At 38.4% G+C, this 72,089-nt stretch overlaps 1 protein-coding gene and 1 long non-coding RNA gene across 2 annotated transcripts; both read right to left on the bottom strand.

Annotated features, from left to right (window-relative positions):
• Positions 1-19,765: 19,765 nt before the first annotated feature.
• Positions 19,766-42,701, bottom strand: LOC145796131 (uncharacterized). Its single transcript, XM_082881147.1, has 4 exons — positions 42,549-42,701; positions 22,085-22,151; positions 21,099-21,132; positions 19,766-20,655 (listed from the first exon to the last, which is right to left on the bottom strand). The coding sequence occupies exons 1-4, from the start codon at positions 42,699-42,701 to the stop codon at positions 20,439-20,441; spliced, it is 471 nt and encodes a 156-aa protein (XP_082737273.1). The 3' UTR covers positions 19,766-20,438.
• Positions 42,702-46,040: 3,339 nt separating this feature from the next.
• Positions 46,041-47,833, bottom strand: LOC145794793 (uncharacterized). The gene is made up of 3 exons (XR_014334737.1): positions 47,540-47,833; positions 47,399-47,451; positions 46,041-46,344 (listed from the first exon to the last, which is right to left on the bottom strand). It is a non-coding gene; the product is annotated as an uncharacterized LOC145794793 (long non-coding RNA).
• Between the last annotated feature and the right edge of the window lie 24,256 nt (positions 47,834-72,089).

Consider the following 72,089-nt stretch of genomic DNA (forward strand, 5'->3'; position numbering starts at 1 on the left):
TAAGGACATAACCGGCCAGTAATCCTGAGATTACCTACGGCCTCAAACCTTAACAGACATAACTCATCAGAAAAAAAAGGGCCAAACGGAAGCAAAAATTTAAAACTTTGTCCATAGAGCCGTGCTTATATGCACTCAAAACAAACCATGTACATATACGTTAATAACCCACAACAAGTACAGTATCACAAAATCCTTTACAGACAGGATTATCCAAACTAAGTCAACCCATATCAAAACTATATACCGATGTACACAAGGTCCTTGCCAACAAGACAAAATATAAATACATAACAAAATGGCAAGGATGGGTCTAGTACGTGAGACACAAGGCTGACTCTCCAAAACTCATGTTGTTCCTGGCAGGCTTCACTGGGGTTGGGTTTGGACTTCCCTCGGCTCACCTACAAACACATGAATGAGCGTGAGCGACAGCCCAGTGAATAATGTCGAATACGTAAGTTACATAAGCAATATGAAGAACAACATGCTCCGAACGGCCTTGGGCCCAATGCATATTTTTGCTTGACATATATACACTTATACAAAATTCAAATCAAATGACTGTAGTTCCAAACATACTGGCCTTTGGCCCAATCAAATTTCCATCCCTGTCAAAATGGCCTTCGGCACATTCATTTTTGTCAAAACGGCCTTCGGCCCATTCATTTACGTCAAAACGGCCTTCGGCCCATATATTCGTGTCAAAACGACCTTAGGTCCATTCATTTATGTCAAAACGGCCTTCGGCCCACTCATTCATGTCAAAACGACCTTTGGTCCATTCATTTCTATCAAAACGACCTTCGGTCCATTCATTTCTATAATGTCAAACTTTTGTCCACAATCCCAATTACCAACTCATAAAGCTTATAAGGGAAATAACAATTGGACATTGACAAGCTTTCAAATATCGATATTACTCACAGTGATCGGCTTGCGGATTTGGCCTGGAGCTTGACCCTACACATTTCACGAACACAAAAGGGTCACTAACAGTTAAATTCGTTCTTTGATTCACATATTCCTCTTTAGGCTTTATTCTTATCTCATTAGCTCATTTACAATGCTTAACATATGCCTAAGAGTGCTTACAAGTGAAAGAGAACGGAAAACAAATCACAGAACGAGCATACAAAATTTCAGAGAACAGGGTCCCCGCTCGAGCGTCAACTTCCGCGCTCGAGCGGACCCTTAAGGCCTGCAAAAGTACTGGTTGCATGAAAAATACACTCGAGCGTGGAATAGAGAGCTCGAGCGGAAGGCCTGTCTACAAAAACTCCCCGCTCGAGCGTGAGATATCCCGTTCGAGCGGACATTCAACTTTGCAAAAAGTGCTGGGAGAACGATTTTCCCGCTCGAGCGGCTCTTCCCCCGCTCGAGCGGACATAAAAAATTTGGGTTTTCCAGATTGAGTTCTTGAGCTCCAATTCGAATTTCAACCAACAAAACATGCATGTTATGGATCAAATCTCAAATATAGTTATGCTAACTTGCCATAAACACCAAAACACATTACAATGGAGCCCAATTCACAATTAATTCACATGCATGCCCCAATCTCCCATCAACTCATTCTAATACAAACAAAATCATGCATTCAAAGCTCATATCTTAATTATTCAAACATGCATGCTAATCTTGATTTCATTTCCATCCCAAACAATGCAAATGGTGTTCATTCTCATGGAATACAACAAAAGCATGCTTGCATTTACGATTTAACACCTTTATTTCCATGTTCAACTCAATACATGCTAGATTATGCATTTCCACCACAATTATATACATGCATGCCTTCATTGACCTTCAATTGAACACAAGCAACTCAATTCCCTTACATTCAAACTAATTCAGGCTCTTGACCATCTATTAAACTTGAATTCACAAGATGATGACTATAAATGCATGAACCACTCACCAAGGAGCTTTAATCTTCCCAATTTAGCAATACTAGAGCTTAATCTCCAAAAGGTCCAAGTCTTGAACCACAAATGCAATATTCTCTCCTTTCTCTCTCTCTAACAGCCGGCTCTCTCTCCCTTTCTCAAGTTTTGATCAGCCAAAATGAGGTCATAGGAGAGAATGGGATGTGTAGTGCTCAAACACAACAACCCCCACTAGCCACATTTGAAAATATTAACAATTTGAGCACAATGCCATTAAATAAATCAATTTAATCTGACCCGAATCAATTTTCAATTAAATTTCACCGTAGGCTCTAAAAATTACGCTAATCACAATGGCGTAATCAATTTCGGGTTCTGTGGCCAATAAGGCCCTCAATTTAATTTCCAAAGCAGATTATTCAAACAGGTATTCCTACGGTGAACAGATAGAATTCCAACATCACATATTTTCACATAATGGCACATAAAATCATACTAAACACATAATCATACTCAAATTAAGGACCAATTAGCATACTATGGAACAGGGGTATTACAACAGAGGTCTTGCAAAGACTCAAGCAAGGGCCAAAATAGATAGCCTAAAACAAGGCCTAACAAGGCCTTAGAGGGGGGGGGGAACAACCCCAAATCTCAAAGAGACCTGAAACAAAGATCAAAAGCAAGTAAAAACAAAACTTTTATTAGTTATACACTGAGCTTAAAAACAGATTCAAGATAGGTCAAAAGCTTATGCAAAAATGGGGAATAAAGGGGTAAGGTTCTTACCCTTGAAGACCTTCTTCAAGAACACCCCTCTAGCAGCTTCCTTAGGTTAAAACCAGCTCAAAAAACTTCAAGAACAATCCTTTGGCACCTCAACAACCAAGGTATGGTGTAATACTATGTGTCTTTGTGCAAAACTAAGAACAAAAACCCCTTATACACACACAAATCAAAAGGAGAGAGGGAGATATAGAGATAGATAGATATAGAACTTCTAACCCTAATTTTTCAGACCTCTGGAATCAACCAACCCTTGAAGACGGAGGAGAAGCCCTCCCTTTATAGGAATTCCAATCTTGCAAAGCTTACAAAACAAGCTAAGCAACGTGTATGGAGGAGGTTAATTGCGCGTGCCAGCTGGCACAAAATATCTGTCAAAAGCAGATGAACAGTGGTCGACCAACAAAAATGGCCAATTGACCAAAACAATGGTCGGCCGACCATAAATAGTGCTGACCGGCCATCACCAATGGCCGGTAGCAACAAAACAGAGCCGGTGGCCTCAAGCCATGGCCGGTGAGGTGTGGGGATGACCAACAAGCCATTCCTTGCCCTCAGAAACAAAATAACAAGTGTTTGGTGCAAAACCAAACACAAAACAAGCAAGTCGAGAGATCTTAAGGCAAGGTGCGTAGCCGAGACCTCCGAGAACTCAAAACGAACACGAACATGGATGATCACCGAGTGTTCAAACGATGACGTCCAAGTCTTGAGGACGGTCAAAAATGGGGTGTCTACACCAGGTCAATGTGATAGAATTTGGACCGAGTTGGATGGATCCCATTGCTGCATTCCTGTCTTTCGAGCAGCTCCTAGAGGACAAGAAAGAAGCGCCCAAGCTGCGAAACAAAGCCCTGCAATACTGTTTGGGTCTGCAAGGAAAGCTTTAAAAAAATTCCCTTTCTCGTCCATACTTTGAATGTGTGCATCCGGACAAAGTTGAAGAGCTTCTGATTGAGATACGTGAAGGTAGTTGTGGAGCCCATGCTGGTGGGCGCTCTTTGGTTCATCGAGCCGTGACACAGGGGTATTACTGGCCAACAATGAGTGCCGATGCCGAGTGCTACGTGAAAAAGTGTGAACAGTGCCAGAAGTTCTCTTCTTTGACCCACCTACCCGCTGAAGAGTTAAGCTCCATAACCGGTCCTTGGCCGCTCGCCTAATGGGGACTTGACATCATTGGACCACTGCCTCGTGCCCTGGGTAACAAGCGATTTTTGATTGTTGCGACAGACTATTTTACAAAATGGGTAGAAATGGAGACACTAACGCATATCCAAGATGCCGACGTGAAGCATTTTGTTTGGAGAAATATCATAACACGATTCGGCATTCCAAAAGCACTTATCTCAGACAACGGCACCCAGTTTGATTGTGGTGTTTACTGAGAGATGTGCAGCAAGTATGGTATCCGGCCATGCTTTTCCATGCTGGCTTATCCACAAAGCAATGGTCAAGCTGAAGCCTCTAACAAATCCATCTTGGACGACATCAAGAAGAGACTGGAGAATGCTAAAGGCAGATGGGTCGAAGAATTGCCGAGTGTGTTGTGGGCTCATCGAACTACGCCGAGGTGATCTACTAGGGACACTCCGTTTGCCTTATGCTTTGGAACCCAGGCAATCATACCCCTGGAGATTGGCCTCCCAACCTTGAAATCGAAAGTTTCTGATGTGGGCCAAAACGACACGATGTTGGCCTTGGATTTGATTCTGATTGAAGAACGAAGATACCGTGCCCTTGTCGTATAACCGACGTGTTCAGCTACGTTGCTACACACCAGGAGAGTTGGTCCTGAAGAAAGTACTTCCAGCTGCCAGGAAGCTGGCTGATGGAAAATTGGGTCCTAACTGGGACGGCCCCTATCAGGTCGATTCGATCACAAGAGTAGGGGCATATCGGCTCAAAGACATGTCTGGAAGGAGTCTGCTACGACCTTGGAATTCAACGCACTTGCGTAAATTCTATCATTGAACTCGACCTGTGGGGATTGATACTAGTTTTGAACGGTTCACTATGTACACATTTCACTTTTGTAATGTAAAGATTCCTGTTTACTCACTGTGCTATCCAGTTCAAAAGTGTTTCGATAAAGCCTGCGGATTCAGAGCGCCCTTCATGGATATCAGAACTAGCCAAATAAAGTCTCCGGATTCGGAGCCCCATCAGTGCATGACGCCTTTGGGCCGATAAAGCTTCCGAATTCGAAGCGCCCTTCATGGACATCACGACTGGCCAAATAAAGTCTCTAGATTCGGAGCCCCATCGGCGCATGACGCCTTTGGGCCGATAAAGCCTCCGGATTCGGATTCGTTGATATCACCGCCTCGAACTCCATTGTCGCTCTCACCGCCTAGAACTCCGCCCTGCTCCTCTCACCCTCGACTTTCGACTTCAAACGGCCAATTCTTTCAATGGCGTCATGCTGGCGGTGGCCCATTTCGACTATCCTTCCGACCATCTACAAAATAAGGAGTTGGGATCGTCATATACCAAGAAATACCATCTGCAAACCAAATCAAAACAAGGAGTTAGGATCGTCACATACCAGAAGGGCAGACTGGGCAGCTAATGCTATTACTACCAAATCCGGCTCCGCCTGGAAGGTTACCTTATCAGCCGGCAATAAGACCGAAGCAGTCAAGCTCAATGCCACAGCTGGATCTTTCAAGGCCAACGCTTCAGAGGAGATCGACATGTTTTTTAATCTTTGGTTGGACAATAAAAGGAGCAACCACATCCGAATCCTCTAAGCGTGGTCTTTTATCAACCTAATTCTCCTCAGAGCCGGCCTCGCTCTTGGCAGTACATTTCTCTCCCCGATCTTCTGGAATCAGCTACTCTTCTGGAATCGGTCGTTCGGCTTCCTTTACTATCTCGGCCACATCAATTTGAGCCGTTTCTTTTACAATAATAGGTTCGAAAGATTCAGTCGGGGCAGGCCCAGAACAGATGGCCTCGGCTCTCCGACACGCAGCCTCATAATAAAAAAAAACACACAAACATTCAAAATGAGATGCCTAATTAAGCATGCAAAAATCCAGAATGAAACACGAACATTTAAAATAAAACATTCTTATTCAATTAAGCCAATAATTACATAATTTTGCATGCAATCTGTGTTTGAACATTACAACGTCTACTTTGATCTGGCGTCTCCCTCATTGTCACTCTTCTCGACTTCGAAGGCAGAGAAGGGAAAGTGATCACGTTGGTATAGTGGCAACACCGAATCAATGCCCACTGCTCGGAGAGCCTCCGCGGCTTGAAGTGCCTTGATCCAACCGTGCTTAAATCCACGATTTTCACATCGGCAAATTTCCTCGGTGAGCATTTCCCTGGTCTTCTCTATCCCTACTTTTCGGCTTTTGTGGAAGCCTTTTTCATAAGCCCTCCCCTTCACGGACTCCATGGCAAACATGCTCGCCGTATCACGGTCGGCAATTGCATTACTGATAAGGCACTGGGTTACCCTTTCTTCCACAACTGGGTTAGCTTGTCCGGCTGGTTGTGTCTGACCGGCCTTAACCTTCCTTAGCTTGCGCTTAGCCGCTTCCGCGTGAGCTTCCAAGTTTCGTATGGGCTCATCCTTCTTCTCTATTTCTCGTCGCGCAGCATGAAGGCGCATGCCGATTTCATAGGCGGTGTACAGCCCTTTCATTGCCCTACGAATGCTCTCTCGGAACACCTCGAAGTTAGGTCAACCAACCATCGACTGCTGGACTTCTGGCGCAAAAATCTGTCGTGCAAATTCGACTGCCACGTTTGGGCCACAGATGATGGAATCTGCTTCTATCATCGGTTTGTTTCTAACGAAAACAGAAAAGCTCAATGGTCGTGGTGGTCCACTGGCCTCACTTCGCGAACGAGGGGAGCTCCCCTGCTGGTGCTTCTCCTTCCTTGGTGACCTGCTACGTCGACGCGGAGAGTAGCACCTTTCGTGCTCTGCAGATGCCCTACCTCCCGTACGGGGAGGTTTGCCACCTCGATTCATTGATGAGTCCAGCTCCGCCAGAGTCCTGCCCTCTCCCTCACTATTGAAGAAAAGTCTGGTTAACATTCACACTTTTCTGGCCACGAAGGACGAGCAGAATCGAGTCGCTTTATGAAACCCAGATGGAATTTCTTAGGAGTGCATTCCCTTTTTAATCACTCAGGAGTGCACCCCACTCCCGAGGTGACCTCATCAATGCGCGCACTCCTGCAACCACCAATATTCGACATTGTTGATTCATTCCAATCAAGAAGATATATTCAGCTTTTGGAGTTTATACTTTGGCTGGGGCAAGGGTAGATTTATTAATCTGATCAGCCAAAAACCTAAGCCTAAGCCCGATGCTGATCGATTTATGCCGCAGCCATCCTATGAACTAATGATATTCGAGAAGTGTACACGAATGTTTATCTATCACGGGACAGACAACAATAGTTTTACCCAAAATAGCAAAAATAAAATAGTAATCTTCATCGATAACCACAATGTTATAGTCAAATGTTGCAAGCAGTATGTATTATTCAGCTCTGGAACGACATCCAAATGGGGCAAGGGCAAATATATGAATATACTCGGCATATTATGTTCTAGCCGAATCAAAGTGCACTGCCCCACTTGGCCAGACGAGCTTAGCATTGAGCCGTATATTTTATTGAACAAATTATCTTAGTAAAATGGTGCAAGCCGTATGTTTTACTCGGCTCTGGAGTGACGTCCAAATGTTTTATTTGGTAGATTATGTTATAACCGAATCTCGATACATTGCCCCACTTGGCCAGACAAGCTTAGCAATTGGGAGCGACGTCCAAATGTTTAATGTCGGATAAAGCTACATTGTCCTACTTGGCCATCAATTTAAACTAGAAAATTCAGAAGAGAGGCAAAAAGGCGATTTTCATTAATAAACTGAATACAAAAATGCCACTTTAAACATGAAAACTGCCCTACGATTGACTTCTAAACAAAATGAGCAAAAACTTACAAACAAAATGAGCAAAAACCTACAAGAACATACATTGAAAATACTTAACAAAACTAAAGTGTCTCCCAAATCAATCCTCGGGATTAGACTCAAGCGGCTCAATATCCACTTGTTTGTATGGAATCGGCATGGCCAATTCCACTCCAGTGAAAGCAAGGGCTTTGTGCTAGCTGTATTTGAATCCTCGATTCTCGAATTTGGGGACTTCTTCTACATAGTTTTCAAGGGCGGCGCTCTTCCCAGCCTCGAACGCATTGGAAGCATCGGAGTCGGCTTTTTCCTTCGCCTTCTTCAACTCTTCCAATTCGGCCTCCAGTTTGGCAAGTGCCTCCTTGGCTAACTTCAGTGATTCCTCGCTCGTGTTTACCCTCTCCTCGGCTTCCGATCTGAGTTGGTCAGCAGTCCGCACCCTTTCCTTCTTAGCTTCGGCCCGTGCACTTTCCATTATCGCTCTCACCGCCTCAAACTCCGCCCTGCTGCTCTCACCCTCAACTTCTGACTTCAAACGACCAATTCTTTGAATGGCGTCATGTTGGCGGTGGCCCATTTCGGCTATCCTTCCGACCGTCTGCAAAACAAGGAGTTGGGATTGTCACATACCAAGAAATACTGTCTACAAACCAAATCAAAACAAGGAGTTAGGATCGTCACATACCAGAAGGGCCGACTGGGCAGCTAATGCTATTGCTACCAAATCCGGATCTACCTGGAAGGTTGCCTTATCAGCCGACAATGAGACCAAGGTAGCCAAGCTCAACACCACAGCTGGATCTTTCAAGGCTGATGCATCAAAGGAGATCGGCATGTTTTTTTATCTTTGGTTGGACAACAAAAGGAGCAACCACATCCAACTCCTCTAAGTGTGGCCGTTTATCAACTCGATTCTCCTCAGAGTCGGCCTCGCTCTCGGTAGTATGTTTCTCTCCCCGATCGTCTGGAATCGGCTGCTCTTCTGGAATCGGTCGTTGGACTTCCTTTTTCATCTCAGCCACATCAATTTGAGCCATTTCTTTTACAATAATAGGTTCGAAAGATTTAGTTGTGGCAGGCCCAGAACAGATGGCCTCGACTTTTGAATGGGCGGCCATGCGTTCGGCATTTTTCTTTCGTGCCAATTGCGTGAGACTTTCCCCAGCCATGCCCTCAGAATAAGCATCGGGAAGGTCTCCTAAGTTTGTAAAAATATCTTCAAATGGGATGTCCCCTCTGCCTGATGTGGGCGGAGGGTCAGACGAGTTGAGTTCGGCTTCCTCAAAGGCCGAATTAAGAGCTTCGTCAACCTCCGCTGTGCTTGCAGAGATAAAAATCGCGCTATAGTTCGTCGGCCGTCCAAACCTTCAAAAACAACGGAGGACGGCCCACATTCTCCTGCAGTACGAGCCGACTTACACGACATTTTCAGCGGCAGACAACATTCCAATCCTGAAGAGTGACAACCATCTTACAACCCTTATCTTCCCCAGCTTCAAAAACTTAAGACAGATTGGTTTAGAAACATCTGATTCGGAACACACAGAAGAACAAGCGGCCGAACCAATCGCCAAGGACCCGAACTTCGAAAACATGGACCTGGGCACCCATATTCAAAGATCTTGAGAGAACAAACACAAAAACATGGTTCTAGATGCAAACTTTCGGATCAAAACAAGACTTTTCTTCAAGAACTCAAGAACACTATTTTCTCTCACTAAAAGCGACTTTAAATCAATGCATGGCATGCGAGACAGATTCAATCGTGCAATGCAGCTAAATGATCAATAAGAACAACAAGAGTGGATTAAGATTCTAACCTCAAAACTATGATCTAACGGTTCAAACTCCAACGATCAAGCTTGGAAGTCTACTCTCTCACTCAAAGCTTCTCCTTCTCTTTCCTAGAGCCTCTCTCTCTAAAAGACAAGATTTGATACAAAATGATATGTTTTTCTGGACAGTCACTGACTTAACCCTCTCGTGGGACACGTGGCATCGACTGATTGGCTCTACTCAAAAAGATGACTGATTGACAAGACAAGACCATGAAAAAGTGTGCTCAACAAGTTAGACGGCAAGAGCACTCCGGCAAGTGATGATCTCGGCTAAGGGCGAAGCTTCGGCAAGTAGGGTGACAACGACATCGGCTTGGAAGAACAACACTTGACTAAGCTGTGCCACACCTTGGCCTAGATGTGCCACACCTCGGTCTAGGTCATACCATTCCAGGAACAAAATCACTAAGTGCAAGGATCAAGGATCTAGAACGCCTAGATAATAACATCTCGGCCTAGATGATGCACATCTCGGCCTAGGTGACGCGCACCTCGGCCTAGATGGTGACATCTCGGCCAATATGCCAGGGTGAAGATGGAGGTCAACCGAAGGGGTTCCAAGATAGTTCTAAGTGCGGAAAGGTTCCAAGGTGTCTAGGCTTAAGATGACCTCGGCAACACACCAGGCAAGAACAAAGCATGCAAGCAATACTCAAGCAAAACAAGACAGGATTTGCAAATGCTCATAACAAAACAAGATCATACATAAATGTATGCAAGTATGACTATGTTGGAGTGAGGGTTGTTACATCTTACCCCCCTTAAAGAAATTTGGTCCCCAAACTTGAGTTACCTTGTTCTGAAAACAATTCTGGATGTCGAACTTTCATTTCCTCTTCCATTTCGCATGTAGCAGCCTCACCGTAATGCTCCTTCTATTCAACTTTCACCATTGGTATCGACTTACTTCTCAACTGTTTCACCTGCCTATCGACAATCCGTATCGGCTTCTCTTCGTAGCCTAAATCTTCATTAATTACAATTCCGAAATAGTCGATCACATGTAGTGGATCTCGAATATACTTCCTCAACATCGAAATATGAAACACATTATGGACTTGGCTCAATCCTGGCGGCAAGGCAAGTCTGTAGGCAGGGAGGTTAACCTTCTCAAGAACTTCAAGTGGCCCGATGTAACGGGGTGCTAACTTACCCTTCCTCCCAAATCTTGTAACTCCTTTCATTGGCGAAATCTTCAGGAACACGTGGTCCCCGACTTCAAATTCCAACTCTCCTCTTCTCTGGTCGGCATAACTCTTCTGTCGACTCTGTGCGGTTTTGATTCTTTGCTGAACGAGCTTAATCTTCTCGGTTGTAACTTGAATTAACTCGGGACCAAGAAGAGCTTTGTCTCCTACCTCGGTCCAACATATCGGCGACCTACACTTCCTTCCATACAACGCTTCATACGGTGCCATGCCAATGCTAGCTTGATAACTGTTGTTGTAGGTAAATTCCACCAATGGCAAATGTACTCCCCAACTTCCTTGGAGGTCCAATACACATAGTCTAAGCATATCTTCTGAATCGTCCTCTCTGTTTGCCCATCAGTCTGGGGATGAAAAGTTGTGCTAAACCTCAACTCGGCCCCGAAAGCTCTTTGTAGGCCCTGCCAAAACCTCGAAACCAACTTCGGATCTCGGTCTAACACAATTGACATCAGCACTCCATGAAGTCTAACAATCTGATTCACATACAACAAAGCAAGTTTATCGGCGTTAAAGGTGGTCTTAACAGGCAAAAAGTGTGCTGACTTAGTTAGTCTATCCACGATAACCCAAATCGAATCCATACCCTTTTGTGTCTTCGGCAAACCAACCACAAAGTCCATGGAGATGTGCTCCCATTTCCACTCAGGAATCGGTAAAGGTTGAAGAAGTCCTGCTAGCCTTTGATGTTCTGCTTTCAGTTGTTGACAATACAGACACTAGGACACGAACTCGGCTATTTCTCCCTTCATATTCAGCCACCAAAACGTCTGCTTCACATCCTGATACATCTTGGTGTTCCCTGGGTGAACAGCAAACTTGGAGCCATGAGCTTCCTGCAAAATTTTTCTTTTCAACTCTGGGATGTCGGCCACACACAATCTTCCTTCAAACTTGAGCACTTGATTTTCTATTGTGTACCCTGATCTCGGCTTTGTGTTAATCTCATCGGCTACCTTCTTGAAGAATTCATCCTTCATCTGTCTTGTCTTTACTTCCTCAACAATAGTGGGCTCCACTAAGGTCGTGGTTCGACATGCCAAATTTCCAACCATCTTTCTGCTCAAAGCGTCGGCTACGGTGTTAGCTTTACCTGGATGATATTGAATCTGCATATCGTAATCTTTCAACAACTCAAGCCATCTCCTCTGTCTCATATTCAATTCTTTCTGAGTGAACAAGTACTTTAAACTCTTATAATCTGTAAAAACGTGACAAGAAACCCCATACAAGTAATGGTGCCAAATCTTTAAAGCAAATACAACGGCTGCTAGTTCTAAATCATGGGTGGGATAGTTCTTTTCATGTGGCTTCAATTGACGAGAGGCATATGCTATGACCTTACCTTTTTGCATTAATACACAACCCAGACCCTTATGCGAAGCATCACTATAAACATGAAACTCTTCATTACCTGATGGTAGTACAAGAACTGGTGTTGCGATTAACCTCATCTTCAACTCCTGGAAGGCTGCTTCCCTATCCTCAGTCCATTCGTAAGCCGCTCCCTTCTTAGTTAGTTGTGTCAACGGAATTGCAATCCTTGAGAAATCCTTCACGAACTTTCTGTAATAACCTGCCAATCCTAGAAAACTACGAACCTCGGACACATTAGTCGGCCTTGGCCAATTCAGAATGGCTTCAATTTTACTAGGATCGACCGAAATACCATCTTCATCAATCACATGACCCAAAAATGAAATAGTGGAAAGCCAAAACTCACACTTGTTAAACTTAGCATACAACTTCCGATCCCTCAAAGTCCGTAAGGTAAGTCTCAAATGATCCTCGTGTTCAGGCTTGCTCTTAGAGTAGATCAATATATCATCGATGAAGACAACCACAAACTCATCTAGATGTGGCTTAAAGACTCTGTTCATCAAATCCGTGAATGCTGCAGGGGCAGTGGTCACTCCAAAAGGCATTACTAAAAACTCGTAGTGGCCATACCTCATCCGAAAAGCGGTCTTCTCAACATCCTCGGCTTTAACCTTAAGCTGATGATAACCCGACCTAAGGTCAATTTTGGAAAAGACTCGTGCTCCTTGCAACTGATCAAACAAATTGTCTATCCTCGGTAACGGGTACTTATTCTTAATGGTTACCTTATTTAGTTCCCGGTAATCAATACAAAGACGAAGTGTACCATCTTTCTTCTTAACAAACAAGACGGGTGCTCCCAAGGTGAAGTGCTTGGCCTAACAAAACCCTTATCTAGCAACTCTTGTAGCTGGAGTTTCAATTCCTTAAGCTCGGCGGGGGCCATCCTATAGGGTGCTTTAGAGATAGGCTGGGTTCCCGACATGACGTCAACAGTAAACTCTACCTCTCTATCAACTAAGTGACTCGGCAAATCATTTGGAAAGACGTCGGGGAATTCATTAACAACAGGGACGTCGGCTAACTCAACACTTCCCTTCAGATTACTTAGTACACTACACAAATAACCTTGACACCCTTTTTGGATCAACCTATAGGCTTTCATGGATGAGATTAAGTAAGGTGGGGATACTACTCCTTTACCCTGAAACGTGACCTGGGCTAGGTTTGGGGGTTTCAACGTGACACTTTTAGAAACACAATTTATGGATGCGTGATTTGCCACTAACCAATCCATCCCCAATATAACATAAAAATGAGTTATGTCCAATGGCATTAAATCAGCTAACAATTCAACATTCCCAATCACAACAACACAAGCTCGATAGATGGATGCAACATTCATAGATCTCCCAGATGGAGTAGATACAGATAACACATAGTCAAGGGATTCTAGTTTCCTATTAATCTTCTTGGCAAACTTAGTAGAAACGAATGAATGTGTAGAACCCGAATCAATCAATATATATGCATTTTGAGAGCAAATTGGGAGTATACCTGACACCACTGTCTCAGCATTCTGAGTGTCTCCTGGTACTAGTGCAAAAACTCTGCCTTGCCTCATCTGTCCTTTCCCAACGTTACTTTTTTGTACGGAACCCGAGGTATTCTCATCTTTCTTACTATCATCAGCCCTTGTTTTAGGACAGTCCCTCACAAAATGACCTATTTCCCCACATTCATAACAAGCTCCAGACGCCCGACGACAGACCCCGAAATGTGGCTTCCCACAACTTGAACATGTCGGCTTAGTACCACTTTCCTGCCTTGGGTAGCTTGAACTGCCAACATTCGCTTTCTTCTTGGTACCAAATTGCGCTCGGCGATTGTCATAATTCTGTCTCTTCCTCTGGCTCTCTCCTGAACTCTAGTATCTGTTCAAGTTAGCTTCGGCCAGAATGGCTTTGTCCAATACTTCGGCGTAAGTCGACATGTTGAGCATGTTAACCCGGTCTTGTATCGGTCCACGAAGCCCACTTTCAAACTTCCTAGCCTTCATATATTCATCGTTGACCATGTGGGGTGCATACCTTGCCATCTCGGTAAAGGCACGGTCATATTCAGCTACTATTCTATTACCTTGTGTCAAAGTCTGAAATTCGGTAGTCTTGCGATCTCGAACACTTAGAGGGAAATGCTTGGTGTAAAACAACTCCAAAAATCGGGTCCAGGTCAAGTCTGGATTGCCTTCTCGAACCATTATCCACCATCTGCGAGCGTCATCATCTAGTGTAAAGGCTGCTAATGTCACCTTCTAGGTGTCGGTGCTGGGAAAGATCTCGAACAGCTTCTCCATTTCCAAAACCCACGCTTCGGCTTTCATTGGCTCTATACCTCCTTGGAATCTCGGTGGCTTCATTTTCTTGAACTCTCTGATCAAGGCTATCGTGTCGTCCCCATATAAAGTTGGTTTATCGGGGCACTTGTGGTACTGGAGGAGGTGGAGGTGGAACTACATTTCGGCCGTTTGTCTGCTCGGCCTAAGTCGATGTAGCACTAGCGTACTGCTGTCTTGTCTGCCTTAACTCGCGGGCCAAACCTTCAACTAACCTTTCCAGTCTGTCTAATCTGTCCTCGGACTGATCTCGGCCAACTGGAGGTCCTCATGATGCTATGAGTATGCAAAATGTGACTTTAAAACAAAATGAACAAATAAACACGTAGGCAGGTAACAATTAAGCATGCCGAGACGATGCACACCTTGTTCACATAGCAAGCAATATGATGCAATCCTAATATCCTTCTAAGTGAAAAATCCTATGCTCTTTAGGACTCAAAGTGTGTGAATAATGTATACTAAGGAACTTGTGCTCTGATACCATTCTGTCACGACCCCAAACCGCCCCTAGTAGGATGGTGCCATGATGGCCAGTAATCCGAGATTACCGAAGGCCAATTTCCAAAATCCACACACAACAGACTATAAATATATGGGGCTCACAAGTACGGAAACAATACATACAAATCAGATTAGTCCATAAGAGTTGTGCGTAAGTCAAATGAAATGGCAAACATCTACACATGGGTTACAACTTAGTACAAATGAGGTAAAGTGCTTATTACATCTTTATCAAAAGGCTTCTCAAGCCGACGTGTGCAAAATACAAGTATTACAAGTCGAGAAGCATAATTTTCAAGACTGCCGACGTAAATACAAGTCAAGCCGACATAACAAAAATCCAAAACAAGCTCGCGAATCACATCTAGGCGTCACCGCCTTCTTGCTCATCACCTACATATATATAGAGAGGGTGAGCTTGGATACTCAGTGAATGATATAAATAATAAAGGGGTTTGCATGAATAATAGCCGAAGTCTTTTCAAAACAATACATGTCAAAACTTTATATAACAAGGGGTGGACCTCATCCATCTAACAAATCTTTAAAGCTTCAAGGGATGGTTACTAGCATCAACATATTACAAATGATGACATCCCGGACAAACAAACCTACGCGGTAAACCGTCAAAGGCAAAACAAGACAAAGCAAGGGAGATATCTCAAACAAGGGTGCTACAAATGTTTAGAGTCCTCTAGCACAAAGGACCTATGTTACGAAGGCCCGTAGCCCCCTAACACGAGAGTACTGCGAAAGTTTAGAGTCCTCCAGCACAAGGGACTTTCAAAACAAGATGTTCAGTTGCATTATAGTCCCCTGACACTAAGGACTTTTAAAACAAGATGTGCAGTTGCATTATAGTCCCCTGGCACTAAGGACTTTTTGAGAATGTCATCAAAACAAAGCTTACTTGATACATAAAAATAGGGGTAATTATGCATGCTTAATCAAATGCTTTTATCAAAACGAAACAAGGCTTTATCAAATCTTTATAACATAACTTTATTAAAAATACCGCTCACATAGTTCTTCAAACGTCGGGGTCAAGGCAAGTCCAAGTCCTTCAAACACATGGCAAAGTCTATTGAACGTACTTTCAAACAAGATTCACATGCAAACGAATGATCTCGGCATTCTTCAAACTAAGTTAAATCAAAACAAAACACTGTTTTTCATCTCGGGGAAATATGTTGGGCGTCAACCAGGTCTTGGTTGAGGTCCCACACCTTCTCGCCGAGTTATGGTTCCGATGGCCACATTCAAAAGCGAAGTCGGGAAAATCTGGGTTTCCCTTTGAGGAACATGAAGAACATGAAGATGGAGAAGATCAAAAACATGCATGCTAAAATCACAACTTGTTATTACAAAGTCTGAGATTTCGTGCTATGAGTTCGAAAACATGGACCTGGGCACCCATTTTCAAAGATCTTGAGAGAACAAACACAAAAACATGGTTCTAGATGCAAACTTTAGGATCAAAACAAGACTTTTCTTCAAGAACTCAAGAACACTATTTTCTCTCACTAAAAGCGACTTTAAATCAATGCATGGCATGCGAGACAGATTCGATCGTGCAATGCAGCTAAATGATCAATAAGAACAACAAGAGTGGATTAAGATTCTAACCTCAAAACTAGGATCTAACGGTTCAAACTCCAACGATCAAGCTTGGAAGTCTACTCTCTCACTTAAAGCTTCTCCTTCTCCTTCGTAGAGCCTCTCTCTCTAAAAGACAAGATTTTATACAAAATGATATGTTTTTCTCGACAGTCACTGACTTAACCCTCTGTTGGGACACGTGGCATCGGCTGATTAGCTCTACTAAAAAAGGTGACTGACTGACAAGACAAGACCATGACAAAGTGTGCTCAACAAGTTAGACGGCAAGAGCACTCCGGCAAGTGATGATCTCGGCTAAGGGCGAAGCTTCGGCAAGTAGGGTGACAACGACATCGGCTTGGAAGGACAACACTTGACTAAGCTGTGCCACACCTTGGCCTAGATGTGCCACACCTCGGTCTAGGTCATACCATTCCAGGAACAAAATCACTGAGTGCAAGGATCAAGGATCTAGAACGCCTAGATAATAACATCTCGGCCTAGATGATGCACATCTCGGCCTAGGTGACGCGCACCTCGGCCTAGATGGTGACATCTCGGCCAATATGCCAGGGTGAAGATGGAGGTCAACCGAAGGGGTTCCAAGATAGTTCTAAGTGCGGAAAGGTTCCAAGGTGTCTATAGCGATCCCGGGTTTACCCTTGTTGTACAGTGATCCGGACATGTGTCCATGGATGTTGGTAGTTGTTTATCATCTTGTTTGCATCCTCTTTACTTTTTATTTGAGTTATAGGATGTGTTGGGCAGATTTGTTGCAGGTTGGTTGAGTTTAGAAACCAAAACTAGTTGCCCAGATTTTGACCTGTCCGCTCGAGCGGGGGTGTTGCCGCTCGAGCGGGGATTGCACCCATTCAGTATTTTCCTGTGCAGCGTTGTACGCTCGAGCGTGGGATTAGCCGCTCGAGCGGGGTTGTCTGAGTGCCGCTCGAGCGTAGAGTTGGAAGCTCGAGCGGAGGCCTGGTTCTGTACAAATGTTGGGAGAGTGCATCCGGCGCTCGAGCGGAAGTTTGGACGCTCGAGCGGGAGTCTGTGAGTGACGCTCGAGCGGGGTGTTTTACGCCCGAGCGGGAGACTGGGTTTAAGTCCCGAAATTTGTGACTTTTCAAGTCACTTTTTCACTTTCTCTTCTCTCTCCTACTTTTCCAAAAACACCATTGTTGAGCCTCTCACTCTAGAACTCTACCTTCTCTCTAGGTTTTGATCTAGTAGGAGTGATTTGCACATCTTTGGCCTTTACAAAAAAGTTGTTGATCGTCGAGGGCTACTTTTTAATCTGAAAATTTTGGGTTTTGGAGCACGTTGGATTTCACCTTCTTCTCCCTTGGGGCTCCGAATTTGAGGTAGGGATATCCTACTCCTCTCTATGGATTTTGTCTTTAAATTTTGGTATTTTGAGATGTTGGGGTTGGTTTGTGATTTTGTGAAAGTTTGGGGCGTTTGTGTTATTTTACAAAAGTTGGGGTTTTATTCATAATAAACCTAGATGCATGTTGGGCATTGAGAAATGGAATAAATGTTAAGTCATTGATGAAAATGGGACCTAAGGGTTGAAATGTTAATTATGGGAATTGACCTAATTACATTGTTTAATTAATTGGGATAATTAATTGCGCGAAATGAGAACATGAAATGAAATTGTTGAGATTGGGAATATGTGGGGTTAAAGGGTGTAGTTGAACAATTTATCACTCACCGAAATGAAATGTGATTGAATATTGATTTGTGCATTTATTTTCTGTTTAGAAATAACTGCTTTGGGCTATCGGTGGAGGATAGTCGTGATTGTTATAGACAACGCATGATGATTAGGCAAACGAAAACTAATCAATAGGAATGTGTCATGGAATTTGACGGTTGATAGAATACATTAACTGTATGTATTGAATGATTGTATATAGAACCAATGTGTTTGTATACGTTATGTGTAGAGGAGGAGATGGGGGATGTACTCCGCGGTTTAGGGGAAGATGGGGGATGTACCTCTAAACCGGATAGTGTTGGGAGAAGATAGGGGATGAACTCCATAGATACAACTCATATGCTTGTCTAGTAAAGTGAAGATAGAGCTCATATGCTTATCTTTGTGAAGTGTGGATATAGCTTATATGCTTATCTGTGGATATTGTTGTTATACATATCTGTTGTAGAATGTGGATATAGCTTATTTGCTTATCTGAGAATGTGGATATTGTTGTTATACATATTTGTTTAGAATGTGGGTAGAGCTTATATGCCTATCTGTTGAAAAAGGGAAAATGAAAAGTAACTTGGACTTATGAGTCGGTTAACATAAATATGTGAATGTATCAGTGTTGGCCATCTATCAATTGCTAATATTTCAGTCATTGTTCATGGTTGGTTTAGTGTATTTCTACTGGGCTGTGGCTCACCCTATATGGGAATATCATTTTCAGGTGCAGGTAGCATGCCACCTCCAAGGACATAGCTTGGGAGGCGAGAGGCGGGCACATTTTTGTTGATTTACTTTTAATGTATTACATGTAAACTCAAGCCAAGGGCTTAACGTGTGTGAGTTAGTACTCTTTTGTTGTAACCAAGTGTTGACTTGGAAAGCTGTAAGCCCGTAGGGCATTTTGCTCTTGTTGTTAACATGTAATACTTATGTAATAGAATTCTGATGTAATGGAAGAACGTGGAACTTTTACATATCAATGCATGTCTTATTTGATGGCTTTATTGTTATTATTTTGAGGGCGTTACAGTGTCTAGGCTTAAGATGACCTCGGCAACACACCAGGCAAGAACAAAGCATGCAAGCAATACTCAAGCAAAACAAGACAGGATTTGCAAATGCTCATAACAAAACAAGATCATACATAAATGTATGCAAGTATGACTAAGTTGGAGTGAGGGTTGTTACAGATATCATGCTCTTCCTCTTCAGAATCTGAGTCAATCTTCTTTGAGGAAGAATCTGCGAAAGTCTCATCCTTTTTATCGTTCTCCTCAATGAATACAGTGGAAGAAATGAGAAAAACTTATAGGAAAAAATATATAGCAAACAAAAGATACTTAATATTTCTACAAAATTCCATTTACCTCAGACCCCACAATTTCCTTAAAATTGAAATGTTGTTGCTGCTGTTGCTGCCAAAAGTTATAGTCTTTTAGAAACAAGTAAGACATAATCATCTATACGATCATGTATTGTTTGCAAAAAGTGCACATAATTGCTCGTTTGCAACTTGGTTCTAAGTTACATAGACTCAGATATGGTATGTGTCAATGTCGTTAATTTTTAAGTCAAGATATCATTATACAATTAGGTTTACATTTGGTAAATACTTCTTTTATCTTTTAGGAAATTCTTTACATAACAGGTTTTTCACTAGATTTTTTTACTGTTACACACAAAACAATGGGTCTCACTTGTATTTATTAATTTGGACTATTAACTGTGTAAAATAAAAAATAAAAACTTGATAAAAAAAATCCATTTACGTATAGCAGCACTCTAGTAAAAAAATCTGTTTATATAGAGTATTTTCCTAAAATATAGCATTTTATGCATAAAAGTGAAGTGCATACTCATATAGTAAATTTGATTATTTACATGTACTTGTTTCTTGTATGTCTAAGTAGGTGTATTGGACATAAAAATAAAAAGTAAATAAAAATAAAGAAATACAATTTAAAATTTTAAAAAAAATGAATAATATTTAAACTACCGACCTCATTCAAATCACTTCTAGACTCTAAAATTCAAATAAATAATATTTAAACAGAAGTCCTAATCAATGCCTTCAACCTGACCCCTCCCATACGATGGAACAATCTCAAAAAATGACATTGCTACATTTCATTCCCCACCCTTTACTTAATATGAGGAATCAATAGATGACAACAAAATGAAAATATTGGATACGATTATGTTTTAAAATTTGTACGTAATTAAGGAAAAACCAATATTGTTAGAGAATGCTTACCTGGTAAATGATTTGAAATACATAGCTACATATGCCTGCAGTCTTGCAAACATGAGGTTCTTCAAGGGAATTCAAGCTTTTGGACATATTCAGCATATTGCCATCTTCCTCCAATGCTGGAGGCACATAAGTACCCTGCTCTACATCTAAAGCCACACGATCAACCCCATCACCACCAACATCATTGCAATATTGGCAACACCTGTAAATGGAGAATAAAGATGCAAGCCACAAAAAGGAATTGAGCACATATATATGAGTGAAAATGGAAATACTATTAAAAAATCAGCAAAGAACACAAATTTCAAATAAAAAGCAAATATAAAAAAGAGTTAATATATCAATAGCCATCATTCTTATTATCTGTCATGGTTGAAGAATTTTTTCTTATTTTTCCAGGTCCAATGGCTGGGCTACACACTAGCATCCCCCTTACCCATGAACCAGCCCACTCTTGACAAAGGCAGGATTCTTATCATTTATGGGAAAAGACACATATAAACAAAATGAAGGCTAGTTTTTGAGTAGTCCAAAAAGATTAAAAGAATTAAAAATCAGGAGGTTCATTACCACTTGATATCCGTCAAATTCAAATGAAAAATAATAAAGACAAACATATATAGGAAGATCATAATGATAACGTACCCCAAAATATATGGTGACCAACGAAAACGTCCACCTGCAATATCACAAACAAAATAATTAGCAAAATTGACAACGTTTCTTCCTCAAGGTAACCAATTATTTGACATTTTCCATATCATTTCCTTCATGTTTGTGAAGGCTTTCAAAACCATTCAAAATTCTTATACAAAGTTCTCTGAATACTTATATAAGTATATAATACTTTAGTTGTCAATAGCTTGGCATTAACTACACTCCACTTATTTTAGTTTTGTTTCCAGAACACCAAAACAATAGCGGCATTTATAAGCCATCTTAGGCCAGTACTTAATCTCCAAACAGTCATACGATTCTAAGTACAGGCAACAAGCTTAATGGTAGAGCCGAGGGAGCTAGGATTGTGCAGACTATAATAAGAACGTCTTCAGAAGAAAACCAGATCGTTAAGAAAAATGTTATATGTGTTATAGAGATATAGGAGAGAATGCACCATTCTCCCCGATCGGTTGATGGGAGATGGAAAGCCCTTGCGAGATTTAGAGGCCAGAGAGCTGCCTCTGCAGATACCATTCTGCCTCTGCAAATTTTGAGGCCAGAGGCCAGAGAGCTTAACTAATTCCCAATTCATAAATATTTCAGCTACAACTAATAGTGATAATAATCAATTAATGTATCATAAATATTTCATATTTGAATCTGCAATCATATATCCCACAACAATCATATCAATCTACACACAGAATGATATCACCAGGTCCAATTACATCAGACTCCATAATTTTTTAACAATAAATAAATAAATAATTCACCAGCCAATCAATTTCCCTCTCTATCCGTTAACAGTCAATGCATTTACACACGCATAAACATACCAATGTAATATTCGATTTCATTAGCCAATTTCACAATGGGAAAAATTAACAATTAGCAATCAAATTGGGAAAATTAAATAGGAAAACCCATCAACATTGAGCATCAAACTCACAAAACTTAAAATTTTAACTCACAAACTTCAAGATCGCTGCTGCAGAACTCATCGTTGCGACCGAGAAAAGCGAAGAGGCTGGAGTCCCACTGATGTAACAACCCACATTTATGGCTTAGTCATGTTTGCATGCATTTATATGTTTTACCATGTTAAGTTGTTGTAGCAACCCATATTCATGTTGTAGTCATGTTCATGTTCTCTTACATAACTTTGTCTTGCTAAGTTTGCATTCATGAATCTCGTCTTGCTTTGTGTTTTATGTGTTATGTCTAAGTGTTGCCTGCATGCTTTGCCCTTTCCCTGTTATGTTAAGCCGAAGTTATGCCAAGCCTAGGTTATGTTGAGCCTAGGTCACGCCAAGCCTAAGTTATGTTACGCCTAGATCATTCCAAGCCGAGGTCATCTTCAGTCTAGACTTATCTTGGAACCACTTCGTTTGACCTCCACCTTCGCCTTGACATATTGGCCGAGATGTCATTATCTAGGCCGAGGTGTGAATCACCAAGGCCGAGATGTTACCTTTGCACCTGTGTGATCTTGTCCTGGAGTGGTATGACCTAGACCGAGGTGTGGCACATCTAGGCCAAGGTGTGGCACAGCTTAGTCAAGTGTCGTCCTTCCTAGCCGAGGTCATTGTCACCTTAGTTGCCGAAGTCTTGTTGTTAGCCGATGTCATCACTTGCCGGAGTGCCATTTCGAGTAGCTTGTTAGATACACTTTGTCATAGTCTTGTCTTGTCAACCTATCACCTTTTTGAAGAGAACCAACCAGCCGTTGCCACGTGTCCGAGCTGAGAGTTAAGCCAGACGGCAGAGAGAGAAACCCATCATTTGTTCCTATACTTGTTTTGAAGAGTAGAGAGAGAAGCTCTAGAAGAGGGAGAGGAGTTCTTGAGGGAGAGAAGATTTCCAAGCTTGATTCCTAGAGATCGAACCGATAGATCCGTGTTCTAAGGTTAGATTCTTGATCTGCTCATGTTGTTCTTTATGTTTATGTTATTGTATTGCATGATTGAATGTGATTTGTAAGCCATGCATTGTTTTGAAGATCGGTTTTAGAAAGAGAAAATAGCATTCATGTGTTCTTCAAGAAAAGTCATGTTTTGATCTGAAGGCTCATGCCAAGATCCATGTTTTTGTGTTTGTTTTCATATGATTTTCAAGTATGGGTACCCAGGTCCATGTTTTCGAACTCATAGCATGAAATCCCAGATTTTTGTAATAAAGAAGTTATGATTTTAGCATCCATGTTCTTCATGATCTTCATGCTCATGTTCTTCCTGTTCTTCACGGGTGGAAACCCAGATATCCAGACCTCACTTCCCGAGGTGTAGTCGCCGAGATCACTCTCACCTAGACCTCACGCTTAGGCCAAGCATCGTATCTCACCTCGGCCTACCTTGCATGATCACTTACACCTTTAGTTTGTCTTGTGCGCACCTCGGCATGCAGCCACACACCGAGAAGCCTAGGTATCCGCTCCTCGGCCAGGAGGTGTGGGACCTCGGCAAAGACCTGGTTGGTACCCAGCATGTCTTCCTGACATGTAAAACAGTGTTTTGACTTCCGGCATGTTTTCTGAGATCATTTGCATGCATGTGAGACTTGTTTTGAGAAGTGCATTCAGTATGCTTTGCCATGTGTTTGTAGGACTTGGACTTTTGCCTTGATCCCGACGTCCCAAGAACTAATGTGAGTGGTATTTTTAATAAAGTTATGTTATAACATTTTGATAGAGCTTTGCCTTGTTTTGATAAAAGTATTTGTTAAGCATGAATGATATCCCTATTTTATGTATCAAGTATAAACTTTGTTTTGGATGGCAATGTATCAAGTAAGCTTTGTTTTGATGACAATCTTTGAAAGTCCGTACGTGCCAGGGGACTTTAAGCATTTGTGGCACAAGTCCGTATGTGCTAGGGGACTATAAGCATTCGTAGCACACATGTGAAGTCCGTACATGCTAGGGGACTATAAGCATTCGTAGCACACATGTGAAGTCCGTACGTGCAAGGGGACTATAAGCATTTGTAGCACACATGTGAAGTCCGTACGTGCCAGGGGACTCTAAGCTTTTGTGGCACCTTTGTTGTTTTGTCCGGAATGTCATCACTCCATGTTTTAAGATTTGACGTATGTTAAGTAAGTTTGTTTTGAAAGACCAAGGTTCAATTGATGTTTTGTTTCAAGTCAAGCTAAGCTATGTTATGTATGGTTTTGACAATGATATAATACGTATTGTTTTGAAAGATCTCGGGTATCATTCATTTAACTCCTTGGCACGCATCCCGAGAATAATTGCAAACAGAGGCTAATTGGGGCATCGCAGTGGATTTCCGCACATGGCAACTCAAGCATGCATCATCTATCATTCGGAGCAGAGTTGAGGCAGTCCCTGGTTTGCATGCCAATTTATTGCTTTCCTAATTTAATTTGTTAATTAATTAGGGTTTTGTACATATTTGGACTGTAATATTTATTCGGGACTGTATATTATTTATTCGGACCCTTCGCGCGAGGGCAATATTGTAATAAGTGTGTGTGTGTGTGATGTATGTCTTCCAACCCCACGTCTTTCTCCCTTTTATTTACGAAGCTTATGATGGTTAGATTAGGGCATATTTCAATTAGCATACAGTATGATAGTATGTTTGCATTCATTCATCTGTTTTGCATGCACCGGGCTCGGCGCATCATACTAACTGCATTGTATTTTCAATTTCAAGTTGAATACATGTTAGCTGTAGCATTTCATATGCCATGTTTAGAATAGTCGAGCCTGCTATAGTTGCATTTTTGCATGTGCTGCATTAGACATTTCTGTATAGTTAGGATCATGCATGGATTTCTAACCTAGCTTCTGTTTTGGCTTGGAGTACTCGGTAAGTTTTTATGCTTTAGCATCCTTGCATGCGTGTGAGTGACTGCCATGAATAGCATGCTTACCATGAGACTATATGCTTATGTGATATAACTGCCTGAATGCCTGTGGGTGAAGGTTGGGTTATTTGAATTGGAACAATTCATCAATTTTGAGTTTTAAAGCCCACTAGATAGTGGCAAAATCATATTTTTCTAAAGCCTACCCGAGGGTGGCAAATCCACGTCTTAGCCTACTTGCGGGTAGCACCATCAAACCATTTTCAAATAAACAAACATGAAACGTTTTGCTCCAATTCAGGCGACCCGGTCTATACTTGTATGCTGTGCGCATCACATAGTAAACCTAGGCTAAAAAAATTGGAATAAGAACACACAATGTTTTCAAAACTTGATATCATGGTTAGTAGAGGCCGATCATTGATCGGACAAGCAGGGGTGCTCACGAAGTGACCTTCCCCAATCATAGCCAAGTTCCCGAGCCGAGGGAACTTTGGTGATGACGGACACGTGGCCTTAGGCAACGAGTCAGGGTTTCCTAAATTTCCCAAAATAAAATATTTAGGTGGCGACTCTGTATCTGGCAAAGCAGTCCATGTTTGGCACTTCTTTTCAAAAATCTGTTTCTCAAAACGATTTGCCGGATTTGGACTCTTTGGTTCAGATTAAGAACCATGACAATTTGAGAGTCCGAGCTGTAGTAACCCCAAATGAACAGAACGGGACTCGTCCTCCTGGGGCGTTCGGGGACGTCTACAGTTTCTGGCGACTCTGCTGGGGAATTAGAGAACTTGACTCGAGCTCATGATATCTGGTTTTGACTACACTTGTGTGTTTCTTTGCATTGCATTTGCATTGGTGCGCCTAGGACACCGTGTTTGCCATCTGCTATTCCTGAACGGTTTGCCGGAGGCTTGTCTTGTCAAGGCATGACCATAAGGCTGACCGGTTGTGGGCTCTACCAGTATGGGAACACAAACCCCGATTTTACCGGGGCACCCTTTTGACCATTCGACCTAGTGCATATTCGGAATCCATAGTGACCATTCCAAGCTAGGACAGGTTGCTTACCCGATTTAGGTTGTTTGAAACCGCTGCGTGCGTAGTGAAACCCTAGCTCCTGACAAAATAGGATAGGGATACCCTACCCCAACATAGGGGTGTTTTGGCTCTCACTTATCTGTTATGTGTTGTAAGAGTGCGTCTCTACAGGGGAAATGCATGTATCAGTCTATGAGTTTGGGCACCAGGCCTGTGGGCATCAATCAGTGTTTGAGAATCAGTTATCTGCAGGTATCAGAGATTCAGTTTTCGAGGACAGCGATTCAGGGATAATGATTAGTGTTTGAGGACAGTGTGTATTCAGCTTATCGACCGTGTGTACTTATACCATTCACTGAGTATCCAAGCTCACCCTCCCTATGTATATATGTAGGTAACAACCAAGAAGTCGGCTACGCCGAGATGTGTGTTTTGTATGCATGTTATGTCGGCTGTAAGGATGTCGGCAATCCCGAAGATTATGTTCCATGATTTGTAGCTCAAGTGTTTTTGTTTATGTCGGCAATTTTGAAGATTATGTATTTTGAACATGTCGGCTTGGGAAGCCTTTTACCAAGATGTAATATGTATTTTTGTACCTCATTTTATATGTATTCAAGTTTTAAAGCTATGTAAAGATGTATGCCATTCCATTTGACTTATGCACTGCTCTTATGGACCACTTGTATTTTAGATTATTGCTTCCGCGCTTGTGAGCCCCCTATATCTATACTCTGATTGTGTGTGAATTTTGAAAGTTGGCCTTTGGTAATCTCGGATTACTGGCCATCATGGCACCAAACTACTAGGGGCGGTTTGGGGTCGTGACAACTGAGCTCGACGCAGAGGTTAGCCCATGATGCTGCCGTGCCCTAGTGGCAACCCGTGGGCGGTCCAATAGGGGTTGCCGAAAGCTGCCAACGGAGAATGCTTTTCCGCCGCCGCAACAGGCATAGGAGGAGGAGAAGGATATGCAATTGGCTTGGTGGCTTGGTGGCTCTCTTCTCATCGTCGTCTACGCTGAGTGCCTTGGAGTAAGGGGGCTGGATTCCTCTGGATTTTCCATTGAGAAGTAGAACGAAACCCTAAAAAATATAACACTATGTTTGGATTGAGTGATTTGGAGAGAAAAGAAAAGAAATAGAGTGATATGTATTTCTCTTATTTGTTTGGATAACCTAAATAGAGAGAAATGAGAAGAAATGGAAAGAAATTGAGAGAAACTCATTTCTTTTATAAGCCTCATTTTCAATCTTCCCAAAAGTGGAGAGATTGGGAGAGAAAAGAAACCACTATTTTCATAATACCTATTTTGTCCCTATAAAAATAAAAGAAATAAAATGATTAAAAATATAAAAAGGTTATTTGGGTAATATAACATAAAATAATTTCTTTTCTTTTCTCTTAATGAAACCTAACCAAACAAGAATGAGAGAAATCACAATCATTTCTTTTCTTTTCTTTTCTTTTATTACATAAGTAATCACTTCTTTTTTTTTCTCCCCTAAGTTCCCAAACATAGTGCAAATGGAGAGAAAGTGAGTGAGTGAGAGAGAGAGAGAGAGAGAGAGAGAGAGAGAGAGGTTGAGAAAATAGAGATAGAAAAGGAGAGAAAGAAAGGGTCAAACACTTTTATCCCCTAAATATTTTGGTGATAAAATTTTTTTAAAAGCTGGAAATAAATTTTTGACGCTAAAAAAAAAATTATTTTTGGTTCGGTGACTAAATAATTTTAGTAGTTAAAACTTATTTTTTGGCAATTATAAATTCTTTTAATAGTTGAAAATAAATTTTTGACGACTAAACTTTTGATCGCCAAAGATAAAAAGTAAATTTTTATTTTTCATTTGATGACTAAATAATTTTAGTTGCCAAAACTCATTTTTTGGCGACTAAATTTTTTTTTAGTGGCCAATAATCAATATACCCCGATTAAAAAAAAAATTAGTAACTGAAATTTTTTAATATTTTAATCAATTAAAAAAATAATTAAAATATTAAAAAAATTCACTAAAAATTAAAAAAATAAGGATTGAAACTTGAAAAATAGTTTTCAAAAATTGAAACCAAATGAAAAATAGTTGTAGTGTTAACAATTGGCGACCAAATTTTTTTGTCGCAAAAAAATTTCAATTCCCGCCTCCACGTTTCAAATTTCCCTCCCAAACTTTTGGCGACCAAAAGACCAGATTAGTTGCAGAAAAGCTACCTTCGCAGACAAACTTTTTTAGTCACCAAATCTCAATCAACAGCGACTAAAATATTAGTCGCTAAAAGTACTAATTTGGCGACTAATTTTTTTTGGTTGTTGAAAAAAGTTTTTGGCGACCGAATTTTTGGTCGCCAAAGAAAAATAATAATTTTTTTATTTTCCATTCAGCGACTAAATTGTTTTAGTAGGCAAAACTCAATATACGGTAACTAAAACATTTTTGGTCGGGAAAATAAGTTTTTTGCGACTAAAATTTTGGTCGCCAATTCCACAACCAACTTATTTTTGATTTTCCGAGACCAACTTATTTTTTTGTCGCCAAAAGCATACCACTTTCTGCGACCAACTCATTTTTTGGTCGCTAAAATATGACCTTCTGCGACCAACTCATATTTGGTCGGCAAAAATAATGATCATTCGTGACTAATTAGTATTTGATCGCCAAAAGGTAACTTTTAGCTACCAACTTTTATATTGGTCGCGAAAAGTGATCGCTAAAAGTAGAGATTCTTGTAGTGACTGTCTTATATGAATCAAATAAATAAATATTGAAAATCACTCCTTTCCAAGACCTTATCACTTCACCAACGGACGATATCGTATAACACAAAAACACTTCAAAGGCCATCAAATGTGACTCATTGCTCCACTTACAATCGCTGTCGTGCCGGGCCACCACCATACAGGCATTGAATGTGGGCGAATTGTATGGCTAGTTTTTATTTTTATTTTTTTTGTCATTTCAATTTTTATAATTTTTATTAGCATAATTTTGACTGTTAATTTTAAATTTTATATTAATTTGATTCAATTGACACATGTTAGGATTTTTAAAGGAATTAGGTTGTTGAGTTGGTTAAGATTAATTCATCGGATTGAATAAGTTTATAATTTTTTCTTTATTTTATAAAAGAATAGCACATTGCTCGTGTGAATTTTCTATAAATATATATAAACAAATAAATAAACACTAACAATTGTAATCAATTAGAATAAATTTTCAATAAATTATAAATTGAGATTCAAAATTGAAAAAATTAAAATTACAAGAACTAAAATGACACAAAAATCAAAATGTAAAAACTAGTGATATATTTTGTCATTGAAGGCAAAACAAATTAATGCTCTCTATCTAGACTATAAGATGCTGGGAATAACTATTATTTTTTTATTATTTTATTATTTTTTTGAAGTGACGCGTGAGGATGCAAGAATATAATTAATTAACAGGATTAACTCGTTTGGTAAAAATTCTTGCACCTCAAAGGAGTAAGTTGTAATGCCCTCGAAATATAGAACAAGACAGCCATTCATAAGTTCCATAAATATAAATGAAACTTTATATTTTCATACATCAGAGTCTTCTTTACACAAGATATTACATGCAAGCAACAAGGTAAGTGCCCTACGGGCTTACAACTTTCCAAGTTATTAATTGGTTATAACAAAAGAAGTGTTCTAACTCTATATAAAAAAAAAAAAAAAAAGCCCTCGACTTGGGTGTACATTTAACACAAAATATAAATAACGAAGCGGAGTCTTCAACTCCTAAACCTCCCAAACTAAGATCTTGGAGGCGGCATATCACCTGTACCTGAAAAATGATGTCCCAAGTAGGATGAACCAATGCCCAGTAGAGATATGCTAAACAGTATATGAGAATTAACTAAAACATTAACATCCGATAAATGTTTAACACATGTAAACTACGTACATCCTTTCCATAATCAATCAACATTCACATCCACATCTCAATTCATTTCCAGTTATTCATCCGAATCAATACCTTGACATAGTTTATTGATATCTAAACATTTCAAAAGAGACAACAACTCATATTATCAACACTTCAATCATAAACATTATTCATACACTTCCATTATCTTGCCATTTTACGGAACTATGTCCGAGGGAACCGGCACCCAAAGATAGATAAGATTTCGGGACTTTCACCCTAGACACTCCGGCCAACTTATTTATCAATGGAGTCCATCCGCTATCTCCTCCCACACAATAGAGTACATCACCTATCTCCTCCCAAACAAAGATACATATACAATGTATTTAAACACATTGTCATATACAATGACCAGTTTAATCACATATACAATGTTTATATTCAACCGTCATATTCAATGACGTAATTCAGTTGATTAGTTTCAATTTATGTAATCATCATGCAGTTTCTACAACAATCATGGCTATCCTCCACCGATAGCCCAAAACAGATATATCTAAACAGATAAATAAATTTCTCAACAAATAAATTATCATATTTCCATAGGTGAGTGATTTATCCGTCCAACTACACCATTTAATCACGATTTCCTCTAATTTCATAATTTTCAAACCAATTTCATATTTCCATAATGATTTCGTCATTTACACAAATAATGTACATAATTCAATTTAGGGCATTTTCCACCTTTTCTCAAATATTACTCCCAAGGCCAAATTTCACCCATTACACACAAACAACCCCATTTTCATAACCCCACATACATATGGACCCCAACATTAGGAAATCCCTCTTTTATAATTTCAAACTCAACCCTACCTTTACCCAAAATTCTCAACTCCTACCATTTATACAAAATGACCAATATCCATGTTGAAACCCATATAAGAGAGTAGAATATCCCTACCTCAAATGGAGAAGCTCAAAGGAGAAGAAGAGAGAAACTCAAGATGCTCCAAATCCACACTTTTCGGATAAAAGAGAAGCCCTCGCCAAGTTCTAGCTTTTTAACAAAGGAAGTAGGGTAGAAAACCCTTAGAACATGGTGTATTTGTAGAGAGAGAGAGAGAGAGTTTAGAGAGAGAGGCAGCAGGATTTAGGGTTTGAAGTGAAGAAGGAGATGAAAAAGTGATAAAAATCACGCTGCTGCGAACTGATATATATATGGGTCTTGCTCAAGCGAATGAGTGGTCGCTCGAGCGACCAGACTCAAAAGGGCCTCGCTCGAGCGCAAGAAGCGTCGCTCGAGCGAACAATGCAAAGCTTCAGGTCTGTAACGCAGAAGCACGCTCGAGCACAAGAATGCTCGCTCGAGCGAGGAATACAAACCTTCGATCTTACGTAGATGCAGATACACGCTCGAGCGCAACTGTTCTCGCTCGAGCGAAGAGACACACCAAACAAAGCTCGCTCGAGCACAAGAAGCGTCGCTCGAGCAAAGAAGCCAAATCCTGGGCAGCAACCTTTTGTTCCAACTCACAACCAACCTGTTCCAAACTTACCCAACACATCCCACAACTCAAATACAAAGAATAAAATATGGAAATGTGGTATAGACAACAACATAAAACTACGGAACCTAAGTTCGGAATACAATAAATGACGGGGGAAAAATCGAGATTGCTATAACCTCCCCTCCTTAAAGAATTTCGTCCCCGAAATTTTATACAAGTTTCAAAATTACGAATATTCAATTCTCAACATGATTATAATTCAACTTTCACCATCACGACCCACCACCGGTCATTCCAACTTTTCTCAAGAGAACACTTGTTTACAAAATATAGCTCAATATACATTATCAACATGCATTCTTTCAAAATTTCACTAATTTCAGTACACATATTCCACATCCTCATAACATATTCAATGTTAATAATATTTTGCATTTGCAAAACACATTCAACACATACAATACTTCCATAATCCAAAACATATACAATGTTCTTAGAGTTTATCAACAAAATAAAATTTTCAACATATGCTCAAACATTAAAAAGCAGGTCTGGATATTTCTCTCGGACCTCTAATTCACATTCCCAAGTGGCTTTGTCGACGTCGTGATGTTTCCATGATACTTTGACCAAAGGAATTGTCTTGCCTCGCAAGACTTCGTCCCGTCTATCCAAGACCCTTACCGGTCTCTCCTCATACAAAGTATCCTCATCTACCTCTAAGTCGGTCCAATCCAATACATGTGATGGATCTGGCTTATATTTCCAAAACATCCTCATATTTACTAATTCGATGGACAACTGTAATTCACTCCACATAAGCACATAATCACATTAGCACTTACGAATTTCATTTCCGGATAATGACCGTCCCGTGGCGTGTCTAGAGTTCTAGTAAGAAACGACAGTGATCAAGTGCCTTTCTAACAGGACTCCCAGAAACCAATGGACCCGATTAACATCCTAGAAACTAAATCTCATACACACATAGCCACATAAACATGTTATCATATAAGTACATAATATCATACGCAAGTCTCTAACAAGCGAGACAAACCTACTGTGGTACTAACCACTTCCCACGTACCCAAAATATTCAAACTCGGTACGCTCTGATACTAAGTTGTAACGCCCTCGAAATATAAAACATGACAACCATTCATAAGATCCATAAACATAAATCAAACTTTATATTTTCATATATCAGAGTCTTCTTTACACAAGATATTACATGCTAGCAACAAGGTAAGTGCCCTAAGGGCTTACAACTTTCCAAGTTATTACTTGGTTACAACAAAAGAAGAGTTCTAACTCTATACAAAAAAAAGCACTCAGCCTGGGTTTACATTTAACACAAAATATAAATAACAAAGCGGAGTCTTCAACTCCTAAACCTCCCAAACTAAGATCTTGGAGGTGGCATATCACTTGTACCTGAAAAATAATGTCCCAAGTAGGATGAGCCAATGCCCAGTGGAGTTATGGTAAACAGTATATGAGAATTAACTAAAACATTGACATCCGATAAATGTTTAACACATGTAAACTACGTACATCCTTTACATAACCAATCAACATTCGCATCCATATCTCAATTCATTTCCATTTATTCATCCGAATCAATTCGTTGACATAGTTCATTGATTTCTAAACATTTCAAAAGAGACTACAACTCATATTATCAACACTTCAATCATAAACATCATGCATACACTTCCATTATCTTGCCATTTTACGGAACTACGTTCGAGGGAACCGGCACCCAAAGATATATAAGATTTTGGGACTTCCATCCTGGACACTCCGGCTAACGTAATTATCAATGGAGTCCATCCCCTATCTGCTCTTACATAATGGAGTACATCCCCTATCTCCTCCCAAACAAAGATACATATACAATGTATTTAAACACGTTGTCATATACAATGACCAGTTTAATCACATATACAATGTTTATATCCAACTGTCATATTCAATGACGTAATCCAGTTGATTAGTTTCAATTTATCTAATCATCATGCAGTTTCTACAACAATCATGGCTATCCTCTACCGATAGACCAAAACAGATATATCTAAACAGACAAATAAATTTCTCAACAGATAAATTATCATATTTCAATGGGTGAGTGATTTATCAATCCAACTACACCATTTAATCACGATTCCCTCAAATTTCATAATTCTCAAACCAATTTCATATTTCCATAATGATTTCGTCATTTACACAACTAATGTGCATAATTCAATTCAGGGCATTTTCCACATTTTCTCAAATATTACTCACAAGGCCAAATTTCACCCATTACACACAAACAACCCCATTTTCATAACCCCACATACATATGGAACCCATAATTAGGAAATCCTTCTTTTATACTTTCAAAGTCAACCCTAACTTTCCCCGAAATTCTCAACTCCTACCATTTATACAAAATGACCAATATCTATGTTAAAACCCATATAGGAGAGTAGAATATCCCTACCTCAAATGGAGTAGCTCAAAGGAGAAGAAGAGAGAAACTCAAGATGCTTCAAATCCACACTTTTCGGATCAAAGGGAAGCCCTCGCCAAGTTCTAGCTTTTTAACAAAGGAAATAGGGTAGAAAACCTTTAGAACATGGTGTATTTGTAGAGAGAGAGAGAGAGAGTTTAGAAAAAGAGGTAGCCGGATTTAGGGTTTGAAGTGAAGAAAGAGATAAAAAAGTGATAAAAATCACGCTGCTGCGAACTGATATATATGGGTCTCGCTCGAGCGAAGGAGTGGTCGCTCGATTGGCAAGACTCTAAAGGGCCTCGCTCAAGCATAAGAAACGCCGCTCGAGCGAACAATGCAAAGCTTCACGTCTGCAACGTAGAAGCACACTCGAGTGCAAGAATGCTCGCTCGAGAGATGGAACACATAACACAGGGCTAGCTCAAGCGCAATAATGCTCGCTTGAGCGAGGAGTACCAACATTCAGGTCTTACCTAGATGTAGACGCATGCTTGAGCGCAAGAGTTCTCGCTCGAGTGAAGAGACACGTCAGACAAAGCTTGCACAAGCGCAAGAAGCCTCGCTCGAGTAAAGAAGCCAAATCCTGGGCAGCAACCTTTTGTTCCAACTCACAACCATCTTGTTCCAAACTTACCCAACACATTCCACAACTCAAATACAAAGAATAAAAGATGGAAATGAGGTATAGACAACAACATACAACTACGGAACCCAAGTTCAGAATACAATAAATGATGGGGGGAAAACCGGGATTGCTATAACCTCCCCTCCTTAAAGAATTTCGTCCCCGAAATTTTATACAAGTTTCAAAATTGTGAATATTCAATTCTCAACATGATTATAATTCAACTTTCACCATTACGACCCACCACCGGTCATTCCATCTCTTCTCAAGAGAACACTTGTTTACAAAATATAGCTCAATATACATTATGAACATGCATTCTTTCAAAATTCCACTAATTTCAATACACATATTCCACATCCTCATTACATATTCAATGTTAATAATATATTTGCATTTCCAAAACACATTCAACACATACAATACTTCCATAATCCAAAACATATACAATGTTCTTAGAGTTTATCAACAAAATAAAATTTTCAACATATGCTCAAACATTAAAAAACAGGTCCGAATATTTCTCTCAGACCTCTAATTCACATTCCCAAGTGGCTTCCTCGACTCCGTGATGTTTCCACAATACTTTGACCAAAGGAATCGTCTTGCCTCGCAAGACTTGGTCCCGTCTATCCAAGACCCTCACCGATCTCTCCTCATATGAAGTATCCTCATCTACCTCTACGTCGGTCCAATCCAATACATGTGATAGATCTGGCTTATATTTCTGAAGCATCCTCATATTTTCTAATTCGATGGACAACTGTAATTCACTCCACGTAAGCACATAATCACATTAGCACTTATGAATTTCATTTCCGGATAATGACCGTCCCGTGGCGTTGCTAGAGTTCTAGTTAGAAACGACAGTGATCAAGTGCCTTTCCAACAGGACTCCCAGAAACCCATGGACCCGATCAACATCCTAGAAACTAAATCTCATACCCATATAGTCACATAAACATGTTATCATATAAGTACATAATATCATACGTAATTCTCTAACAAGCGAGACAAATCCATTGTGGTACTAACCACTTCCCACGTACCCAAAGTATTCAAACCCGGTACGCTCTGATACTAAGTTGTAATGCCCTCGAAATATAGAACAAGACAACAATTCATAAGATCCATAAACATAAACCAAACTTTATATTTTCTTACATCAGAGTCTTCTTTACACAAGATATTACATGCTAGCAACAAGGTAAGTGCCCTACGGGCTTACAACTTTCCAAGTTATTAATTCGTTACAACAAAAGAAGAGTTCTAACTCTATAAAAAAAAAAAAAAAAAGCCCTCGACTTGGGTGTACATTTAACACAAAATATAAATAACGAAGCGGAGTCTTCAACTCCTAAACCTCCCAAACTAAGATCATGGAGGCGGCATATCACCTGTACCTGAAAAATGATGTCCCAAGTAGGATGAGCCAATGCCCAGTAGAGATATGCTAAACAGTATATGAGAATTAACTAAAACATTGACATCCGATAAATGTTTAACACATGTAAACTACGTACATCCTTTCCATAACCAATCAACATTCACATTCATATATCAATTCATTTCCATTTATTCATCTGAATCAATTCGTTGACATAGTTCATTGATATCTAAATATTTCAAAAGAGACTACAACTCATATTATCAACACTTCAATCATAAACATCATTCATACACTTCCATTATCTTGCCATTTTACAGAACTAGGTCCGACGGAACTGACACCCAAAGATATATAAGATTTCAGGACTTTCACCCTAGACACTCCAGCCAAATTAATTATCAATGGAGTCCATCCCCTTATCTCCTCCAACACAATAAAGTACATCCCATATCTCCTCTCAAACAAAGATACATATACAATGTATTTAAACACGTTGTCATATACAATGATTAGTTTAATCACATATACAATGTTTATATCCAACCGTCATATTCAATAACATAATCCAGTTGATTAGTTTCAATTTATCTATTCATCATGCAGTTTCTACAACAATCATGGCTATCCTCTACCAATAGCCCAAAACAGATATATCTAAACAGATAAATAAATTTCTCAACAGATAAATTATCATGTTTCCATAGGTGAGTGATTTATCAATCCAACTACACCATTTAATCACGATTTCCTCTAATTTCATAATTCTCAAACCAATTTCATATTTCCATAATGATTTCGTTATTTACACAAATAATGTACATAATTCAATTTTGGGCATTTTCCACATTTTCGTAAATATTACTCCCAAGGCCAAATTTCACCCATTACACACAAACAACCCCATTTTCATAACCCCACATACATATGGAACCCAACATTAGGAAATCCCTCTTTTATAATTTGAAACTCAACCCTAACTTTACCCAAAATTCTCAACTCCTACCATTTATACAAAATGACCAATATCCATGGTAAAACCCATATAGGAGAGTAGAGTATCCCTACCTCAAATGGAGAAGCTCAAAGGAGAAGAAGAGAGAAACTCAAGGTGCTCCAAATCCACACTTTCGGATCAAAGGGAAGCCCTCGCCAAGTTTTAGCCTTTTAACAAAGGAAGTAGGGTAGAAAACCTTTAGAACATGGTGTATTTGCAGAGAGAGAGAGAGAGTTTAGAGAGAAAGGCAACCAGATTTAGGGTTTGAAGTGAAGAAGGAGATGAAAAAGTGATGAAAATCATGCTGCTACGAACTGATGGGTCTCGCTCGAACGACCAGACTCAAAAAGGCCTCACTAGATCGCAAGAAGCGTCGCTCGAGCGAACATTGCAAAGCTTCAGGTCTGCAATGCAGAAGCACGCTCAAGCGCAAGAATGCTCACTCGAGCGAAGGAACACATAACACAAGGCTCGCTCGAGCACAATAATGCTTGCTTGAGCGAGAAATACCAACATTCAGGTCTTATATAGATGCAGACGCACGCTCGAGCGCAAGAGTTCTCGCTTGAGAGAAGAGACACACCACACAAAGCTTGCTCAGCGCAAGAAGCCTCGCTCGAGTGCAAAAAGCCTCGCTCCAGCAAGGAAGCCAAATCCTGGGCAGCAACCTTTTGTTCCAACTCACAACCAACCTGTTTCAAACTTACCCAACACATCACACAACTCAAATACAAAGAATAAAAGATGAAAATGAGGTATAGACAACAACATACAACTACGGAACCCAAGTCCGGAATACAATAAATGACGGGAGAAAAATTGGGATCGCTATAACCTCCCCTCCTCAAAGAATTTTGTCCCCAAAATTTTATACAAGTTTCAAAATTGTGAATATCCAATTCTCAACATGATTATAATTCAACTTTCACCATCACGACCCACCACCGGTCATTCCATCTCTTCTCAAGAGAACACTTGTTTACAAATATAGCTCAATATACATTATCAACATGCATTCTTTCAAAATTCCACTAATTTCAATACACATATTCCACATCCTCATAACATATTCAATGTTAATAATATATTTACATTTCCAAAACACATTCAACACATACAATACTTCCATAATCCAAAATATATGTGTTCTTAGAGTTTATCAACAAAATAAAATTTTCAACTTATGCTCAAACATTAACAAGCAGGTTTGGATATTTCTCTCGGACCTCTAATTCACGTTTCCAAGTGGCTTCCTCGACTCCGTGATGTTTCCACAATACTTTGACTAAAGGAATTGTCTTGCCTCGTAAGACTTGGTCCCGTCTATCCAAGACCCTCACCGGTCTCTTCTCATACGAAGCATCCTCATCTACCTCTGTATCGGTCCAATCCAATACATGTGATGGATCCAGCTCATATTTCTGAAGCATACTAACATGGAACACATCATGCACTCCGAACAGTTGTAGCGGCAATGCTAAACAGTAGGCAACCTCCTCAATTCGCTCAAGGATCTCGAAAAGGCCGATAAACTGAGGGGACAACTTCTCACTCTTCCCAGACCTCATCAAATCCCATCGAGGTGATATTTTCAGAAAGACGTGATCACCCACCTCGAACAACAAAGGCCTCCTCCTACGGTCGGCATAACTCTTTTGGCGACTCTAGGCTGTAACCAACCTCTTACGGATAAGTGCTACTTTCTCCATCGTTTCTCACACCAACTCCAGGCCCAACAAAGGTGCATCACCCGCCTCGGCCCAACACACTGGAGATCTACATAGTCAGCCGTACAGGGCCTCAAACGGTGCCTTGCCAATACTCGATTGAAAACTATTATTGTAGGCAAACTCCACTAACGGTAGGTGTCTCTCCCATGACCCCTTAAAGTCAAGGACATAGCCTCAAAGCATATCCTCAAGGATCTGAATAGTGCGCTTGGACTGCCCGTCAGTCTGAGGATGGTAAGCCTTGCTAAAAGTCAATCTAGTGCCCATGGCACTCTGCAAACTCTACCACAACCTAGCAGTAAAACGCGGATCTCTATCTGAGACAATCGACACTGGGACCCCGTGCAACCTCACTATGTCCCGAATATACATGTCGGCAAATTAATCTACCGAATCTTTTACATGCATAGGAATAAAGTGCGCCGACTTAGTCAACCGGTCAACTACCACCCATATGGCATCACTACCCCATTGAGTCCTCGAAAGTCCCACGACAAAATCCATCGTGACCTGCTCCCATTTCCACTCGGCTTTAGGCAAGGGTTGTAACAAACTCGCCGGCCTCTGATGCTCGGTCTTCATTTGCTGACAAGTAAGGCACTTTGACACAAACACCACCACATCTTTCTTCATACCTCTCCACCAAAATTGGCAACTCAGATCACGATACATCTTCGTGCCTCCTGGATGCACCGCAAGGCGTGAATGGTGAAACTCTCGGAGTACTTCATCTTGACAAACTCTGGCACAAACAAACAGTCTTAGTACCTCGCACTCAAGTCGGGATACAAAGTCAAACCCATCTCTACCTTCCCACTAGATATTTTCTTCCGGAGGGATCCTACCTCAAAGTCACCCTTCTGTGCCTCTAACACTCGATTCACAAGCGTAGGTTGTGCAACTACAGAAAACAAGGCCGCAGACTCAACAAACTCACCCAGATGCAAGTCAAACTCACCAAGAGCACCCAACATCTTCTATTCTCGGATAGCAATACAAGCTACATCACTAATGGACTTCCTACTTAGGGCATCGACCACAACATTGGCCTTTCCCGGATGATAATGCAACTCGAAGTCATAATCCTCCATGAACTTCATCCACCTTCTTTGCCTCAAATTCAAGTCCTTCTGTGTAAACAGATATTTTGGACTCTTATGATTCGAGAACACCTCGAATCTCTCACCCCAAAGACAGTACCTCCAAATCTTCAAGGCAAATATCACAGCTGCTAACTCTAGGTCGTGAGTAGGGTAGTTCCTCTCGTGTGTTTTCAGCTGACGTGAGCCATAGGTTACTACTTTCCCCTCTTGCATCAATACACAACCCAAACCCTCTCGTGAGGCATCACAATACACTGCATAACCCGAACCCCTCTCCAGAATAATCAAGACTGGAGCGATGGTAAGTCTAACTTTAAGTTCTTGGAACGAATTTTCACAAGTCTCACTCCACACAAATTTGACCCCTTTCTACGTCAATCTTGTCAAAGGCGAAGCTAGCCTAGAGAAATCCTTTACAAACCAATGGTAATACCCGGCCAACCCCAAGAAGCTACTGATCTCGAAGGCATTCTTAGGTTGTGCCCAATCTCGCACTGTCTCTATCTTGGATGAATCTACAATCACCCCTTCCCCGGATACCACATGGCCTAAGAACTTAACCTCTCTTAGCCAGAACTCACACTTCCTAAATTTAGCGTACAGCTTATGGGCTCTAAGCAACTCAAGCACCACACACAAGTGTTCCGCATGCTCCTCCTCAGAAGGTGAATAAATCAGAATGTCATCCACAAAGACGACTACGAAGCAGTCTAAGAACTCTCGAAAAATCTAGTTCATCAAGTCCATGAACACAGCCGGTGCATTGGTAAGCCCAAAAGGCATCACCAGAAACTCATAATGGCCATACCGCGTACGAAATGCCGCCCTCGGGATATCCTCCTCTCTGACCCTCAACTGATGGTAATCCGATTTCAAGTCTATCTCAGAGAAACAACGGGATCCTTTCAACTGATCAAATAGATCATCTATATGAGGCATAGGGTACTTATTCTTAACCGTAACCTGGTTCAACTTTTGATAATCACTGCAAAGTCTCAAAGCCCCATTTTTCTTTTTAGGAAAGAGGGTCGGTGCTCCCTAAGGCGAGGTACTAGGGTGAATAAAACCCTTATCTAGCAACTCTTGGTGAATCTTCAACTCACTCAACTCGGCTGGGGTAAAACGATACAGTGCCATGGAAATCGGTGATGTGCCAGGCATTAAGTCAGTAGAGAACTCGATCTCTTGATGGGGTGGAAAACTAATAAGATCCTCGGGAAAGACGTCCGAGTACTCATAAACCACTCTTGGCAACTCAGTCCGGGTCTCATCACACTCACTACTCATACAGCTAGCGAGAAGACAACTAAGCTCACTCCGCCCACGCGGATCATACACCGGTGGTAAAACTCTACCAACCTGATCTCCCAAGAAATGAAAACAGTCTTCGCTCAAGGTACATACAGTAATCCTCTGACGGTAGCAATCTATAATAGCCCAGTATGACGATAACAATTCCATACCCAAAATCATATCAAACCCAGACATATCCATCACTACAAAAGAAAATGGAAGCCGACGATCGGTGACCTCTATATCACAGCCCCGGCATCCCTGTTTCAATACCATCTCATCCCCAATAGGTGATACAACACAAATAGCAGATGCTAACTGTGCCAACTCCAACCCCAAAATAGATGCAAATGTAGAAGATATAAAGGAATGGGATGCACCCATATCAATCAACAGATTAGCTACCGAGTTGCAAAACAAAAAGGTACCTCTCACAACAGATGGAGCCGGTACAAGATTTAGCGCTGTAACAGCATACATACGCCCTGTAGGTCTCTGATCTACCTGCTCACCTCTCGGAGCATAAGATTGCTGCACAAACTAAGACGAAGAGGCTCCCTGATTGGCCCTCGAGGCCTGAACTGACTGCGCTGGCTGGTAACTCTGTGTCTGACTTGAACCAGACGCACTAGATGTGCCACCCAACTGCGGGCAAAACCTCTTCAGGTGCCCCGCCTGCCCGCACTGATAACAAGTGAACAGCTGGCCTCTACCCTGACTCTGGCCCTAAGAACGAGCCAAAAATGATTTTGCACGCTGCCCTCCTCCTCTCTGTGGGTAAGCTGGAGACTTGTGGCTCAACTGACCACATTTGTAATAGGTGATGTCTCCCTGACCGCTTCTCCCAGAACTCGAACTAGGTATTGGAAAGGTAGATCTCGAATGCACTCTCTGGGACTGCTGAGGGTTAGAACCCCTCTGCCTCTTACCGTCCCCTTGGCCATCCTAACTCCTCCTAGAGCCCCTTATCCCCTCCTCCTCTGCATGAATAATAGTCTCATGGTGGGCTACAGCCTCCACAAGGTGCCCATAATCCCTAATCATGGAACCAACAACTCTAAATATGAGTCTGGTCCGCAACCTCTTCTCAAACTCCAAACATCTACGCTCCTCAGTCGTCACCAACTCTGGCGCAAACCTAGACAAGCTAGTAAAAGTGGCTTCGAACTCTGCCACTGGGGTATTCAGCTGCACCAACTTGGAGAATTGATCCCTCAACTTCTCCCTTACCATAGCAAGCAAGTACTTGTCCTGGAAAGCTTCAACAAAGGCCTCCTAAGTCCCTCCAATGCGTCCCCGGGCATACTTCCACCACTGACCCGCCTCTCTCTTCAGCTGGAAGGATGCCAAGGTCACTCGCAAGCCCCCGTCTTCAATGCCAAGCATCTCAAACGTCTTCGTCATCTGCTCAAGCCACTCATCAGTCTTCAGTGCCTCTTTAGGATCACCCAAAAATTCATCCGGATTCGATCGGAAGAACTCCCTCTTTAGAAAAGACGGCCTTGCCTCAGCTACTTGGGCCTAGACTTGATTCTCAGCCCTGACAATGTCTATAGATTCCCTTAATGCTCCGACCATTTCGCGAGCTAAGGCACCCATCGCCTGCTGACCAACCGGTTCAGCCACATTGGCTTGATCCACTCCTTCCTCCTGTACCGGAACCTCATCCGATATAGGCATCTCCTGCCACCTTGGCCTACCACGCCTACCACCACGACCTCGTCCTGACATCCTAATAAAAGGTAACAAAGACATTAGCACATTCACAAATGTGCCGAAGCTATTTCACTCACGTCCTAATTCGATAGACAACTGTAATTCACTCCACATAAGCACATAATCATATTAGCACTTACGAATTTCATTTTCGGATAATGACCGTCCCGTGGCGTTGCTAGAGTTCTAGTTAGAAATGGTAGTGATCAAGTGCCATTCCAACAGGACTCCCAGAAACCCATAGACCCAATCAGCATCCTAGAAACTAAATCTCATACCCATATAGTCACATAAACATGTTATCATATAAGTACATAATATCATACGTAAGTCTCTAACAAACGAGACAAACCCATTCTGGTACTAACCACTTCCCACCTATCCAAAGTATTCCAACCCGGTACGCTCTGATATTAAGTTGTAACGCCCTCGAAATATAGAACAAGACCACCATTCATAAGATCCATAAACATAAATCAAACTTTATATTTTCATACATCAGAGTCTTCTTTGCACAAGATATTACATGCTAGCAACAAGGTAAGTGCCCTACGGGCTTACAACTTTCCAAGTTATTACTTGGTTACAACAAAAGAAGAGTTCTAAATCTATACAAAAAAAAGCCCACGGCTTGGGTTTACATTTAACACAAAATATAAATAACGAAGCGGAGTCTTCAACTCCTAAACCTCCCAAACTAAGATCTCGGAGGTGGCATATCACCTGTACTTGAAAAATGATGTCCCAAGTAGGATGAGCCAATGCCCAGTAGAGATATGCTAAATAGTATATGAGAATTAACTAAAACATTAACATCCGATAAATGTTTAACACATGTAAACTATGTACATTCTTTCCATAACCAATCAACATTCACATCCATATCTCAATTCATTTCCATTTATTCATCCGAATCAATTCGTTGACATAGTTCGTTGATATCTAAACATTTCAAAGAGACTACAACTCATATTATCAACACTTCAATCATAAACATCATTCACACACTTCCATTATCTTGCCATTTTATGGAACTACATCAGAGGAAACCGGCACCCAAAGATATATAAGATTTTGGGACTTCCACCCTGGACACTTCGGCCAACTTAATTATCAATGAAGTCCATCCCCTATCTCCTTCCAAACATAGATACATATACAATGTATTTAAATACGTTGTCATATACAATGACCAGTTTAATCACATATACAATGTTTACATCCAACCGTCATATTCAATGACGTAATCTAGTTAATTAGTTTCAATTTACCTAATCATCATGCAGTTTCTACAACAATCATGGCTATCCTCCACCGATAGCCCAAAGCAGATATATCTAAACAGATAAATAAATTTTTCAACAGATAATCATATTTCCATAGGTGAATGATTTATTAATCCAACTACACCATTTAATCACGATTTCCTCCAATTTCATAATTCTCAAACCAATTTCACATTTCCATAATGATTTCGTCATTTACACAAATAATGTACATAATTTAATTTAAGACATTTTCCACCTTTTCTCAAATATTACTCCCAAGGCCAAATTTCACCCATTACGCACAAACAATCCCATTTTCATAACCCCACATACATATGGAACCCAACATTAGGAAATCCCTCTTTTATAATTTGAAACTCAACCCTAACTTTATTGAAAATTCTCAACTCCTACCATTTATACAAAATGACCAATATCCATGTTAAACCCATATAGGAGAGTAGAATATCCCTACCTCAAATGGATAAGCTCAAAGGAGAAGAAGAAAGAAACTCAAGATGCTCTAAATCCACATTTTTCGGATCAAAGGGAAGCCCTCGCCAAGTTCTAGCTTTCTAACAAAGGAAGTAGGGTAGAAAACCTTTAGAACGTGGTGTATTTGTAGAGAGAGAGAGAGAGAGTTTAGGGAGAGAGGCAGCCGGATTTAGGGTTTGGAGTGAAGAAGGAGATGAAAAAGTGATAAAAATCACACTGCTGTGAACTGATATTTATGGGTCTCGCTCGAGCGAAGGAGTGCTCGCTCGAGCGACCAGACTCAAAAGGGCCTTGCTCGAGTGCAAAAAGCGTCACTCGAGTGAATAATGCAAAGCTTCAGGTCTACAACGCAGAAGCACGCTCGAGCGCAAGAATGCTCGCTCGAGCGAAAGAACACATAACACAAAGCTCGCTCGTGCGAAATAATGCTCGCTCGAGCGAGGAATACTAACCTTCAGGTCTTACATAGACACAAACGCACGCTCGAGCGCAAAAGTTCTCGCTCGAGCGAAGAGACACACCATACAAAGCTTACTCGAACGCAAGAAGCCCCACTCGAGTGAAAAAGCAAATACCCAAGGCTCGCTCGAGTGCAAGAAGCGTCGCTTGAGCGAAGAAGCAAAATCCTGGGTAGCAACCTTTTGTTCCAACCCACAACCAACCTGTTCCAAACTTACCCAACACATCCCACAACTCAAATACGAAGTATAAAATATGGAAATGAGGTATAGACAACAACGTACAACTACGGAACCCAAGTCCGGAATACAATAAATGACGGGGAAAAATCGAGATCGCTATAAAGTGGTTCGAATCTTTATGTGAGGATGCAAAAATATAATTAATTAACGGGATTAACTCATTTGGTTAAAATTCTTCCATCTCAAAAGAGTAAGTAGTTCGAATCTTTCTACTTACATATAGGTCTTATTTTCCATGTGTCTCTTTACTAGGACTCTCTCTCTAATTTTAAAGTTTTTCTTTGTATTAATTATGTATTGTATTTTATTTTTATGATTATGATTGGAAGTTTCATTGTACTGTCTTATATAAATCAAATAAATATACACTACTAAAAAAAATACTTTTTGCGACCACTATAAACCGTCGCAAATAATAAAAAACAGTGGCAAAAGACTTTTTGCAACGGCCCATGCGACGGCAAATGGGGGTCGCAAATGTGGGGATGGCAAATACTTTTTGCGACGGCAAGGCAATGGTCACAAATTATTTGCGACCGCCTAAACTACTTATGGCGACCGCTATTTTGTCATCGCAAAAAACAAAGAAAAACACTAACTTGATTTTTGGCGACCATCTTGTTACCGTATAGCAATGACAAGAATTCAGACAGTATAACATTGTAGTTTAATTGAACATTCCATTTGAGTCTCAAAATTTGAGCCATATGTGAAAGTTATTACAACTAAAAACTTGAGAAAAGTTCTTTTGTGAAAAAAATATAATCCAGAACTGTCAAATCTTCTCATCAATTTTCTTGGTCGGGTGTTTCTCCACTCTATCGATGAACTGGCCAATCTTCTCATCAATTTTCTTTTCAAGTTCCACATCACCACATTGCACCTATGCAACAAAATTTTCAGGCATTAATGATAAAAATTATATACTGCCAAAATAAAAATTATAAGGATGCCTAAAAATGATCGTCTTACTTCCTAAAAGTCATTTTCTGGTGCCATCAACATCCAATTTGGGATGCAATAATTCAAAGGGAAAACACTTTAAATTGGAGAAACTCTCACCTTGTCAATAATAGCCTCAACAAGTTCATCAGTTAGCTTTACGTCAGATTCCATCATAATTGCAATCACCATTTGCTTCACCTGAAAGCAATTGCTGTTTTACTCGTAATTCATGAATGAAATTTAAGGAATGTGCACAGTTCAGTATGATAAAAAAGGTCATAGACCATGAAATTTCACCAGATGAAAATGCAAAAAGAAAAGGGCATCCTTAAACAAGCTGTAGAAATAAAAAGGTCTAAGGAAGGCCAGCTTTCAACTAGTTTTTTTTATATCACTTCTCTTTTCTTTGTGTCTCTCAATGAATACATACATGCACATATACCTCTAGATAAAGGGCTAAATTTTGTTTTGCACTAAATTGAATGAATTCAAGGCCTTTGAAATATATATATATATATATATATTTGAAAATTTCCAAGCCTTTCAAATATTGCCCAAATCAAAGAAACATGACTAACTAAACTTTGAAGGTTTGATCTTCTGTCCTCAACCCACTAATAACAGGAAAGCAGTAGACAAACAACATGATCGGTTGACTGCCTTAGCAAAAGCATGATAACAAATGCAAACTTATTTCAATAAAAAAGATTATATTTATCTAGTCATTCACACATTTGTCAATAGCAGTAAATTTAAAGCATAAATCAAACCAAACTAAGCCTTATGTCCCAATATATTAAGAATTATGGAGCAAAGAATTGGCCATCAAATCATTCTTGTTCTTAAGGTCCCCAAGATCCTGATAAATTGAGGCAGCCATTGGTTATTATGAACGTTTTATGTATGAGAGTCAAACATTTATGCTCATATGCATGCCCATAAATATAAGCACAAAAGGAAAGAGTAATGTGACATCTTTTACAATGCATGTGTGTGTATATGTGTGTGTGTGTGTGTGTGTGAGAGAGAGAGAGACAGAGAGAGAGAAAGATCTACAAAATGCAGAAACTTATGTACCACCAATTTGATTCAAAAGCTTGCAACTTGCAAGGCACCTTAATAATGAGTTCAAAAAGGTTCGAAAACCTCCAAACACAATTAGTGTATCAATTGTCTATGTTTCTCAGAGCATGTATTTGTTTTAACATTAGTTATGGCAACAATTGCTATGTTTACAGTGCAGAATACTTACTTCTTCTCGCTCAATAAACCCAGTTTGCCTCAAATCTTAAAGCCTAAATGCAACTGCAGGGCATCATGAAGGTAACACCAAGAGGTTAAGTACATGAGATTTGTTTTTAATAAGAATAAAAAGATTGCATCTGATCCCTACAGTCTATTTTGTCTTTTGTGGGAGCATAGGGATGGAAGACGTTGAGTGCATGGACAAATTCATCAAATTCGATGACACCACTTTTCTTTTCATCAAATACATCAAAAACCTAGGAAATCAAAAGAAACAATAAGTATATTAACTTATCCATACTTTGAAAATAGTAGTATGAATAAATTAAGCAGTACTTCACTCATGAAAGACAAAAGGATAATATATGTACAAGTTGTGTAACCCATTTAATGTAACATCAGTCTTCTGCCAGACCAGAAGGCTTAACCTAGGTACTTTAATTTGATTGTTTCTTTATTCTTTCGCTCACTCATGAACATCCAGATCTGAATCTACAAATCTGTTCATATGCCATATCTAGGCCATTCAATTCAACAACATCAAATGGGAGATAGTAGAATTGTTTGAGCAATTTACCAATGCTAAGTGCTAACACATTATTTCCTGATCAACAGACAACTTGAAATTTCATTCTACAACATCATTTCTAATCTAATTCATAATAAGCTGAAAAATTCATTAAAAGCAGAGAAATGCATACCTATTCATTTTCTTTTGAAGCTCGTTGCCCACTAGGTGCATCTGACACCTACAATATGTTAGTATAATGTGTTAATAATTTCCATATGTGTATATCCAAATTGATAAAACGTAAAATTCATCAATTTGTAAGTATTGCACCTCTCTCAAGCTCATACTCCCAGCCACACCCTGTGACCCTAAGAACAAAACACGTGTCGTTCGGTTCTTGTGCATGTTGTTCTGTCCACTACCAGTATTACTTTACTTGTTCATCTTCATCTTCATCTTCTTCTTCTTTAAAAATCTTACAAAGAAAAGAGCAATCATAAAGCACACCAGAGAAAAGCAGAACTTGTAAAAAAGTCCCTAGTGTTTCTTCTTCTTCAAAGAGAAAAATGATGTCTATACAGACATATTGATGAGTGCATAATCATTCATCTCTTCTCTACTTCAATTTCTCCTTTAAATAAAAAAGCAGGACATTGACCTCTCTCAAAGTAATAAAGCCCCCAAAGTTGTTTTCAGTCCCACACCACAAATATAGACAAGTTTCATAAAAAAGCAGACCATTAAGCTCTCTTAAAGTAATAAAGCCCCCAAAGTTATCACAAAGAATTATGGAGATTGTGCTGATGTGTTTTGGGGAAGATTTTGAGAGGAAATTTGAACTGGAGTTCACTAACTGTCATGGTTATTTAAGAATATTCATTCATCAATTTTTGATTAATATTCTATGATTAATATTCATTCATAGAATCTGGTAAAACACTAGAAATAAGCCAACAAATTAGCAAAAACAAGATCAATCACCAAAATCATGTCTCTATCTATCTGTATAACTTTAAATTAGCAAAAACAAGATGAATCACCTAATAAATCAACAACACAGATTAAAGAATGATCGAAATCAACACAGAAATTCAGAATAAATCAAGACATAAATTCAGCAACTAGGAATGAAACAAACATGCTAGCTTACCGAGAGAGACAAAGAGTTGGATTCATACATAGAAAGTAGCTTATCGATTATGAATATTGATTATGAATTGATCGAAATCTTCATCAACAGCCGATCAAAATCTGGACAGTGAGATTCAAGCGAGATTCAAATCTTCATCACGTGAGAGTGAGATTCAAGCGAGATTCAAATTTAGTCGAGTGAGAGAGATTTGGACAGTGAGATTCAAGCGAGAGAGAGTCGAGCGAGAGAGAGATTTTGAGAGAGGTCACCACCATTGGAGACAAATTTAGGAAACAAGAGTGAAAGGAGGAGATAGGTTAAGAAGACGTTTGGGTTAAGTGATTTTGTAATTTTTTTTTTAATGTAAAAAGTGATTTTTTGCGACGGTTAAACAATCAGTTGCAAAAAATTAGATGTAAAAAGTCATATTTCTAGTAGTGATAGAAAAATTGAAAATCACTTCTATCCAAAACCTTATCACTTAACCAACCCTTCGTATTCTATTTAGGATACTTCTTCACCAACCCAAAGTAATAAACAATAATTACATATCAATATACCTTTGCCTAGTAACGTTGAGTTTTCTTCGGTGAAGATTAAAAAGTGTATAAAATATAATTATATATATATATATGTTTTTTCTTTTCAAATTCTATGATCGAAACACAATCTTAGTTCAATGGGACACATCCCACTTTTTCAATTAAAAAATAATAATAACGTAAAAATCTACTTGTCATAATTTTTTATATAACAAAATTAACTGAAAAAATAAAATTTCTAACTGTTCTTTTATATAATAATAAAATTACTTGAATTATTAATTGAACTAAATTTCTAACATTATTAAAAACTATTAATTGAATTGATGATTTATTAATAAAATAAGTGCTTTGTTATAAAATTAGAAACTTTAACGTTGTATTTGGTTAGTGGATTTGGAAAGGGAAAGGGAAAGGGAAAAGGTGGGTGAAATATGAATAAAATATAGCTACATTTCACATACTTTCACATACCTTTTCTTTTTCTTTTCCGAATCTATTCCCAAATTCCCCAACCAAACACAGCGTAAGATGCGGGATGTAATTTCTAGAATCATAAAGCACAATTAGTATTTTAAGCAAATTTTAGAAGTTGTATTTGTAATTTATCCCATTTAAAAATATTAAAATTTACAAAATTCATCTCCATTTATGAAGTTTTCTCTTATTAATTTTTGTAATGGTAGTTTCAAAGCATATTTTCCCTATTTACTTGGTTCTCTCAATGTGATTTGAGGTGTGTCTAGCCGAGTCTAGATCCTCTGTAGTGTTTCTCTGTGCTCCTAGTAGTGCTTCCAAAACGACATCATTTTGGGGCCAAAAATCCAACAAAAAAAGAAGAAGCAGAAGTAGAAGCAGAAGCAGAAGTAGAAGCAGAAGCAGAAGCAAAAGCAAAAGCAAAAACACAAGTAAAAGCTAAGCAATTGAGCGAAGAATGAACAGAGTCACCGACAGCCCCATTCTTCCTCAACGAGCTTTGTTTTTTGCAACTGTCCACTCATCCTCTTCCCCTTCCTCTCTCTCGTCGCCCTGGTTGCCATCAACACCACTTCCGGCAACTTTAACCACCACGGGAAAGGGTACTACATAGCTTCGGAAAACTCACACGTCACCATAAAAATAAACAAATAAATAAGAGAAAAGAAAAGATTCAAAAACCAAACCCATATTCAAAACCGCCACAAAACATAGAGTCCAACTTATATTTATTATGTAATTGATTATTCGAGGCTTGGAATATAATTAAGAAAAATAGTTTGAGGGTTCAAGAATTGAAGTTTAAAAAAGATTTCTAAAGTCAATAATGGTTAAATTCTATGAAAGTGGCGTGAGAAAGAGTGAGGTTTTGGATTGAAAGTAACATTTGTGTTTAATAAAATACTCAATAGTATTAGCCTTGTAAAATTTTGAAAAGAAAGAAGATAATAAAAACAATAGAGTTATGAATTCATATTCAAATTTGTTCTAGTGTCGCCTCAAGGATTTGCGCCTCGCCAGTCGCCGATGTACGTGGTCGGCCTCTCGACCTCGTCGAAAAACTCCCACGTCACCACCATCACCAAAGCCTCTGAAATCGATGAGGTTAGTGTTTCACCATCGCTACTCGAGAGAGAATGAGGCTCACGGTGATGGCACTGGTGTGGGCGAGAGTAGGGGAGAGGACGCTAGAGGACACCCGCTATGGGGGTCACGGTGGTGGGTGGTCATGGTAGAGGGTCGCTACAGAGTGATCGAGTAAGTGTTCTCTTTCTTCTCTGTTCCTTTCTTTTTCTTCTTCTTTGTTCGTTAGTTTCCTTCAACTTTTGAATTTTTTTTTGGGGGTAAATTACACTAACACCCCCTGAGGTTTGCTTTGATGACATTAGTACCCTTGACCTTTTAGAAATTACATCCCCATTCCTGAAGTTTAAAGTTGCATTACAGATTGCCTCCTTAGTTAGTTGACTATTAAGTCAACTAATAGATTTTGCTGATATCAACAGTTTAATTTTTTCAAATTTCAATTTTGCCCTCATTGTATTTCTCTTCTATTATTCATTATCTCTTTTGAACACATAGCAACCACCCTCAAATTCCTTTATCTCCTCATTCTTACCATTTGTCACAATTTTAATGTTTCCTTTGCACTTAAAAAAAAAACTATCACAATATTTTTTTGGAATAATGTTATACAAACAAAAAATTCATACACAATTTTCACACATAATGATATTACTCATTGTGAATTTTTCACTTCAAAACAAAACATGATTAAAGATGAATTTACCTTTATTTATATAAAATGGTTCAGCTATATTCCCCAAGTTAGTGGCACCAATTATCTAAATAGCAAAATGAATGACACACTCAGACACATAACATCAACCATGGCACCATCATTGATGGCATGGGTGGCCGTTAATGACACTGTCACATTCTTCACCTGCGTAAAACTCCATACTCCCATACTTAGATCAAATGCCAAGACCCCCAACCTTTTCTTATCACTTCCACTTTTCTCCTGTCACTTCCCTACTTTACCTACCCACAGCCTACCTACGCCACTCAAACACCCTTGAAAATCATATGGAGAGATGAATTTCAGTCTCATTTCAGATTTGATAGTCCAGACAACAACCTCCATAGATCCATTGCTATAATCCGACCGGAATCGTTACCTTCCTTATCTAATGACATATTATGTTTAGGGTTTAGACGACATCGTCAATGGTGGCTATTGGGAGTGGCTGCAATGTTCTTTGATGCTACTACTGTTGCTTCTGGTCGTGATTGTGGTTGCGACTGGGTATGGTGGTGAGGGTTGATCGGAGACGAGCACCATAAATGGAGGAATGAGAGAGAGAACCAAACTTGTTTTAGGAATGGGAGGGCCAAAGGGAAAGTTGGTGAGGTGAGAGCAATGAGGTAAATTCATACTTTTAGGTAAGGGTAAAAATGTAATTTCATGTGTATTATTAATTGTCTCCGTCAATGGACAAACACTGACAGGGGGGTTAGTATAATTTTCAAAATGTGAAGGGAAACTTGTATTAAATCAAAATTTCAGGGGTGTAAATGTAATTTGCCTTTTTTTAAAAATAAAAATAAAAATAAAGAGTTTTGTCCCCAAAACGACAGAAAGCATTACAAAGAAACACTACGGAAGATCTGGACTTGAGCCGAGCCCGCTTCACATTTCCAACAAAGAGATGGTACAATCAAATGCAGAAATTGCTTGAGAACAAGAATTACACTCAAAAAAAATATTTTAAGTAATTTTTTTACTTTTTAAATGTACTTAATCTAGATATACCTAAAAAGATTAATATTTATAAAAAAATATTTTCAAAAAATCAATAATACACGATTACGAAAATATACTAAACTTTATATTTTTGGTATTTAGTGAATTTTTTAAAGATTTGTTTTTCAAATATTATACTTTTTAATTATATTTATATTAACGGTATCCAAAAAAAAAAACAAAAAACAAAAAATTTAATTTTTAAAAAATTGAATTCGGAAAATTTGAACCAAACAAGGTGATTACTTCTCTTATTTTTCAATAATTATTATTATTATTATTTATCTTATTTATGCTAGTTTTGTCTCATAAACTTTAAGTCAAACTTTAATCAAACACTCTAATACATTTTTTAAAAAAAATTAAAAAAGAATTATAAACAATTCATTAAGTTACACCAAATATCCCAGCACTAATGATAGCCTAGTAATTTTGAACTATTGACTTGGTCATGGCACCTTGACTTACATCTTGTATGAATTTGGAGCATACATCGATTTTTTTAGGTAAAAAATGCACGGAATGTAGAATTGCATATTTCAACCATGACAGGAAAAATTAGAATTGTGGGCGCAAAATTAGTTATTTGAATTCTCTATCAATGATAGGTCATGAAATTGAAATTGGTAACTCTCCCCAAACTTCCCAATCCTCACTAAAATTAAGTCCATACTAAAATTGAAAGTGAAAAGTCCACAAATATATACAAATTTATGGGAAACAACTCTGGAATAATTCAAGTGCAATCTTGAAACAAGTCTAGAAACAAGATGAAGTATCCCAAAACAAAGTAAATGGACTAACACATCACGGAAAGTATGTAACGATACCACAGTTTCAGGAATCGGTGCATAACACGAGGTTTATACTCATCGACTCCCACTAATTTTAACAGTGAGTTTTATTCCTTGTGTACTTATCGGAGCTTTTCTCTACTATTTTGAAGGTTTCATTATATTAATTATATGTTGTATTCAATTTTCATCATTATAATTGTAATTCACTAAGTTTTATTATAATATTTTGTATAAATCAAATTAAAAATAAGAATTCCCTCACGTTATTCTGCACTTAAATAATTATTCTTGTACTAGAATTTTAAAGCACACCCAATTAAATGATCACATATGGTACAAGATTCCTTCTGAAAGTAAATTTTAGCTCTCAAAATTTGTATTCACCATACGTTTTAAAAGTAAATTTTAGTTTTCAAGTGTGTTCACTACTAGGAGTGTAAAGTTGGCCATTAGCACACGGTTCGTCCGAAGTTCGTCTGCGGCCCGACCCAAAGGCCCATGCAAGCTTGGGCCCAAGTCCAGTCCGAGACCCTAGGTTAGGCCATTTGCTTCGAAGCCCAATCCGGCCTGTGAACCTGGCTCTCTAGGTCTGTGGGCCCGCTCAAGGCACACTCGAGGCCCGGCCTGCTAGAGGGCCAGTGTCATGTTTTTGTGAAAAAAAAAATAATTTGATGAAAAATAGAAAAAAAAATAAAAAATGATCAGGCCTGGCCCAAATCCGTCAGCCCATTCGAGGCCCGAATATCTCATGTTACTGGGCCTATTTTTTTGGCCCGTGGCCGGACTTGAATTTTGGACCCAAGCTCAGATCGGGCCAATTTATACCCGTATTCACTATATATAAATAGTATCGTTACATTCACCGAATTTGTTTAGTGCAAATTTGTTCGAATGAGTCACCTTCCAGGAAGAGACTTGGTACGACAGTCTCTTCTCGGAAACAGACTTATTTGAGCAAATTCAAGCCAAATAAATTCAATGGACGAATCATTAATCATGTACAAAATAGTCTACGCTCTCTACCCTATGCCGTGGAAGTATTTTCCACGTTACAAAATTGGTCAAGGTTCTCATACTTTTTGAAGTCTTCGTTTTGTATTTTTTATATTTTAAAGTATAATGAAAACATATCGATTTTGGGTTTTTTTATTTTTAGTAAGTTTTTTTAATAATTTAATTAATATTTTTTATTTGTAGATGCACCAAACTTAGACTTATCTTAAAAAATGCAGCATGTGTAAAAAACTCTTTAAAAAATTCATTAAATACAATTAAATAAAATTCAATAATTTTTTTTTTGTATTTATTGATTTTTCAAAAATATTTTACTTTTTAAATGTATCTAAGTTAGGTAAATTTAAAAACTAAAAAAAAATACTAACATATGAAGAAAAAAAATCAATAGAGATATACGGGAAAGAAAAAAAAGAAAAAAAACCCTAAAAAAATGAGGCTATGTTTGATTTCATTTTTCAAAAAATATTTTTAAATAAATTTTTGTTATTTTTTAGTGAATTTAATGTAGGAGTACGGAAAATATTCAAAATACCATTTTCTATCAAATTTAATAATTAAAATATTATCATTTTCATCAATTTTACTTAACTTGATAAAAATTAAAAATTCAGGACTCTTTAGTTTGGAGAAATATGTCATTCTCTATTTCATCACTCCCAACTGCACCTTTAATGTGGTGACAAAAAATTTTGAAATGAGTGAAAAGAGTTTGAAGAGAGTTGATTGTTATTATTTGTCAACCTCTTTAGAGATGCAATTAGGAAAAAATTATTAGGTACTCCCGTAGTACAATGTGTGTATATTCCTTTATCAATCATCATTTACCATGCCTCTCATGTTCTTTAATCACCCAACACAAAATCATAATACTCACATTCTCCATCAATCACAATACCAAATAGGTTTATTTTGTTACAAAGATCAAACTCTTTTCTTTTTTCTTCTTTTTTTTTTTTTGTATTTTTGTATTTTTTTTGTTCGATTTTATTTTTTTTAAGGACTTATTTTAAATATATATATATATATATATATTGTTTTCTTTTTTGCTTTTGAGTAGAATTTTCCAGTAAACGCCGTTGAAGTCTTTTCCACGTCACAAAATTTGCCAAGCTCTTGAGAGTTTTCCAAGTCTTCGTCTTATTATAGTTCTCCTACTTGTGAAGAGAGATATACACGTGTATGTGTATATATATATATCTATTTGTATGTAGTAAATGATTATATATATGTGAAGCATAAAAGTTCACTATACACCCATAAAAGCTTACTCAAGGCCCGGTCCGCTAAAGACTCAGTGTCATTTTTTTTTTGAGAAAAAGTAAATTTTTGGTGAAAATTTTTTATAAAAAAAAAAATGATCATGCTTGGCCCAAATCTGCCAGTTTATCTGAGGCTCGAATACCTCATGCTCCTGGACCTAATTTTTTGGCCCATAGCCCGGCCCAAATTTTGGACTCAAGCTCGAACCGGGCCAAATTTACACCCCTATTCACTATATACAAATAGCACCGCTACATCTACCGAGTTTGTCTGAATGAGTCTCCTCCCAAAAAGAGACTCGCGTGTGAGAGTCTCCTTTCGAGAACAGACTTATTCAGACAAATTCAAACTATATAAATTCAGTAAACGAATCATTAATCATATATAAAATAGTCTACGATCTCTACCCTATGCCATGGAAGTATTTTCCACGTCACAAAATTGGTCAAGGTTCTCATACTTTTTGAAGTCTTCGTTTTGTAATTTTTATACTTTAAAGTATAATGAAAACATATCGATTTTGGGTTTTGCATCTTTAGTAAATTTTTTTAATAATTTAATTAATATTTTTTATTTGTAGATACACCAAACTTAGACTTATCTTAAAAAATACCGTATGTGTAAAAAACTCTTTAAAAATTAACTAAATACAATAAAATAAAATTCAATAATTTTTTTTTGTATTTGTTGATTTTTTTTAAAAATATTTTACTTTTTAAATGTATCTAAGTTAGGTAAATTTAAAAACTATAAAATTGACTAAAATATGAAAGAAAAAAATCAATAAAGATATACGAAAAAAACCCTAAAAAAATGAGACAATGTTTGATTTGATTTTTCAAAAAATATTTTTAAAATTTTTTTCTTACTTTTTAGTGAATTTAATGTAGGAGTACGGAAAATATTCAAAATACCATTTTCTATCAAATTTAATAATTGAAGTTTTATCATTTTCATCAATCTTACTTAACTTGATAAAAATAAAAAATTCAGAACTTATTTTGGAGAAATATGTCATCCTCTATTTCATCACTCCCAATTGCACCTCTAATGAGATGACAAAAAATTTTGAAATAAGAGAAAAGAGTTTGAAGAGAATTGATTGTTATTATTTGCCAGCCACATTAGAGATGCAATTGGGGGAAGATTATTAGGTGTTCCCGGAGTACTATGTGTGATTATTCCTTCATCAATCATCATTCACCATGTCTCTCATGTTTTTTAATCACCCAACATAAAATCATAATACCCACATTCTTTATCAATCACAATACCAAATGGGAGCTGTTGTAAAACTCTTTATTTTGTTACAAAGATCAAACTCTTTTCTTTTTTCCTTCTTTTTTTTTTTTTTGTATTTTTGTATATCTTTTTTGTTCGATTTTATTTTTAAGGACTTATTTTATATATATATATATATATGTTGTTTTCTTTTTTGCTTGTAAGTAGATTTTTCCAGTAAACGTCGTTGAAGTCTTTTCCACGTTTCAGAATTTGTCAAGTTCTTGAGAGTTTTCCAAGTCTTCGTCTTATTATAGTTGTCCTACTTGTGAAGAAAGATATATACGTATATATGTATATGTATATGTATATATATATATATATATCTATTTGTAGGTTGTAAATGATTCTATATATATATGTGAACCTTAAAAGTTCACTTTACAACCATAATCATCATTGGGTGCATCTTCTTTTTTTTTTCCCCTCTCTCTCTCTGAAAATGTTGAGCAAAGCCTCTTCTTCCCACTTTTATAGCATCTTCTTGTGGTTCATAATGTTGATGTTCATCATAGTCCAACTAGTTACATCTCCAAAAAAACTAGGAGACAGTAAGCTCTCTATCTGTTATATATTTATGGGTTTTTTTTTTATAGAGTAAATTACAAATATATCCTTGAGATTTACTTAAAATATAAATTGTCTCTTATGATTTGAAAAATTACGATTACCTCCCTGTCAGAATTTTTTATTTAACAGAATTAATTGAAAAAGTAAAATTTCTAACTGTTCACCTATACAATAATAAAATTATTTGAATTATTAATTAAAATAAAATTTTAACTTTATTAAAAAATGTTAAATAACTTGATGATTTATTAATAAAAAAATAATATTTTAATCATTAAATTCAATATAAGTGTAGAAAAAATATTTAAAATACTATTTTTTATTGAGTTTAACAATTAAAATATTATTTTTTCATTAATTTTACCTAACGAAAACAAGTAGATGGTTTAGATTGAAAATAAATAAAAAGATTATAATTTAAATTGACAAAATTAAAATTTTATTTTCTTAAAAAGATCAAACCTTTATATATTTTTTTGTAATTTTTTTAAGAATTTCTTAAATTATAATAGGGGTCATTCTATAGACATCAAAGAAAATATTCATAAATTAACAGGCTAATAAAATAATTTGGAAAAACTGTTAATCGCTCTGCTCTTTCTCTCTCCTATATATGGCCAGTTGTTTTTGTTTTTTTTTTCATATTACAATGTAGGGTTAATTATATTTTTTTCCTTTATAATTTAATTTAAATTTTTATAATTTTAATTTAAATAATTTAATTTTTATATTGTGAAACTAGTTTCAATTTAATCATTATCAATGATATGATTTGTGGCAGATGGAAATAAGATAGGAGTGAAAAGAAGTCCCTCATCTACGACACCTTCTGCAATAGGCGTAGGCGGCGGCGACGGCGGCGGCGGCAGCCCGACATCACATGGATTGTACAGAGCCAACAGACCACGTCGTTGCACCCCTTTACAACGTTGTCGTCAGTCAACACCATAGAGGCATTGAATGGCGGGCAAATTACATTGCTAATTTCTGTATTTTGTTTATTTTTATTTTTATTTTTATTTTTATTTTGTGTGTTATTTAAATTCATATCATTTTAATCAGTTTGATTTTGACTCTTAATTTTAAATTTTGTATTAATTTAGTTTAATTAGGTGGTGTTTGGTTTTCCTTTTGGGCTAAATAATCACAAAAGGAAAAAAAAAAAGTCAAAAAATCACAAAAAGCCAAAAATCACAAAAAGACCAAAAAAAAAAAATTCACTATTCCAAAGCTAAAAAGTCAAAAAAGCCAATCAAGAATACTAAGCAAATAAAAAAGTCACAGGCTAAAAAAGTCAAAAAAGTCAAAAAGTCAATTAAAAAAGTCATTGCCAAACGAAGGCTTAATAACTCCTATTACGATTTTTAAAAGAAATTGATCGTTGAGTTGGTTAAGATTAATTTATTAAGTTGAATAAATTTATAATTTTTTCCTATAAAAGCATGACACATTTATTCATTGAGTTGAATAAATTTACATTTTTTTCTATAAAAGCATGACACACAACTAATGTGCACATTTTCTATCAAAAACAACACTAATAATTATAATCAATTAGACCAAATTCACATAAAATTATAAATTCATGATCAAAATTGAACCAATTAAAATTGCAAGGAATAAAATGATACAAAAGTCAAAATGGGCTCATTTGGAAACTTGGCTATTTTAGTTTTTTTTTTTTTTTTTTTTTTGTGGCTATTTTAGCCTAACTAAAAAAATTATATTTTGAGATGGTAGTTGGTTTTTTTTTTTTTTTTTCTTTTGTAGTTGATTTGATGATTGTAAGAGAAAAAATAAAGTGATTATGATTTGAATGTAATATTTTATTTTATTGAACTATTTATCTTTTATTGCTATTTTATCCCACCCAATATCTAGACTATAAGATTTTTTTTTGATCAGCAAAACAAGAGCTTTATTGATGAATAAAAAGCACAAAACATGCAAAAATACATCAACAAAGCAGGAAAACGCAAAGAGCATCATAGCTACCCTCAACGATCCCAACTAGGTTGGCACCACAAAGGAAACACAATCGTATGCTAGCATTTAACCCAAGATTGGTGAGAAACCAATCCAAAACCAAAGCACCCAAAGAAAAAGTACAGAACAACTACCAAAGAAAAACAACAAAATATCAGCAGCATCTGTTGCTGGGCTCCAAAGAAAGACACTAGTGGTTGGACACCAAAGAATCACACAGGGTACAAACTCCCCTACACCAAACAGTAGCATGAAGAAACCTCTGTTGCTGGATACCTCTGAAGAGACCTCTGATGTTGGACACCAAAGAAACCTCTGTTGCATTGAGATTCCATCAGCAAAATTAACAATTTATCTCCCCATAGAACCTGTCCAGAACAGCCCGTAGAAATCCACTTCTATGTTGCGTAGGGTCATGGTCCACAACAATACCATTAATTAGCACCTTAACAAAATAAGAACTGTTGCAAAAAACCCCCAGACCAAACAACAAAAAGCAAAAGTAGTAGCAACAGAGCATAGCACACCACACTAGCACCAGCATCCAAAACCATCAGACAGCACTACAGTAGACAGCTCCATTTCTAAGGCAAAAGAAAACCTGGTCTAAAGTATGCTGCACAAAATCAGTGGTTGATGTAATAACTCCAGCCACAAATGAGTCCAGCTTAAGACTAAGGCCAAGCTTGACATAGTAGCAGTGTCATGACCCGAACCCGCCCCTATGGGTTAAGGACATAATCGGCCAGTAATCAAAGGATTACCTACGGCCTCAAACCAAACAAGACATATCTCATCAGAGTAAAGGGGCCAAACATAAGCAAATTTAAAACTTTTGTCCATAGAGCTGTGCTTACACGGCACATCATAACAGTCCATATACATATATTTGTTAATAACTCACATCAAAGAGATAATAACACAAAGCTCTGTACATACAAGGATCATTCAAGTCTAAGATAGTCAAATCCAAGGTTTATATACAAAAGTAATCCGATGTTTTGCCAATATAACAGAACTATATCAAAAGAACAAAAGGGGCGAAGACAAGTCTCGTGCGTGAGACGTTTGGGCTGACTCTCCAAAACTTTGATTGTTTCTCACATATTTCACCGAGGCTGGGTTTGGACGTCCCTTGGCTCACCTACATAGACATGAATAAGCGTGAACGAAAGCCTAGTGAATAATATCAAATAAGGAAGATACATGAACAATCTTTGAAACAGTTACATCAGACGGCCTTAGGCCCAATTCATGTTTCTATTTAATGTATCAATCGACTAAAGTTCTGGACGTATCAAACGGCCTCAGGCCCAATTAACTCATACCCGACGGCCTTTGGCCCATCCATTCTTGTCTAACGGCCTTTTTGGCCCAATCTTTCGTATCCGACGGCCTTCGGCCCAACCGTTCATATCCGATGGCCTTCAGCCCTATCGTTCATTCCAAATTATCATTCATGTCAAATGGCCTTTGGCCCAATCATTCATATGTCAGACTATCATTCATGTCAGACTATTATTCGTGTCAGACGGCCTTTGGCCTAATCATTCATATGTCAGACTATCATTCGTGTCAGACGGCCTTTGGTCCAATCATTCATATGTCAGACTATCATTCGTGTCAGACGGCCTTTGGCCTACTCATTCATATGTCAGACTATCATTCATGTCAGACTATCATTCATGTCAGACTATCATTCGTGTCAGACGGCCTTTGGCCCAATCATTCATATGTCAGACTATCATTCGTATCAGACGGCCTTTGGCCCAATCGTTCATATGTCAGACTATCATTCGTGTCAGACGGCCTTTGGCCCAACATTCATATGTCAAACTATTATTCATGTTAGACTATCATTCGTGTTAGACGGTCTTTGGCCCAATCATTTGGCATAACAAATATTTGTCCCTAATTCAATGTAACGAACTTACAAGACTTATATAAAAGTAAGCAATTGGACAAATAACGTACTTCAGATATCTTTATTAAGATATTACTCACAGTGATCTGCTGGTGGATTCACCCTTGAGCTCGACCTTACACATTACATAACAGATATGGGTCACAAACGATTCAATCCGTTTGTAATTCATACATCCCTCTTAGGCTTCTCTCTTATCCTTTTAACTCATTTATAATGTTCAATGCATGGCTAAGAGTGGTTAGAAGTGAAAGAGAACGAAAAATGAAACACAAAATGCTTTTACAAAATTTCTAAAATAGGGCTCCCCGCTCGAGCATGGACTTTCCCGCTCGAGCGGACCCATTAGGTTTGCAAAAGTACTGGTTGCCTCATTTTTGCGCTCGAGCGTGAATTCGGACGCTCGAGCTAAAAGTCACTCTACATAGTTCCCCGCTTGAGCGTGAACTTCCCCGCTCGAGGGGACATCCATGTTTGCAAAAAGTTCTGGGAGCTCGTAGTTCCCGTTCGAGCGGCGCTTTCCCCGCTTGAGCGTGAACTTCCCCGCTCGAGGGGACATCCATGTTTGCAAAAAGTTCTGGGAGCTCGTAGTTCCCGTTCGAGCGGCGCTTTCCCCGCTTGAGCGGACATGCCAAATTATGGAAAATCTAGAATTGTTCTTGAGGCTCAAACTTGATATTCAAAGGCTCCAAAGCTCAAATTTAGGTACCAAAAACATGAGAAATGCATACATAGCATGAGAGCATAGGAGATTTGGGACCAATTATTCAAAACCATGATCAAATTCTCAAATTAACCAACATTTCTTTTCATAGTTTCAAAACATGTGTATTCAACTTCATATTAACTCCATGTCTTCATTAATCAAACATGCATGTAATCTTTTAACTCCAATTCCATTTCAAATGGCTTAAGTGATGCTTACACACATAAAACTCATCCAAATCATGCTTGCATGTATGATCCAACAACTCAATTTTTCATAATTAACAAGCTACATGATAGATTATACAATTCTTGCCAATTCATGATAATTCTATGCATGCATGCACATTCTAACTTCAATTCAAGCTCTAGATGATCATCTAACTTGAATTCACAAAATCAAAACTTCAATCTTATGAAATCATAACCAATTACTCACCTAGAAGCTTAAATCTTCCAAATCATAGTTAATTCTTGAGTTTATCTTCAAGATTCCAAGCCTCTTGATCAAACCTTATATTGCCTCCGCTCTCTCTCTCTCTCTCTAAATTCGGGTCTCTCACTTCCTAGAGAGCTAAATTCAGCCAAATGAGTTAAAAGGGAGTAATTGAGTGAGCATAAGCCTTTTTATAGGCTCTCATAATCATATTTCATTAATATTAAATAATTGAGCACTATACCATCAATTTAATCTATTTAATCTGATCCGAATCAATTTTTAATCAAACTTCACCGTAGGCTCTAAAAATTACGCTGATCACAATGGCGTAATCAATTTCGGGTTTTGTGGCCGATAGGGCCTTCAATTTTTAGTTTATAACAATAAGTTGAACAGATATTCTTACGGTGAACAGATAAAATTCAAAACCACATATATTCATATAAATGACACACCAAATCATATCAAACAGATAATCACAATCATAATTAGGATTAATTAGCACGATACGGAACAGGGTTCTCACAAGCAGAGCAGCTTAACAGACCAACAGACCTCCTCATAGTCCCAACAGATCTCCATCAGTGCAAACTTAGAAGTTGAATAACATCTTAGCAACCTCATACAAACCATATAGCCAGCAATCAGTTTGCAACTATCTGCTTCAAGGTTCTTCTTGAAGAATCAAAGATTCTGCTTTGATCAACACACAAACTCACAGACATTCAAACAGCCATTATTTAGCCATTTAGCCACCCAACCCAGATAGACCATAACAGATCATTTATCCAGCACCTAAGCATAGCCATTCAAGCATAGCATAGCCAACACACACAGCCAGAGCCTAGCCATTCAAGCATAGCATAGCCATTCATTCATCTAGCACCTAAGCATAACATTCCAGCAGACCAGATGAAGCCATTGAAACTAAGACAGAGCAGCACAAACATGCAGCCATTCAGCTATTCAGCCACCTAACAGACATTTAGCCATTCATCAAGAAGCAGATCAGAAATGCTTCGTGTAACAGATCAGTTGAGCTCTCTAAGATGCCAAAAGTACTTAGAATCTTCACCAAACAGCTTTCATTGGCAACAAGATTAACAAACCAATTATAAGCTCCAAAATCAAAATTATCTTCATTGACTAGGCATGCACTTGTGGCTTGCTTGATATCCCCCCAGACCAATCTTACTCTATCTCACACCAAGCTTGTTGTTCCATAATAAATGGGCTCTTCACAAGCCAATATTCTTAGTTCATACCCCTTTAGTTCTCTACAATGTTCTGGCAAAACACTTTGCTGCCCTCTGGAATCCTAACAGGTACCAACATACTTCCACTGCCCAGGATCAGCAGTAAGCCATCCAATGAGCATATCTCCCATATGAAGAAAACTCAGCCAATATTGCAAAACTAACAGATGAATAGCAAACACTGCAACATAGCAGGGTATAAACTACACTCCAAACCACCATGCTAATCTAATCCACCATGCTCAGATTCAGACAAAAACTCCTTTAACCCAAGCACCTTCTCATCAGAGCATCGCAGCTGTTGCAGATCAACAATACAACTACAGCAACAAACAAAATACAGCAGCAGGTTGAACAAAACTCCTAGAGACACACCAGACTACACATAGCAGTAGCCAACAAACCAATCAAAGGCAGCAAACAGTAACTAAACAACAGTAGGCCTCCATACAACAGCAGATCAAACTCCCCTGTGTCACACCTTTCAGAATATCTCTCCAACTAAACTAACAACAATCAAAACAACCACCACACTAGCAGCAGTCCAAGGAACCTGCAAGCACCTCCACTCTACCACCTTTAGAATCAAGAGGACCCAATACACCTCCTAATTTGCTTAAAATTAAAAACAACATCATGGACAGAGAATGATACACCACTGAAATGAGGACTCATCTAGATTGCCACTCCCACCTTGATACAGTCACATAGATCTTAAAGATTGGGCTGAACTGAATTGAAAACACAGTCATTCCTATAGCTCCACATAGTCCACATTATAACTGATGGTAAGACCCTCCAAATCTGGTTTACTTTTTTCTTAAACTTCCAACCCAACCACCATAGAAGCAAATCTTCAATAGAACTAGGAATAGCCCACTGAAGACCCCACCAAAAAACAATAATAGACCAGGTTCTCCAGACAAAAGGGCAATGAAGCATAATATGATTAGTTGATTCACCTGCCCCATGACAAAAAATGCACCTCAGAGCATCATCACTTACCAAAATTCCTAACTTGTGAAGCAGCTCTTTTGTTTTCAATCTACCTCTCCAAGCTAGCCAAGAAAAGTATTTAGCATTTGGTGGGGAGAAATTATTCCATAATAGATCAACTGATCTCTGAATGGGACCCTCATTAACTAAACCCCAGGTATAAACATGATTAACCTTGAACACACTTGACTGCATAGGCTTCCAACCGCAACAATCAATAACATCACTTCTTAAAACAGGGCCAGCCTCCAAAAAATTCATAAGTCTGACCAACTCATCATCTTTCTAAGCCCGCAGTGTTCTTCTGAAATTGAAAACCCACCCAGATTGATGAGATCTTCTAGCTACTTGCACACTCAAGGAACACTCTTTATCTTCAACCAGCTGAAACAATCTAGGGAATTGGCTTAAAAGGTTTGTTGATCCCAGCGAAGGATCCTTCCAGAAACTAATTCTTACTCCATTGCTAACTACAATCTGGGCATTATCCATATAGAATTGAAAGAGCCGACCATTTCTTTGAGCAACTAGTAAAATATCTTTCCACATCTTAGATGTAGAACCAAATTCAGCCAGAAAAGGATACCACCTGCCCCCTATAGAGCCATACTTCCCACAAATTACCAACTTCCACAAAGCATCATCCTCTTGGCCATATCTCCACCACCACTTTTCTAGCAAATTGTCATTGGCAAACTTGATATTTTTAATCCATGGACCACCTTGCTTCACACTCCTAGATACCTCTTTCCAACTAACAACATGGATCTTCCTATGATATTCTAAATCGCCCCATAAAAATGATGCTTGAATTCTATCAATCTCTTTTGCTACACATTCCGGCATTTTAAAAATGGACATGTAATACACAGGTAAAGAACACATCACAAATTTTATGAGAGTAACCCTCCCAGCAAAGGACAAAACCCTTCTCTTCCACCCAGATAACTTCTTCTTGAATTTCTCCACAACAGGTTTCCAAGTCGACCTCCTACTAGGGCGGGCCCCCAATGGTAAACCCAAATACTTCAAAGGTAGCTTTTGACTTAGACAATTCAACTTATCAGCAAACTCATCAACCACCACATCAGCCACTCCCACTCCACACACAACACTTTTAGAAAAATTAATCTTAAACATGAGATTACCTCAAAATACCTAAGGATTCTTTTAATAGCCATAATTTCAGACCATGCAGCCTCACAAAAAATCACTATATCATCAGCAAATTACAAATGGAAAACATTCAAACCATTCGCACCTACTGATACACCTTTAAAAAGACCCAAATCCTTAGCTCTTGATATGAGTATGTTCAGACCCTCAGCTACAACATTAAACAAAAATGGTGATAACGGATCACCTTGCCTTAAATCTTTTTGGGGACAAAACTGAAGTGATGGTGAGCCATTAACCAGAACTGAGAGTCTAGCAGAAGAAATGCAGCCCTTCAACCACTTAATCCAAATAGCTCCGAAACCAAAACTCTCCAGCATTTCATTAAGGTAATTCCAATTTACCGTGTCATATGCTTTTTCAAAATCCAGCTTAAGAATTAGTCTCTTTCTGTTTGATTTCTTCCACCAATCCACAACCTCATTTGCTATAAGAACTCCATCCATAATGTTCCTCCCACCTAAGAAAGCTGATTGGACTCTGTCAATAACTTTTGGAAAAACTAATCTAAGCCTGTTAGCAAGCACTTTAGACAACACTTTATAAATGGAACTAATGAGACTGATAGGTCTAAAGTCTTTGATTGATTTAAGACAATCAGATTTCGGAACAAGAGTCATAAAAGAACAATTAATGCCATTTCCCAACACCCCATTAGCATGAAACTTCTTCATAAAATCCATGATATCACCCTTCATGATCTTCCAACCCTTTTGAATGCAAAACAAGTTAAATCCATCTGGACCTGGAGCTTTGTTTCCATTACATTCCTTAACTGCTGCCCAAACCTCTGCTTCTGAGAAATCTAACTCCAAACACTGAAGTTGGCCTTGATCAATGCAACTAAAATCACCCCCTAGTCTTGGCCTCACTTTCCAACCTTCAGTGAACAAATCTTTAAAATAAACCCACACAACCTGTTTTAACTCCAAGGGCTCCTCATATAAAATATCATTAATCTTCATTGAATCAATGAGGTTCCTACTTTGTCTTCTGGAGGCCATGTGAAAGTATCTGGTGTTTTTATCCCCTTTTAATGCCCAATTTAATCTAGATTTTTGCAACCAAATCCACTCCAATTTTTTCCTACTCTGCCAAACTTCATCTCTGACTTCAATTCTCTTTCTAGCTTCAGCTTTTGTAAGATCTCTCTCTTTAGCAACTAAATCCCAGGAGTGTAACTCAACTTCAACTACTTTAAGTTTAGATACCACATGACCAAAGACCTCCACATTCCAAATCTTCAATGCTTGCTTGAGTGACCTTAGTTTGGCCATAATTCTGAAGCTAGCCCAACCCTTTACTGGTGCACTAACCCAAACCTTTTTAAATTCTTTAAGAAAGTTGGGATGTAACACCCATGCATTTAAAAATTTGAAAGGCTTGGGAACCCAATCCTACTTATCTTCCTTCAAAAAGATTGGGCAATGATCAGACAAAAATTAGGAAGGCCCCATAACTTAAAACTAAACCATTCAAGCCACTCTGGATTTAATAGAAATCTATCAATTCTACTCCAGCACACTCCTAACTGTGAATTACTCCAAGTGTATTGCCTCCCTAACATAGGTACATCCACCAACTCCAGTTTATTAACGAAATCATTGAACTCCTACATGCCCGTATCACATAGGTACATCTACCAACTCCAGTTCATTGAACTCTTCATGAATGGCCACCACTTCACCCCAAAGCTCACCTGTCTTTTTAAAATTATGAGGGTTCCACAGATTTGGTGGAACACCAACACAATACAACCATGTCAACCTTTCACCATCAACGAACATTCCTTTCTCCCACTCTGTTGCCGACACACACCAGTCCTCAACCCATTTGATGATCTTTGTATTTATGTTTCTCATTTCTTGAACTGAATGGAAAGTTACACATGCTAATCTACCCCCACCCTCCTTAACCTCAACACTTTGTAGGCCTCTAATCTGCAAATCCTCCTTGAATTTTCCAAATGAGAGTTGTGGTCTCAGCTTGACGACCAAGCTGTTGAATAGCCAGTCATTCCCATATTCTACTGCATGAAAACCCAGTACTGATTCCTTTTTCAGCGCTCCACCTTTTACTACCATAGCAAATGTGTACCTGTCTCTTGGCTCCTCTACTACTTTTCTGAGCATCGTTAATGGTTTCTTTGTTCCCAGTATCATTTGCTCCTTGCCAAAATTAGCTTTCTTCACTTTCAGGACTTTATTTTCGCACCACGCACCATTGGCTTTCTGTATTGCTACTTCCGCTGCTACCGGACAATCAAATCTCACAAATCCGAATCTTGATCTCGTTGCCTTTCTTCTTTTGGTTGGGATGAACACATCCTTTACAACCCCAAACTTAGAGAAGAGTGAGAACAGTCCTTTTGGATTGATTTCTTCAGGTAGGTCATCTACAAACACTGTGTGAATACAAGAATTTATCCCCTAACTTCGAAATCTTCTCTTAAACACCGGTTGCCAACCTCCTCTGTTAACTTTAGTTCTTCCCCCCTCCATTTGTTGTTTCATACAAAAATATTCTTTACTAAGATGCTGGAAATAAATTTTTTTTTTCCTTTTCCTTTCCCTTTATTTATTTATTTATTTAAATTTAAGTGATATGCGAGGATGCAAAAATATACTAATTAATGGGATCAACTCATTTAGTTAAAATTCTTGCACCTCTTTAGGAGTTAGCGGTTTGAATATTTCTACTTACGTATGGGTCTTATTCTCCGTGTGTCTATTTACTAGGATTTTCTCTCTCATTTTGAAGTTTTTCTATATTGATTATAGTATTTGATTTGACTTTTATGATTACGGTGGTGAGTCAAAATTTATCAATCGCTCTAATACAAAATTTTAGAATGAATTTTAATCAAACAAAAAGTGAAAGTTTAATCAAACGCTCTAATACAAAATTTTAAAATTAATTTTTTTTTTATAAACAATTCATTAAGTTACACTAAATATTCCATCACTAATGGTAGCCTAATAATTTTGGAATATTGACTTGGTCTTGTCACCTTGACATACATCTAGAATGAATATGGACAACACATTGACCTTTTTGCATTAAAAAATTAAGGTTATGTAGCATTGCATATTTCAACCATAACATGAAAAAAAAGCTGAGTAGTTGAGCGAAGAATGAACAGAGTCACCTTTTCTTCCTCCGACAACTTCGTTTTTTTTGCAGCTGCCCACTCATTCTCTTCCCCTTCCTCTCTCTTGTCTCCCAATTGTCACCAACACCACTTCTGACAACTTCGATCACCATGGGAAGGGGGACAACACAATTTCATAAAACTCTCACACCACCATAAAAATAATTAAATAAATAAATAAAAGAAAAGAAGAAGATTCAAAAACTGAACCCAGATTCAAAACCCCCACAAAATAAAGAGTCCAGCTTATATTTATTGTGTACTCGATTATTCAAGGCTTGGAATATAATTAGGAAAAATGGTTTGAGGGTTGAAGAATTGAAGTTCGAAAAAATTTCTGGAGTCAATAATGGTTAATATCTATGAAAGTGGGTGGGAAAGAGTGAGGATTTGGATTGAAAGTGAGATATGTGTTTATAAAATACCCAGTATACAAAAATAAAAGAAATAGAGTTACAGATTCATATTTAGATTTGTTCTAGTCTCGCCTCAAGGATTTGGGTCTCGCCGGTCGCCGATATATGTGATCGGCATCTTGACCTTGTTAGAAAATTCTTACGTCACCACCGTCGCCGAAGCCTTTGAAATCGATGAGGTTAGTGTTTCGCCATCGCCGCTCGAGAGAGAAGGGAGTTCATGGTGATGGCATTGGTGGAGGTCGGGGTAGGGGTGGGGGAGAGGACGTTGAAGGGCACCAACTATGGGGTCACGGTGGTGGGTGGTCACAATAGAGGGTCGTCGGAGAGTGATCGAGTAAGTGATCGAGCATACGAAAAAAAATAAAACCTAAAAAAATGAGGCTATGTTTGATTTGATTTTTCAAAAAATATTTTTAAATAGACTTTCGTTAATTTTTAGTGAATTCGATGTAATAGTATGGAAAATATTCAAAATACCATTTTCTATTAAATCTAATGCTTAAAATAAAATTTTCTATTCAAAATACCATTTTCAATTTTACTTGATAAAATTAAAAATTTAGAACTCTTTATTTTGGAGAAATATGTCATCCTCCATTTCATCACTCTCAATTGCACCTCATTGAGGTGAAAAAAAAAAATTGAAATGAGAGAAAAGAGTTTGAAGAGAGTTGATTGATTGTTATTATTTGTTACCTCATTAGAGGTGCAATTGCGGGAAAATTATTAGGTACCTCCGGAGTACCACATATCTATACTCTTTCACTAATCATCATTCATTATACCCCTCAATCACCCAACACAAAATTATAATACCTCACATTCTTCACCAATCATAATACCAAATGGGGAATGTTGTAAAACGCATTATTTTGTTACAAAGATTAAACTCTTTTTCTTTTTTTTTCTTCTTCTTTATTTTTGTATTTTTTTTTTGTTCAATTTTATTTTTAAGGACTTATTAAATATATATTGTTTTCCTTTTTGCTTTTAAGTATATTTTTCGAGTAAACACCGTGGAAGTCTTTTCCACGTTACAGAATTTGTCAAGTTCTTGAGATTTTTCCTAGTCTTCGGCATTTGGCAATTTTGATTTGTCACCCCTCTTCTTTCTTTTGTATGTTCTTTTAAAAAAATAAATAAATAATCAAAAAATTCCAATTCCTATCCCTCAGAATAAACCATCTTGTAGTTTTCTCGACTGTGAAAACAGATATATACGTGTATATATATACATCTATTTGTAAGTGAACCATAAAAGTTCAAATTACACCCATAATCATTGGGTGCATCTTATTTTTTCCCCCCTCCAATTCCTCTCTCTCTCTCTCTCTCTCTCTCTCTCTCTGTGTGTGTGAAAATGTTGAGCAAAGCCTCTTCTTCCCATTTTTATAGCATCTTCTTCTTCTTCTTCTGGTTCATAATGTTGATGTTTATCATAGTCCAACCAGTTACATCTGCAAGAAAACTAGCTGGCAGCAAGTTCTCTCTCTGTTATATATTTATATCTTTGATTTTTGTTAAAAAATTATTTATATCAATTATTTCTTATCAAGATGATTTTTGTATGAACGCTCTTGACCCACATGACCTACAAGAGAATAGATGAGCCTTGGGTGTACACGAGTGTTTTGATTAGTTGAAAAATTGACCCACATGACCTAGAATAGAATAGATGAGCCTTGGGTGTACACGAGTGTTTTGATTAGTTGAAAAACCTCTCCGACGATGATTAAATTAGCTAACTTGCAGTGGAATAATAAATCTAAAAATGATCTTAAAAAGATAGATTTAGTAGTTTGAATATTGCTTACCCTATCATATGTGCACTGACCTTTTATAGACGATTTTCATAAATGAACCATTAGTATTGGTGGTTTCTATCAATTTCAAACAATTTTTGAACTATATCTATACTATATATATAATCAAATGTAAGGGAAATTCTTTTTCCACACACTTATTTACCTCTATGCACACACATAATGAAATATTATTTTAATGACAATTGTACCACAAAAGAAAAATTACTATAATGGTCATGAAAATACACCCCCAATATTATATCAAATTTTTTTTAATACACATCTTTTTAAAATAATAAAATCTCAATACACATCTTTTAAGCAAAATTCAAATCCTTCACTCTGCAAAACCCAAATCCTTTGAACACCCCATCCTATGTTCCCCATCCAATTGAAACTTCAATTAATTAGATTCAACGACGTCAAGCAAAAAGGGTCACGTGAATTT

Source organism: Camellia sinensis, chromosome 7 (genome assembly GCF_055761805.1).
Source record: "Camellia sinensis isolate YWXY chromosome 7, ASM5576180v1, whole genome shotgun sequence".
NCBI lineage: Eukaryota > Viridiplantae > Streptophyta > Magnoliopsida > Ericales > Theaceae > Camellia > Camellia sinensis.

What these genes read in the sequence shown, in the direction of transcription:
- LOC145796131 (XM_082881147.1), bottom strand. Translation starts at nt 42,701, where the DNA reads ATGCCTATATCGGATGAGGTTCCGGTACAGGAGGAAGGAGTGGATCAA. An exon ending in CAGCAGCGATCTTGAAGTTT is followed by an intron (nt 21,133 to 22,084) that starts GTGAGTTAAAAT and finishes GTGATATTGCAG; the next exon opens with GTGGACGTTTTCGTTGGTCA. An exon ending in TGGTCACCATATATTTTGGG is followed by an intron (nt 20,656 to 21,098) that starts GTACGTTATCAT and finishes CTCCATTTACAG; the next exon opens with GTGTTGCCAATATTGCAATG.